A 72,089-nucleotide genomic window follows, 5' to 3' on the forward strand; every position below is an offset into this window, starting at 1 on the left:
ATACACACCACACACACACACACACACACACACACACATATATATATATATATATATATGTATATATATATATATATATATATATATATATATATATATATATATATGTATATATATATATATATATATATATATATATATATATATATGTTCTCTCTCTCGCTCGCTCTCTCTCTCTCTCTCTCTCTCTCTATATATATATATATATATATATATATATATATATATATATATATATATATATATATATATATATATATCTAGCTAGTATCTGGCTGCAACTATATATTGACTCCCTTGAAATTTATATATTTTGGTCATATAAAAACTATTAATAACGGAAAATGTGCTTTTTCTCAACGCACACTCTATACTGAATCTTTAAAGTGTCAAGTTCATGTTGATTTGCAATCACTTTTGATGTAATTTTATTAAAAAAACTTGTGAGTGTTAGCAACTTTAAAATTAAGTACAAGCCGTCTTTACTAGTCACTCTGTAAAATAATGTCACTCCACCCAAAAATTTTGAAAAAAGAAATTAAAGTAATGTTACACATGTTAGAAAATTGAATTTTATTCTCACTACGCGTCCATTAAATGATCACTCCTTTCTGATTTCCAGCTTAATAGGACAAACACAGAAAAAAAAGGAAAGTGTTTTGTCAATCTGGTGCAAATGTGGGTCTGCATTAAAAAATAAACAATTATTTGTTTGGAAAAAATGACATTTCGATATTTGATACTCTGTTTTTTATCAGTTTCACTTGCACACAACTTGTTTTTCGGGAAAAAAAACATGTTTCGAGCATAAAATTTTATCAAAATAAAGAATTCAAAATCTGTGTTAAATATCCTAGGTCAAGATTTTGATCAAATAATGCTTCTATGGGACACAATAGTATCAGCAGACTCAGTTAGATCAAAATTTTTTAAAAAAAAATCACCACCAAAAACATACGACAATAACACATACCAACAGTTCTGTCACAATTAACAATACAACAAACATGCAAGCAACTGCTATCTCTAGGAATAATTAGCCTAACATCAAAAGCACATTATCAAATTCTCAATCATCTTTAACAATAGGAACGACGGGAACAACACCAGCAACAAAATCCAAAATGTCTGAACCAATGAGAACGGCCGGACCACCGCCAGCACCAAAGGTAACAAAATCCAAAATGCTTACAGCAATGGGAACGGCCGGACCACCACCAGCACCAAAGGTAACAAAATCCAAAATGCTTACAGCAATGGGAACGGCCGGACCACCACCAGCACCAAAGGTAACAAAATCCAAATTGCCTGCGCCAATGGGAACGGCTGGAACACCACCAGCACCAAAATCCAAATTGCCTACACCAATGGGAACAGCTGGACCACCACCAGCACCAAAATCGAAATTGCCTGCGCCAATGGGAACGGCCGGACCACCACCAGCACCAAAGGTAACAAAATCCAGATTGCCTGCGCCAATGGGAACGGCTGGACCACCACCAGCACCAAAATCCAAATTGCCTACACCAATGGGAACGGCTGGACCACCACCAGCACCAAAATCCAAATTGCCTACACCAATGGGAACGGCCGGACCACCACCAGCACCAAAGGTAACAAAATCCAAAATGCTTACAGCAATGGGAACGGCCGGACCACCACCAGCACCAAAGGTAACAAAATCCAGATTGCCTGCGCCAATGGGAACGGCTGGACCACCACCAGCACCAAAATCCAAATTGCCTACACCAATGGGAACGGCCGGACCACCACCAGCACCAAAGGTAACAAAATCCAAAATGCTTACAGCAATGGGAACGGCCGGACCACCACCAGCACCAAAGGTAACAAAATCCAGATTGCCTGCGCCAATGGGAACGGCTGGACCACCACCAGCACCAAAATCCAAATTGCCTACACCAATGGGAACGGCCGGACCACCACCAGCACCAAAGGTACCAAGATCCAATCAAAAAGAAGCCAGCACTAGCGCTGCTGACCAAATTTGCCATGACCAACAACGATGTAGTGACTGACGAAACAGCTGCTGACTTTTTGAACAGAACATAGATCATTTACGCTTAGGGGCATCAAAAGGGATGGAGTTTTCACAAACAAGTTATTTGTTCAGTTCTCTTAGAAACCGAAAAGACTTGAAGCAAGAGAACCGATATATTGCTGTAATATTATGGAGCACATTTTTAAACTTGGGTGCGTGACGAATAAAGAAGTGTAGTTCAATTTGAAGGCTGTGGGTTAAACTCATTGGTGTGGCCATGATAACCGAATTGATATTAACTGGATCATTCTTTTTCCGAAAAAACTCAAATCACAGATATCGAAACCAATAAAAGAGTAGCTTTGCCTCTGAAAACAGTCGGTTGAAAATTTTTCAAGTATTTGAATCTAAATCACGAAGTAATGCAATCTTAATGAAATCATGAAAAAAGGCAAATAAATGAACTAATTTTTATGTAGCCGTAAACTAGCATTCCCGAATGCACACAGCGATCGGGGCAACTTTTTACGTATCCTAGCTGCGTCGAACGACCCTCCTGGAATTCCACCTTGTACGAGTGGGGGAAGGATTTCTCTAAGGGTGTGTTAAGAAATTGTACAGCTGTGTGGGACAAAAGCTGCAAAAAGAGTGATGTGAGATTACGCTGTAAAGAGGGTGGTAATGCTGAGTATTAACTATTTCATTGAATCAATGTAAGTCGCCATATTTGCACATTCATTTGTGTAAAGCGCCATGTTTGTAATGATTGCTAACAAAAGGATGAAAGTAAAGTCATGTAAACCGGAAGTGATGATAGTTGTTTTTGATATAATCTGAAACAAAACCTGGGAAACCAAAAAATAAACATGAAAACCGGAAAAAAGGACTGAATACGACCAAGGATAGGCCAGCGTTGAGTTCAGATTGCGCTTTTAAGTCACTTTTAAGGCGCTTTAGGACGAGTGTTATTCGTGAGGAATGCATGACCAGTGTTAGTCGGTTATCTATGGTATAGAGGCTGGCGAAACTGCTTGAAGGGAAAGAGTTGGCTTCGAGACTGGGGGTCTTCGGATAATGGGTTAAACGATGTAAGAGCAGGGCTCTCCACAGAGGTAAGAGTGGATAGGAAGGCATACCCTTAGCGACACTTTCATCATTTATCATTTTACATCCTTTGGCAGCCCGTAGAGCTTTACAGTTTTGAGCTGCTCTTTTGCTGCTATATGTTCTCCCGTTGCAGCATCTCACTCATCCGTCTTTTTGAGCGGGTCAATTTGACTCCGGTGGAAAGAAAACAGTGGTACCATACAAAAGTTTTATATTCAGACAAATTAACTCAGTTTCTTCCAGCAACTTGCCTCACCCGATTTTTCAAGAATTCGGTGGTTAAAATTATAGAGATTGAATCAGCTGCTTTGAAGGAAGCCGCGATTGATAAATTTTTCAAGCCAAATTATTACAATAAAAAATTAAATCTGTAAAAACAATAGAGCAAAAGTTCTTCGCTGGACCAAAAGTTTCCGAAAATTAGAAATTTGCCCGTAAATTTTTGTGAAAAAGTTATCGGGACCAAAAAAAAGGAGCGAACAGGAAATCATTTTTTAGTTCTCTGTTTAAATTGGAGTCTAACAATTAGGGGCTGTATACTATTCAATTTCCTTAAAAATTGCACATTAACTATTCTCATTGAAGGTGCAACTTCAAAGTTTGCGAGGGATAATTTTTACAAGACACTTTTAAAACGGTTTGCTACTAAATGACATTATTAGAGCAACTCTTTTGCTCGTTATGTTGATTCTATGTCAACACCATTATAGTGAGAGTAAAGTTTGGGACCTATGGGGGTTGCGACCCCACAATCTCTTAATTGATTGCAATCTTGTGCTCTCTACTGAGCCAACTGGTCCACACTGCGAGAGTCTTACTATGCTCTCTTATATTGAGCTATCATTTCAAGCTCAATCTTATGATCACAACTTATTTACTAGAGTGTATACTCTAACACACCCCCTTAAGTTGTGCATCGTAACTCCTCACTTTCAACTTCTGGTTAGAGCGTTAAGCTGGGCCCATAACCTATTAGAGCAACTCTTTTGCTCGTTATGTTGATTCTATGTCAACACCATTATAGTGAGAGTAAAGTTTGTGACCTATGTGGGTTGCGACCCCACAATCTCTTAATTGATTGCAATCCTGTGCTCTCTACTGAGCCAACTGGTCCACACTGCGAGAGTCTTACTATGCTCTCTTATATTGAGCTATCATTTCAAGCTCAATCTTATGATCACAACTTATTTACTAGAGTGTATACTCTAACAGACATACAACGGAATTACAAGTCCGATTAGTATTTCAACCTTGCTGTACCAGTATTTAAATCACTTTCTCAGTACACATTAGTTTTCTGGTAACCTTCTCATTTGCGGCTTTCATTTTTATACCCAAAATTAAGTGGAAACGTTTCATTTTAAAGCTTAAAAAGTTTACTTATTTAAAGTAGCATTTTGCTTTACAGGTAATTTGCTTTAAATTTTTTATTTTCTTGCACAAACTTTTAAAAAAACGTCCAATACATGATCTGCTTTTTTGGTTTTCTCAGGTTAATTTGACTCCGGTGGAAAGAAAACAGTGGTGCCATACAAAAGTTTTATATTCAGACAAAAAAAAACTCAGTTTCTTCCAGCAACTTGCCGCACCCGATTTTTGAAGAATTCGGTGATTCAAATTATAGAGATTGAATCAGTTGAATAAAGGAAGCCGCGATTGATAATTTTTTCAAGCCAAATTATTACAATAAAAAAATAAATCTGTAAAAACAATAGCGCAAAAGTTCTTCGCTGGACCAAAAGTTTCCGAAAATTACAAATTTGCCCGTAAATTTTTGTGAAAAAAGTTATCGGGACCAAAAAAAGGAGCGAACAGGAAATCATTTTTTATTTCTCTGTTTAAATTGGAGTCTAACAATTAGGGGCTGTATACTATTCAAATTAATTAGAAATTGCATATTAACTATTCTCATTAAATGTTGCTTCTGAATTTGAATTTGAATTCCAGATTTAACTTCAAATGAAGCAGAACAGGAAACGCATTAAATTGTGAAAAAAAATGCTAATCATTTAAGGAAATGATTTTAGGAACAATTTTGGAAAAGGTGCATCGTTTTGTTTGCAAAGGTTGTCGAGCAAAAATGAATTATGATTCCAAAATTTGCCTTCACCTTATTTTGCTTTTGAACTTCAGGGGCTGGAGCGGCCCTCCGTGGTTGACATCTAGCTAAAAATAAGAAACTTTCACAAAAAATGCAGTTTAATGGAAAGACGGAAAAACCATTTCTTAACCACAAAACGGTTAAAAAGTTCCTTGCATGTTCATTATTGCTCACAGCATTTTCCTTGCTACCGAGAACTTTTTGTAGACTTGAGTAAAAAAAAAATTGAAAAAAATTGCTGATGTAGGATTATTTTTGATAAGATACGATCCCCATAAAGGCAGTTATTAAAGAACTAAATATATTCGCAGTTAGATAAACGAAAACAATCAACTGCTTCAATTCTCAGTCCTTATTTTGCAGTTTACTGGATTTTTTAAAAATTGTTCTGTTTCAATTTCAGATAACCTCAGCAGTCACCTCTTGTAGGTGATAGAGTTGTTCAAGGAATTTTTCGTTATTAATTTCAGTGAGTTAAAAGATATCGTAGCTTGTTTTTCATCACTTTCAAATTTTTCTCAGCAAAAAGAGTTAAACATATCTGTATAATTTACATTTGTTTAATTTTGCAACAAGAATTTATGAGTGTTTAAAAAAATGCAATTGAGCACAATGTTTTTAATAAAAGGAAATAGTTATGATGCTTTTTGTGATTTTGAAGGAATTTGGTCACTATGAATAAACATATTCAATCAATGCTTAATCATTCAATCTCTCAACTTTTAAAATAAACGAAAAATTCTCAAATTTTTATTATGAGCTTATTGTAGACTGTTGTGAGTTTTTTCATTTGCGGTTGCATAAACTAGAACTCTATTTTTAAAAGTTTGCTCAGCATAAAATTTGTACAATTTCATCATTTTTTTTTCTGACTAATATTAATTACATTGGAACATTTAGGAAGCAATTTCTGTTTTTACTTTTTGTCCTTACAGTTAAATTTGTTTGGTCTTTCTTTCTTTGAAAAACACCAAGTTAATTATCCTAAAACATGGCGATAATTTTTCGTCCCACTTCTTGTGTTCTATGTTTTCGTTGGAACAATAGTAGTTTGTGTCGTCAGCAAACATTGTGGTATTTCGTTTTATCTGCCACTCAGGAAGATCAATACAGAACCATAAAAAGAGCTCAAGTTTTAGCACCGATCCATGTTTGAATTCTGGTTTAGTAATTGACCAATATGTGTACCTTCTGATAATTAAGATTCCAAAACGTTGCAAGTTTTACTTTTGAGTGCACATTTGTTTGGCGTACTCTCCTATAAGTAACTGTACCATTTCCTTTGCTTAGATAGACAAAAGGGCATATAGAATATGTTATGACTTTGTCTCTTTTTGTTATACCAAAAATATTACGCTTACAACTGAATCCTTTTTATTTCGAAGATAAATCCCTGTTTTCGAACAAAAAGTGTCCCACGATCAAACAGCAATCTCACGATACCTTTTTTTATTAAAAAAACTACAAATCTATGCAACTTCAAAACTTGTGAGGGATAATTTTTACACGACACTTTTGAAACGGTTTCTTACTAAATGACATACAACGGAATTACAATTCCAATTAGTATTTCAACCTTGCTGTACCAGTATTTAAATCACTTTCTCAGTACACATTAATTTTCTGGTAACCTTCTCATTTGCGGCTTTCATTTTTATACCCAAAATTAAGTTAAAACTTTTCAATTTAAAGCTTTTGCTTTACAGGTAATTTGCTTTATATTTTTTTATTTTCCAGCACAAACTTTAAAAAAAACGTCCAATACATGATCTGCTATTCTGGTTTTCTCAATATAGCATTGGTGATCAATTGTAGCAAAAAAAGTGTCAATCGCACTCGGGGGATAATATTTGTTGATGAAACAACGGCAAATCTTCAATTTGAATTCGAATAATTGAGATACTTCTATAATGTTTTCAGCGCTTTTGCTTCTTTTAATTAGGTCAATTTTGCAAGCACCAAAGAAAAATTGCTTTGATTAAGTTGAAGTGATCTACGACATTGTGTACGATATCATCTTTGAGATATGTTCGGTTATGGGTTTTCGCAAGCGGAATAAAAAGCTTTTCCAAGTAGAAAAAAATAATCTCTCTCTCAAAAAAACAAGAATTATATTTTACAGTAGAAATTCGAGATTTACAGGACAGATCTGATTAATATATCACGATGGTGATTTGATTTTGTGGATGAAAAAAAGCTCAAAAATCAGCTGTATAATTTTGTCAAAAGGAACGTAATGAGTTGAAATAGTCCCATATTCTGACTTGTCCCGAATGAAGTAAAATTTTGTCTCAATTTATTTGCTCAACTTGTGCATGAGTGGCATTTTGGCACAGTTTGATACAAATTTGATGCAATGCTTCCTGAACTGCTGCTGCCATGCCGTGATATTCGGCTTCTAATGAAGAAAAAGCAACTGTGGCCTGCTTTTTTGGCAAGCTTGCTGAATGCTGCGCCACGTTCGTTGAGCTTGAAGTAATAGACCGTCATTGATTTTCTGTCGTTCATATCACCAGACCAGTCTGCATCACTTTCCCCACTAAATCATAACAAGCTTCTTTTGTGTAAGTAGGTTCTAAACCTTTCCAACCATGCAGATATTGCAGAAGTCGTTTTCCGCGTAGCCAGTGTTGATCGCTAGGTGCATTCATGTGTCTGGAAAGAATGTTGACTGAATATGATGTCCGGCCTAGTCTGTTTGGCCAGATACAGAAGTGATTCAACCAAGCTTGTGTACATCCTCTGGTTCTTGGTTGACTGGGAATTTGCCCCTTTTCACGTCTGATTCTTAGACCCATAAATCAGTGTAGTCTTCCTCTGTCTTCCATGTGAAATGTTGCCTCGATTGTCTTCTTGAAATCGGAGATTGCTGTCATGCTTCTTGATGCTACTATGATTTCGTCAACCCGGACCAAGATGAAGGTGTGACACTGTGTCTCTGCTCTCGCGAACTAGCAATGATCGTTCCTGCTACTGGTGAATCCCTGTCTCAGTAGAAAATTTGTCAGTTCTTTATAACAGTTGTTAGCTGCCTGTTTCAAACCATAAATTGATTTTTTCAGTCAACATACTAACTTTCCTCCATCTGATCATTGTTTTACAAACTACTGTGGCTATTCCAGATACATTTCTTCCGCTATTGGTGAGTGCAGGAAAGCCGTCTTGACATCAAACTGGTGCATCACCTGGCCCGGCTTAACCGATAGTTGAAGTAGAATCCTGAATATCTCTGACTTAGAGGCAGGCGCAAAAGTTTCGAAGTTGTCCGGTCTTTCCATGTTTGAAACCTTTTGCCATCTAGCGTGCTTTGTATTTGTCGTCTTGACCACTGGTTCCCAATTTCACTTTGTAGACCCATTTGCCCGGTAAGACGTCCCTGACTATGAGTGGTTTCACTAGGTTCCAAGTCTCACTGTCTTGGAATGCCGTGACCTCATCCTCCCTTGCCCGGTGCCGCTGGTCGCAGTCGTCACTAGCTTGGCTTTGTAGAATGTTTTGTGTTCCACATAGGCACCCTCAGTCACAGCAAGTTGGGTCGTGAAATCTCCAAAAAATTTCGGAACAATCCTTGCTCGTGTTCCATGTCTGGGCTCTGCCCTGTACGCTTGTTCCAATGCCTCTTCAACTGTCTCTGACTGTGATAAGTCATCTTTGTCACTGTGTTCAGCTGACTCCGAGTCTCTGAGACTCCCTCTCGTTGCAGGTTCTTCATCTAGTGCTGCTTCCTCAACATCCGAGGTATCTCGTCTCAATTTCGTTTCTTGAGTGTTAACGCTCTCTGCGTCATGCCACTCCTCCCTTATTGCAGTAGACGTGCCCTGCTTCTCTTTGTTGCCATCGTCTTGATGACCATCATCTGTATGCCACATATCCAGCTGCAGTGACCCCTCGTCTAGTAGGTCGAGCGTCTCTGTGTTGTCAGGGATTGAGCCCACTTCGGACTCCTTGATTATCACATCTTGAACTGCCATCAAAATGCGTGTATTGGGTACGTACACTAAGTATTTGTTGTCTCCTCCAGTGTAACTAACAAAATTTCCTTCCAGTGCTTTGGGTTCAAGTTTGCTGACGTCTTTCTTCCTCTTCCTCATGAAGACTGTGCAATTAAAAAAAGATAATTTACTAATTTAAAGCTTAGATTTTATACCTCACTTCAGCTCTTTCTGGAAATTCTTTCCCCTCATCTCACAACCAAATTCCTGGTCATTGTTGCGTGGACAATTGCTGCTCCCCACATCATCTTTTAAAGACCCGAATCAATGAGCAAGTATCTTACTATCTCCAGCAGTGTCCTGTTCCACCTCTCAGCTAACGATTCTGTTGCGGAGTCTCCGGTATGGTCTTCTTCTGTAGAGGACCTGAATCTAAACAGTACATCTTGAACTGCTCTGAGAGAAACTCTATCGCATTGTCTTGTCCCAGTTTCTTCGGCGTACCCACACTGAGAACAAACTTCATCAGGCCGGCCAGTGCTTTTTTCTTTGCCTAAAGCAAGTCCACAAGCACAAAATTCGTATAAGGGTCTGCAAACACAATGCAAAACCGGAACCCTGGCAGTGACTCTACTCTGAAAGGTCCCATCACGTCTGTGAACACCCTCAGCAGCTTCTCTTCTGCTTGAGAATCTGCCACTCTTGTAACTGGAGTCTTTGTCATCTTTGCCAAAGTGCACACATTATATACATCATCGAGTTCCCCCACTGCCTCTGGTGCATTCCTGACTACATGCACTTGATTCAAATGACCCTTCCGTCTGCGCCACCTCTTTGCACTGTCAACTTTCACGGTGTTGGAACCAATCTTGAATTTAAGAACGCTGCAGAATTATTATTTTTGTTAGTTTTACCCGATTTTCCTTCTGGAGCTTAACACAGCTATTTTTTTCTTGAACCTGAAGCCATGCCCCCACTCCATGCATCTTGAGACTGAGAGGAGGTTTCGAGAAAAGTCAGGCACACAAAAATTTTGAGTTCGCATTGAAAATCTCTTGTTTGAGGGTATGCTGATCCTCACACAACAACTGCCCACCACTCTGGAAGCCTCGCTGTTGGGATTTTGACCAATAATTGAATGAGCACCAAGTCCAGGAACGCGTCAATGTTCGTTATTATGTGATCTGTGCAACCACTGTCCACTAGCATGCCTGCTGTCTTCCACTGGGTAAGAGCGGCCCACTATTCCTCGTCTGGTGAAGCCAATGTTGGACCAATTTCCACTGGTCATGTGTGCCTCCATCTCTTTGTCTCCTGCATGTTCTTTTTAGGCGGCCTATCTCACCACACTTGCTGCATTGTTCTGTCTTCTTCCTCCTGGAGTCCATGAGAAAGTGTCCCGGGATCCCGCACACAAAGCAGTTTCAGTTGTTTCCCTTCTTGAAGTCGCGCTCCACTGCCAGTGCCGCAGAACCACTTTGTCCCTTCTGTCTCTAGCACTTTGTCAATAGCATGCCTGCTTTCTTCCACTGGGTAAGAGCGGCCCACTATTCCTAGTGTGGTGAAGCCAATGTTGGACCAATTGCCACTGGTCATGTGTGCCTCCATTTCTTTGTCTCTTGCATGCCCTTTCTAGGTGGCCTTTCTCATCACACTTGCTGCATTGTTCTGTCTCTTCCTCCTGCAGTCATTGACCGGTGATCCAGGGATCCCGCACACAAATCAGTTTCTTTTTTTGTGTCCCTTCTTGAAGTCATGCTTCACTGCCAGTGCCACTGAACCACTTTGTCCCTCCTCTCTCTGTGCTGTGCTCTAATGGAAGATCTGAAGCCTTTTCCTCAACTCTGTGAATTCCGTTGCGGTGTTTAAGTTTTCCTGTATAACAAAACTTTCATGCCTCATTGCCAAACCATTGAGGACCAAAGCGTTGAAGAGGGTCTCGGAGACTCCTTTGGTAGCCTTGTGAAATTATCCAAATCCTCAGAATCCTGGAGCTGCAGTCCAGCAAGCTGTGCCACAAAAGTCACCACTGTCGGTGTCTCCACACTCTAGAATATCTCTTGCAAAAGCTTTCAAGACCATCTTTGCTCCATCTCCGATGCCGTCATCTCCCAAAAAGTCATGTCTCATGCATCTAGAGTCAGTGCCAGATGGCATCACACATTGTTCCGTTTCTCCTTGATGTCTGCAGTTTCCTTCTCTTATGCATTTTTCAGCACTTTCTGGTTATTTTTATCATTGCTCGCCCCACTACTTAGTGGTGCAGGCTCATTGAGTTGCTGCTCTGTCCCAGGTAGTGATTTGTATAGTTCCTTCGTCCGCATCATTGCCAAAAATCTTATGCTCCAAATTGGAAAGTCCTGTGTCTTTAATGATGCAAACGCACGGACTCTTCAAATTACTACTTGGGACAGAGGAACAACCCACTGATCTGGCACAACTATGCATTGGGGCGAGTAATGACGAGAAGAACCACAAGGTGCTGAAGGATGCATATCAGAAGGAAGTTCCAGACATAAGGGAGAAACGGAACAATGTGTGGTGCCATCTGGCAGTGACTCTAGATCCCCTGCAGGTCCAGGTCAGCAGCTTCACTGTCTGTTGATCCATCGTAGTTTGAGCAGGCAAAGCAGTTTTGAAAAGAAAAAGTACTACGCAGAAAAGGATTTTGACTGTCATCAACAAATTGGTTTTGTTTTATGAATTATTTTCATGACTTAGCAAAAAACTGGGACCATAGCCTATTGGGTTATGGGTATTCGCAAGCTGAATAAAAAGCGTTTTTAACCAAATAGAAAAAATTAACCTTTCAAAATCAGAAAAACAAGAATGATATTTTACAGCAGAATCTAGAGATTTACAGGAGAGATCTGATTTTTATATAAAGCTGGTGATTTGATTATGGGGATGAAAGAAGGCTCAAAAATCAGCTGTGTATATCCATTATCCGTGCGAGAAAAACAAGATAAAAAACAATCTTAGCGCCATGACTTACATTGGGGGTCGCAAGGGTTACCCAATATGGTTGGCTTCTGCAAATTTCCTAGAAATCAGTCGCAGGGTTACCATAGATGGTATGCATTTACACTTTTCTAAGAATTCTTCCATTTCCGGTGGTATCATAATCACTCAATACATGCTGGGAAGATTTTACATCAAATGATCTACCTCTAATAGTAGTTATCTAGATTCACCATTTTGAACCGAATATCGATTCTAAGCACCATTTCGTGACGATTCATTTATACAATTTTTATGACTAACCTCAATTTGCTCCTGTCTTGGTAATCTGTTGAGTTAAACTTTCTTTCTATTAATTCTCACTAAGTTCAAAACTATAGTTTGATGGATATTCTAACAAGATATATCATTTAGATTTCGTACCAATCGGAAACAGCGCTCAGAAGTGAAGGATTGTAGTCATAACGGTTCCTACGACCCAACATCTACTACGAGTATCAATTTTCTTAGTTTCACTCCCATACATAGTACGTTAAAACTCTATCGCTAGTCTGATTTTCTAGTAAATTCACGCCAACAGTTTTCTAACTGAGACAGGCTAAGATTTATTATTTTATGTGAACTTCAATTTTAACACTGAGCAAGGTTTCCCGTTTTAGTTGGTTTTCTAATTTCTACGTTTCAAAACTAAAATAGTGTTGGTTGTTGAATTTTGATTTCGTTTCTTTCCAAAATAATTCCAGTAGGAGATTAACTGAGGTGGCCACTCTTGCATTTCTTTTAACTGCATTTCAATACTTTAAGAATAATCGCTCGTGCGAAAATTTAAATTGAGAAGCTGTAGTAACCCGTAATTGGCACATTTCGAATAGCGAAAGTTGCAGTTCTTGCGCAGTAAATGAAAAAAAACTGAAAAATTTTAATGGTGCATAATAACAAGAAAAAATTGCTTCATATAACAAAAGTCGATTATTTAGATGATTTAAATATATTCGGTCAACAGAAATTTCAATAATATTTAACCCTTGATGAAACAATTTTCATATTGTCTCACAATTCGTTTTCTTTTAGTCTGGCAAATTTGATGCATAAAACCTCAATAAGTCATCACCTTTAGTTGGCGTTTTTCTCCAGATCAATTAAAATTATTCTTTGAGCTGCTTGAAAAACGTCTCTGCTCTGTTTCTTAGTAAACAAAACAATTAGATTTTTCAGATTAATGACAAATGAAGCATTGTTAACTCTTACATAAAAATTGTTTCATCGGTATTTCCGCTTTGCAGCTGTTGCTCGTTGCTATGTCTCTTTTTTGGTTTTAATAGCTTTTTGGTGGAAGCATTCAATGGAGGAAACCTTGAATCTATTCGTTTTCATTCGAGCTTTTTTCATCTTTTTGAATTGAATAGTAATTCTTTTATTTTTACGTTTTGCCTGTAAAATGAATGAAATGTAAAACAATAAACGGACTGCAGGAATTTTGTTTTGCATGGGTAAATCGCAGCGCGGTTCTGCGGTTAGAACTATGTGGTAAGCTTTAATGTCTTGACACTTGATTTTTATCTTTTTTGTCAGCTTCCTTTGATGCCTCAAGAAGTCGAGGCATCCTAGCGTATTCAGTCAGTTATTCGGAAACAACAAAAATGGCCCAGAAAAATAGATTCAGAATTTTTTTCATTGTAATCGACTGTTCATCAAAGTTGCTTGTAGAAGTCACAAGCAATTTAAATAATAGTTAATTGCATAGACATTAACGGTCTTTAAAACGAAAAGGATATCCTTAAAATGAACTCGGTTTTTTTTTACCTCAGATCACAAGCCAGTCTTGTAAGCTGTACAAACTTGAAGCCCACAAAATTGAAAACATGCATTCTTAAATTATGATAAATTACTGAAAACAAGTAAAATTAATTTATAACCGAAAGGTTAAACATGCTTGAAAAAATATATACATTATGCAAGCATTCATTATTAATATTTTCTTAAACTTTCTAAAATATTTCTAAGATTTCCTTAACAAATTACTTTAAAAAATCTGAAGAAATGTATAGCACCAAAACTGACCAGTTAAGAGTTTTGATTTTTGTACCAAATTCGCTCTTCCAAAAGTGCAAAAATATCAAGCTTTGTTACTTTTTTCTTCCAGGTAATTTCAAATTAGATTTCAGTCGCGTCAGTAATGAACTCCCAGGGGCTCTAGCTCCTCCACTAGCAGATGTCTGGTCTCTACAAAACCTCGGTGGGTACTCTTCCTCTGTGAGCCCAAACTTGTTCCCATGTACAATGGTCACGTGATCGGGAGGTGTGATGCCCAGTGGGTTCGGAGTAGAATGGTCTGCATACCACACACTCACTTGACTAGTAACTAGTCTGAAGTACTGTCTGTAGGTTCCCTTCTTAAGAGGCAGGGACTCGTGGGGGGTGCAGTCTGTCATCCAAACTAAGTCGCCTTGACAAAACACAGCAGCCAAATGTACAACAACTAGCCTTCAGAGAGTCCAGAATTATCTTGTGAGCGACGAGCATTATCAACAGCTCAATTATGCTGGCGTAAAGAAATGGGGGTCTTTCCCATTATAGCCCCCCCCCCAAGCTTAGTTGTCAGATAACCTATAGCCCCCCCCCCAGTCATGGTAATTATACCATAATGGGGGGCTATAATGGGAAAGACGGCGAACAGACAAACAGTCCCAAATAGCAAAACATTCCCAGACAAAACAGTCCCAAGAAAACCGACAAAACAGTCCCAGACAAAATAGTCCGAACTAAAGATAGAGTCCAACATGTGCACATCAATTAGGAAATAAACCCCTTGAGGTATTCATATGATTGTATTTCTTTGAACAAAAATTAAGCCTATGAAAACATAGTTTTTGACAAATAATGTATTTTTAAACAAGTTTTTGTTTTAGTCCTAATTCATATCAATTAAAAACAATGCATTCAGAAGCTTAACTTATAGATTATGTTTGTTAATTGTTTGTAGATTATATAATCTTCCGTTCCAATATTTTATTTGTTCCAATATTTGTTTGGGACTATTTTGTCTGTGACTGTTTTGTCTGTTTTATTGGGACTATTTTGTCTGGGACTGTTTTGTCTGGGAATATTTTGCAATTTCGGACTGTTTTATTCGGGACTGTCTTGTCTGGGACTCTTTTGTCCGGACACGGGGAAAGACCCAAGAAATGATCTAGTATTGCACATTTTGAATTCTTTTCTCGTCCTAATCCTTTCTGCTGTCACAAAAAAATACAGACGTGCCTCGTTCTAATATACATTCTTCACCTTATATACTAAACAGTCCAAAATTAAAAGTTCTCGATATCCATGCTTTTGAATTAAGCTTACAAGACTATTGTACGTAATGAATGGTTAAGTGACTCTGCTTGAAGTCATTGAGAAATTCTGGCGTTCATCGAGAACCGGGAAGTGGTTCGAGATATTGAATCAGAATTTCGAAGTGACTTCTGCAGAGTCACTTAACCATGCTTAAAACACAAAACGCACGTTTTAAAATGACGAAAGTCAAGGAAGGTCAACTTCTGGCTAAGTAGCAACTTCTGGCATTTTAACTTCTGGCAATGCAGACTTTCGGTATTTTAAAATGTGCACGTGAGTGTTTTAATTTTTACTTTTGGTATTAATGGTTTCCCTAGGCCGGACAGCATTGCTTCAATCTGTCAATAAGCCAATACGTCAAGAACAGTCAAAGAAACGCTCGTGGAAGATAAACGTACTCAACGAAATAACTAACTCAAATTTGTCTGATTTTCGTTGTCTTAATTAGTTTCTACCTTATTCGCCCTTCTTAGTTGCCTGTCACAATAACAAAACTTTATTTTTCACACTTTCTCAACTGAAGTTAAATTAATCAACAAAACTGATAGAACGGACTACTTTGTTCATTCTCCTGATAAAATATGCTGCGCTTATGAAAGGTTTTAATTTAGATTAAGATTTGAACTTTCAAAGCTGCATAAATAGATCATTACATTGGTACATACAATGCTTGAGAGATTTTCACATAGGCCTAAACCAGTCACAAGTGCTGTCTCTTGAGAACAATATTGACCAAAAGAAGAACACACCTGATTGATCTTTTATTTAGTTCCACAAAAAAATTGAACATAACTGACTAACGTCGGGCGAATGGCTCTCGAACAACCGTCGAGCGGTTGGCTTCGGTAGCAGCCAGTTGGGGCGTAGGGATGCTAGGGGGTAGGGTTGGGAGGGCATGAAGAGGGGGATCCAAACCTTCACGTGGAGGAGGTTGGACTGGGTGAGAGTTGGGGGCGGGGGTCAACCCTTGAAGATTAAAAACCGCCTTTCACATCATGAAGTTGTCTGCTCAAAACAATTTTGGCGAATCGCATACGTAGAAACTAGTGAGACGAACGGCTCTAAGAGAGCTGTTCAGCTACTCAATGCCGCCCGGTATTTACCTGCTTATCCCGTTTTTGGGAAGGAAAAGTTAAATCGGTCAGACCAAAAATCGGTCAAGCGAAAAATCGGACCCTTTTCCATTATAACATACCCCACGAAATTATAGACCTTATTATTGTCTAATTAACATATTGGGGGGGGGGGCTAAAGGTTATGACCACTAAGCTGGCGGTGGGCTATAATAGGAAGGACCCAAAAATTGCATGAAAAGGGTCATAGGACTAAAATAATATCTTCAAACTTCATTTGAGAGTAATTTAAAAAGCATCTGAAAATAGAGCTTCCAACATCGGAAAAGTCTTGGTTTCAATTAAAGAAGAACAAATTTAAACATAACCAACTAACGTCGGGAGAATTGATTTCAAACGACCTGCGACCGGTTGGCTTCGTCAGTAGCTTGCAACGTTTTAGTGAGGCTAGCTTTAGCGTAATTGAAGGGGCGTGAGGTGAGCGCAGCGGGGGTGAATCGGGTGAGGGGGGCTGGTGGCTGCACGGGGCCCTTACGGCCTGAATGATGTGCAGTAGATTGGGGGTGTGACGTCAGCGGGGCTGGTGGGGTTGTGGAGGGAGGGGGGTCAAACTCTAAGAACCGCCCTCCACACCATAAATTAGGGCTCCAAAACAGTTTCTGTTAATCGCATACTTGGAGACTAGCGAGCTGAAAGGATCTAAGACAACATAATACCCGTTGGGCGCTCCATATTTATCCCGTTTTTGAGGACGAAAAGTCAAACGGGTTAGACAAAAAAATCGGTCAAGCAAAAAAATCGCATTAAAAAAGACCAACAGGACTAATATGTTGCTACAAACTTCGTTTGAGTGCAATTGTTGATCTTTTACCGTTTTAAACTTGAGATCTATTTGTTTTGCACCCCACCAGATTAGTGGGCATATATAATTTGCGCCTCCCGCCACAAGTGCTCTTTTTATATAGTAACATGCTATAAAACAGGATATAAATTGTAAATGGGGGCATTAAAAAGATGTCTAAGTGTATGAAACCAAGTGAGACATCTAAAAGACATTGTTGATTCATTTTATATATTGCAACTTGTGCAACCAGCCCCAGCCATCTTTAATATAAAATAAATAGTTCACAAGATTTGATGTTTTTGGAACATTTGTAATTAACTTGACGGTTATTCCTGTTGATTGACAATGCCTTTAAAGATACTTTTGATAAAAACTTTCATTACATCCCACAGGAAACAAAATTTTACTACATATCTCACTAAATGAGCTAAACAAATTACGTCATTCACATGTTATCAGTTGATGGCAAACGGCGATAAATGCAAAAAGAACAGAAGTGAATGAAAAATGTCAATTATAACCAGGATCTGTTTTCGTATGGCCCATAAAAATAAATTAGCATTGAATCCAACACAACTGGAAAATGGCGTTCAACACACAAAAGCAGTTAAAGAAATAAACCAATATCTATTTGATGCCGCAATCATGTGCAAATAACAAAACTCAACGAAAAAGTTTTATGGCGACCAAACCTTAACCAGAGATCAAAACTGTCTTGTTACAAGCTTAAGGCAACTAACTGACAATTTCTTTCACTTCAGAGTTTTTTCCAGTTTTGGACAAGTTTCTTCTCATAGTGTTAAATCAGTGCTGGAAAGCTTCAAAAGCAACCATGCCATTAGCCATTAAAGTTAACTCTCAAAAAACTGTCAGCAAAATTAAACTGTATTTACAAAAAACCCCTAAAAAATAAACTGTCAATTAAGTACTTAAGTATTATAATTAAGATAACTCGGCGTGGAAATCGTTCAGCTTATTAACAAAAATAATTCTGCTCTGCACAGATATATGTCACAGCACAACCAGTTCGGAAGCAAGTTTTAAATTATCCACCAACCCGCCTCTAATGTCTCCCCCTCTCCTAGGTAGCTTGCCATGTGTTCCAGGTCCCCAAGGTGTCCCACTATCTCCTCTGGATTTTTCACTTTGCAGTTCCACACTCGACAGCTGTCACTCACATTAGATGCCATGTAGAGACCACCAACATAGTGATAGTTGGATTCCAGATTGCCATCGAACAAGCCTGTTAAAAAAAAACTTGATTTAATCTGCATGTTTTTGAAAATGCACCACAACGCATGTTATGACTTTAGAGCTAATTTTGTCTAAATATTTTAAACACTACAAATATTTAGATCTTTGCGTTTGTGTCCCCTCCCTCCTCCAGTACGTTATGCAACCCCCCGCCCCCGTTACAGAGCACGTCAGTTACATAGCGAATTAGTGAATCGCCATATGACACGTGCGTTTGTGGGGGTGCGTTTGGGAGGGGAAGAGGGGGTACAAGCAAACGGAAAAGCTCCAAATATATAAACGATTTTCCAATACACAAAACTGAATCAGAAAATTTAGACTTTGCGTCCTTTTGCGGCCTCCCTCAGCGTTGACACTGACACGCGCGTGCTATAAGTAATGGTTAAGTGACTCTGCTTGAAGTCACTGAGAACTTCTGGCGTTTATCGAGAACCGCGAAGCGGTTCGAGATATTAAGTCAGAATTTCGAAGTGACTTCTGCAGAGTCACTTAACCATGCTTAAAACACGAAACGCGCACGTTTTAAAATGACGAAAGTCAAGGGAAGCTAACTTCTGGCTAAGTAGCAACTTCTGGCATTTTAACTTCTGGCACTGCAGACTTTCGGCATTGTAAAATGTGCACGTGAGTGTTTTAATTACAATTAAAAAATTTGCTATTTTAAAATTATGGAGGATTTTCCGGGTCTCTCCCATTATAGCCCACTTATGGCATATTTCCGGCAATCGAGGGAAAGGGGTTATAATACTATAGCACTAAGTGTGGCGTTAAAGCACCAAGTGTGTGTGTGTGTGTGTGTGTGTGTGTGTGTGTGGGGGGGGGGGTGTATTGGAAACGAACCAATTTTTCCAATAACACTTGGATCACATTCCTTGTGACATCACATCACTTTTTGACACAACTCGCGTCAAGAAAAAGCTATTTGAACATTCCATATCGTCGTTCCTCTAGTTTAAAATACGACAGGGATGGGATTCGAACCCACGCACGGAGACCGTATTGGATTAGCAGTCCAACGCCTTAACCACTCGGCCACCCTGTCCACATTTTTTCTAACACTAATTATCATTGGTCTCTAGCCCATAACTATTTTGATTAAAGTGACATGACAGGAAGGGCTTAAAAAATAAGTTGTCAAATATTCCATTATATTGTTGCAAACCCAAAAAGTTGACAATACATTTGCCCATGTCGCTTATAATCCCCCATCTCAAAATGTGCGTTGTCATATGGCACCATACTGCGCATGAAACACGTGCGTAGGGGAGTAAGTTTTCTGGATCTATTCTGTTTCGGGGGGCCGAAACAAATTAGATCCAGTTTTCTGACCAAAAAGCACATGGAAGGAGCGAAATAAAGAATTTTATATCATTACAAACAACTTTTGAGGCGAAAACGTTAAATCTACTTGGAGCTTTTTCCGTGTTTTATTTTCTAATTATTCATGATAAAACACATGAATAAGAAATAACAACATCTGCTTGATAACGTTAAGGCATTCGAAAGGATGATCTAAAAAATATGTGTGAACAAGTGTACCTCCACCCCACGCGATTGGCCCGAATTCCTCCAGTAGCCAAGAGCCTCCGTCTTTCTGAAACAATATGAAAAATTAAACATAACCGACTGCCGTCGAACATGATTGTCCTAGAAGCAATGCGGGTTGTGTGTCAATTGCAGCCTGCTTTGGCCCTCTCAGGGGGTGTTAGTATGTTATAGAAGCACAATTTAATTTAGATAACAGGTTACATGACAATATACCCAATGCCAAAATACCCAATTTATTGCATTTGATCTTTTCGTTCGATAATCCGATTCCAAATAAGCATCAGCGGCCCGTGGGACGTGATATGAAACTATCACAACCGAACATGGGATTAAACTATCAGCTTAACATACAAGCATGTTTTCTCCTAGTTAGGTGAATAATTTAATACCATGTTCGGTTGTGATAGTTTCAAATCAAGTCCCACAGGCCGCTGAGGAATGGCCAATAATGCGCTAGCTAAATATTGGTGTCCCGCTTTTTCACCCCTATTCATTTAACCCCCTATCTTTTAACCCCGATTTATTCACCCCGGTATCATTTAACCCCTCTATCATTTCAACCCGATTTTAATCTTTCTATAAAATAAGCATAATTAAATTAGCAATATAATCATTTGGCCATGCCTCGCGGGCCATGGCCATGCCTCAGCGGCCCGTGGGACTTGATATGAAACTATCACAACCGAACGTGGGATTAATTTATCCACTTAATTATGACAAAACATGCCTTTAATGTCGACTGCTAAGTGGCGGGATGAAATGATAGAGGGGTTAAATGATTGAGGGGATAATATTGGGGATAATTTGGGTATTTTGTCTCGGCACCTAGATAGCAACTTCCTTCATATCTGAAGGAAAATGAACTAAGGAGAATTACTAACCATGCATTGGGAGTTTATACCCTCCCATTTTGATTTCAATGACTTTGCACTTGCTCAAGTACTTCTCTTCAAATGCGATCAGAGCACAATAAACGAAGAATTCAATGAGCCACAATGAGACAAGAAATATCATATAAAACGTTGATATAAGGAATCGCAGGATAAGCAAAAAAAAATTGTTGATTGACGAAAGAAAAGAAAATAGCAGCTCAAAAATATTTCACTACAATAGCTGAGTGGCTCTTCCAAAAAGATAAAAACTGAGAAAAAACAAAAGTGATGAAAATGAGAAACAACAAAAAAAACAAAACCATGAAAACTTTCGATTGTTTGAGTACTAACAAACTAATAGTTTCTGCTAACAAATTTCATACCAATAAAATCACGAACATCAAAAATGCGCGGAAAAAAGTTAAAATACACAAAACGGGTAAAAATTTGATCAAACCTAACTAATTTTCTCCGACAAAATCAATTTATATTTGATAAAATTCGTAACTTGAAAAACTAACTAATGTCAAGCAAAACTTTCTATACGGATGAAAATCAATCAAAAGAGTATAAAACCACAAAATAGCAAAAAAAACATTGAATCTGAAATTTAACATTTGCTTAAAAAGGTCGAAAAACTTCGAAAACCTTACATATGTGTAAAACAATGAATAGATCAGTATTAACCCTATTGTTGCAAGGCTAATAGACCGGCAATTGTCTAATCGTCCTAATGGAAAACGCGGTAGAGTAAAACTTGTCTATTGCAGCACTCCGATGATGAAACTTGAGACATTACCGTATCCAAACTAGGATCCCGATGAGACTCCAGCCATATCTTTCCAGGAGTCTCAGTGTGGATTCCTCCTCTCCGTTGGCTCTTCCCATCTTCTTCAATTTTAGACTCGTGAATTGTCAAATATCCGATTTCATCGAATTCCGCTCTAAAAAAGCAAAATACTAAATGTGCCAGACAATTTTAAATCACTACGATGAATTCCATCTCAGATACCAGATCAGGTATAAACTTAAGTGCAGATAAGAAACACTCAAAGCGATAAATGCATCGTTAAAAGCAATTTATCTGAAAAAAACAGTTGCACTATATCAGGAGCAGGATAAACACAATGGTATCAAAGAGCCACTCACACATATACCGAATTTTTTGAAACAAAACGCTACAAAAATCAAACAAAAACATTTTGAGTTCAAACAATATCTCTAGTAACCAGTCATCACCTTTTAGCTTTATAAAATCTAGTAAACGGTTTGCATAGTTTTCATTCAAATTTTTAACGACATCTGAGAAAAAGTTCCCAGTTTTTCTACTGAATTTCCCCCAAAGAATTTCCTGTTTTCGTAACTGTTAAAACTGTAAAACTCCTTACAAATTTCCAATTGGATTGCGATTGCAGGACTATTTGCTGATCATTTTAGTACCTCTCGGCTCTTTTTGTGGAGAGATTGCTAAAAATCTTTGATTTAAGCACATGGGCATTATCCTGTGAAAAACAAGGTCTCCAAAATTCGAACTTTTGTCGTGATTTTCTAAATTTCCAAGTAAACAAGAACGTTTACCTTGTTAGGTTACCCAAAAAATAGTTTCTGTCAAAAGGATTGTATTTTACCTCAAAACATAAAAGAGCTTGTCCGTTTTAATTTTTTTTTTGGTTTCTTTTTGTAGAGAAATTTGTTCTAGTATTTGAAAGAGCTCGCTTAATTCCTCCACTGGAGGAGATGTATTGATTCCGTAAACCGTTTTTCGTTATCATTTGTATGAACGCTGAGTACTAGATCTCGACTTTGAACTGAATTGCTCCCTTTTCCTCTAAGGAAATCGCACATTTCAAATCGCCACAGCGTGATAAAAATTAAAAGAAGCTTAACCATCTTTTCTGTGTAAGCTGAAAACACTATAATGAAATCTCATTTAAAACTTTAAATTCAGCGCTTTTTTCACGCCTTATCGCAAGCCAAACGCTTTGAGCTGTAAGGCAGCATTTTGGTAAAGTAGTGTAATACTGATTAAAACTAATGTTTACAACCTGAGTAAAAGTAAAAGGTTGAGAAATGGAACGAACAAATGGCGAAAATTGCGTGACACAACACAAAAAAGAAACCCAGAGTTTGTAAGAAACGAACCAAAATTCGTAGATGCAAAATTCACCTAGAGACACTACTTTAGTAGCAGCATACTTAGAAATGAACTGTGACAAAATATGCAACAAGGAGGCTGGGTATGTTGCAATCGCACATATTGTTCCGACCCCGCTCAAACACAATTTTGGCATAATTGTCTACCAGATGAGGAACAGATAGAAAAACAAAAAAATTCAAGTATTTTTCAAAAAAATGGTGGATGAACGAAAAGATAGCCTCCAAAGAAAATAACTGTGGAGTGAAAAAATGTATTAGATTGATGATATATGCCATTATTAGGAAAGCGAATCAAGACGAACAGCAAAATCAAACAACGACAACAAACATTAATTACATAAAAATTTTTATGTCCGTTTTAAAAAAAAAAAACAAAACTAGATAGCAAAGTCAAAATAGCGTCAGATAAAACTGAAACTAAACAAAATCACTTGTAATTCACCAGAAAAGATATGGGACCAGTCCATAATAAGGCTTGATAACAATTAGACAATAAAGAACAAACCCAGTAAATTTGAAAAATTAGCATTTTTTTTACAAACAATTACTTTCAAAGTAATGAAAACCATTAGAAATCAACTAAAATATCCCATCTATACGACTACAAATGCTTCGACTACAAATGCTTCGAAAAGAGTTAATTAAGAACTGTCGGTATTCATTTTTGGTGCGGTTACAAAAAGAACAACAAATAGACAGACAAAAAATCAATTAAAAAAAACTTGCCAGAAAACGCTTTCGAAGCCGTAAAGCAATACTTTGGACCTCAAAATACGTTTGATTGCACTTTCTTTAAACACCAAAAAAGTATTATTGCACCTCTCATTCATGAAACCAGATAACAAGCAGACAAAAAGAAGAAAAAGGCAAAATTAAGTAATTCGTTTTTTCGAAAAAAAATTATTTCCAAAGTCATGAAAGCCAATAATTACAAAAGAAAATAATCAAATAGGTTGGTTTATTCTTCCAATGCAAGCCCTTGAGACCAGGTCTGCAATTATCCACACTATGTCTGACGTCTTCAAAAACAACGTCAAATATGACAAAATCAAAAAAAATTTACTTTTTTTTGAGAAAAACCCGTTTCGAAGTCAGTAAAGTCATAAAGAATCCTTTAAAAACATTAGATATTGTCACCAATCCCTTTTGAGACCTTACCTTAACACAAATAATGTCATATTTGGCCTGTAACTAACGAGACTAGTTAAGAAGCAGACATAAAAAGGAACAAAACTGGGAAGCAAAAAAAGTTTTTATTTTGGAAAACAATTGTTTTCAAAGTCATGAAAGCCATCTGCCATAAACAAATATCAGCCCATTTATTCCTCCATTTAAAGCCAATGAAACCGGGTCATTGTACAGGAAATTTCATACGACTAAAAAGACAAAGTAAAAACAACAGTTAAAGACAAAATGAAAAAATTCAATTAGGTTATTCGAGAAAGTAGTCCCGTTAAAAGCATAGTCTATAATTTTAAGGATTTTAATATTATCAATTGTGTCTGATTTTGCAAGCCTGCCAATAATGTGATATATGAACTGTCAATGACGTGGTAATGTGACAAAACTAGAAAACGTGAAAAATGTGCAAATACCTAAAAATAAAAAATGAAATCTAGTAGTAACCAAGCCAGAAAACCATAACCTGAAGCATAAGCTAAGATTAATTTTTTTAAATCAGTAGAATGAGGAAGCATTCTTTTTTGCTGACACTAAGCTACAAAATCAAGAAAAAAATGACAAAGTTCAATAAGCCATTATTTATTTAAAAATCAAATATTTTTCAAAGTCAAAAAGACCATTTGCTTTCAAGTAAAAAAACTAAGTGCATTAATTTGGAGCTGCTGAGGAAGCAATTTGAACCTATCACTGCTGAGCTTTGATTTTAAATGTTCTTTTATTTAATTAAAATTAAAAAGATCCACTAATTTATTTTAAAAAAAGACCGAATGATTACAATCCGTATTATTTTTGGGATTGTAACAGTCCGAGATTGTTCCAAAACTAGCCCTGCTAATACTTTTCGTCAATTAAGAACACTTATTTTTCCGAATATTATAGGGACGATGTCATTTTGAGATTTGTACACCAACTTGAAAAATTAGAATTACAGAAAATCAAAAGATTGAAAGCAAACATAGCCAGCAAATGGCCGGATAATAGCCGCGATAGACCCTTGTGGCCTTCCATGAATTGAAACTTAGAAATAAGATAGACAGATCGACCACCAATCCCTTAAAGAGCTTAAAAGAACGTTTTTAAAATTGATAATCGAAATCAAAAACGCAAGACTCTAATACTCCAGAATTAGGGCAAAAACGTTTGGCACTAATTACATGCACACTATTTTTTTTAACTAGTAAATGTCCATAACATTTAAAGTTCCATAATTGAGTTCAGACGTCACTTTTTGAGTGAGGTAAGTCACGCAATTGAGCTAAAAAAATGACGCAAAACACAGACTTTAACTGCAAAGAAGTAGAATTCACTCATTGAAAAAGTCTATTCTAAGAAGTCAGGTCGTAAGAATCATCCGTGGAGATGACAAATTAAAAAAACCACGATGTCCCCAATAATAGCCGCTAGCGCTTCGCGGCTATTAAAAAAGAACATTTCAATTTTAACAATCTCAACGAAAAATCAATCTAGTGCAGAAAATATGAATAATTTCACCTTTTTTAGATCCAATTTGGTTTTTTAGATCTTCTCGGTATCAATATATGCTCAATTGCAGATGTTAAGGATGTTATTACTTATCAACTGTCTCAGAAAAAATTCAGGACTTTGAAAAGTTACATACAGGTGCTCTGGGAAATTTTCAAGGTCATGAAAAGAAAAAACACTGAAAAGGTAACAAAAAGATTTTTGAAAAAGATGCGGCACCAATCTACGATCTTTTTTTTTGTAAAATATATGTAGCAATGCTACAAAGTTGATGATTAATTACTTCCTGAACCTCTATAATTGAGCCTGAATTGATACCGAGAAGACACGAAAAACAAATTTGATCTAAAAACAGCGGCATAACAGCTAAAATTAATTGAAGCATTCTGATACATTGATACAATGAATTTCAGCAAAAAAGAGAAGACTAAACTGCAACATGATGTCATGCACCAGACACTACTGCAAGTAATTATGACTGAATTAAAATGTGAAAATATTGCAACAGCAAAGAATTTTAAAACAAATTGGCAAAAATATCTAATTTTTGGAAAAAATAACCCAAAATGATTTTAAAAACCTAAATCCAGACATCTCGTAAAAATGGGAAACAAAACTGACACCTCTCCAATTAAAAACGCTACGTTCACTTTGTAATGATACTCCGCACAGCTTTGTACGGTAAAGATATCGATCGACTAAAATTGAGTGAGCAAAAAATCAGTTGGGAATATAGTTTTCGTCTCTGCTTTGTGCGTCGAAACAACAAGCGTCAATTATAATAAAAAAAATTTAAAACTGATTTTTAAACAAAAACAGTTTCAGAGACCAAACTTTTCTATTTAGTGTTGTAGTTAGACATGATTTTGTTTCTTAATGAGAGGGTAGTATCAATACCAATAAGCATAAGGGGTGGTAAATAAGACTTAAAAGAATAAAGTTTCAGAAGTGGTCATCTAAAATTGGGCTGTATGGGTTTATATCGTTTCTATTTTTGATGTTGTGTTTTAAAGACTCCATTCATTTTGGATTGATTTGCTGAGTAACTACTGTTTAAAAGCACTTTGAGCAGAATGAGCAGAGCAGGAAACCAGTCTAGAGAAAACAACAGATTTCATGCAACATGTTGAACAAGCTCTGAACTAAAATAAAGCGAAACAAACTTTTATTCGACGAAGTAAAAAACATAGCTTGATAAATCCTGACACAATTCATTGAAAAATTTTCATTGGCCAATCAAAAGACTAGTTTAAGAATGGGCAAAAATCGACTGGGAAATCACTTAGAGACAATTCCGATAAAAAAAAATTGAAAAAATAGCAAAAACAAAGTCAAATGCCGCATGTGAACCAAAAAACCACAATCGAGAAAGCAAATTTTTGTCCAAATATCGTTTCCGCACTCCACTTTAAAAGTGGTGTGAAAATTCACGTCGCAAAATCCTTAGTTTTTTTCCGTTCAAATTCGTGTTTTAGCGTGATCGAAATCACTTCTCCAAGTCACAAAAAATTGTGAACAGAAAAACATAGGCACAAGAATTCTGGAAACCACTCGAAAAAAAACAGCGCATTCAAAAAATTAGTACATACCTGAACTACTCAACTACTCACGAGATTTTAAAAAATGTTTGAAATTTATGATAAAAGTCCTTAAAATAAATCGAACTAAAAAAGTAACAATTTTTTTTTATTTTACGATCGCACATAAAGTCAAAAACATTTAGGAACCAAATGCGAGTATTCAAAAGCTCCCAAAATAATATTGAAGTCATAATAGGCTAAGAAATGTGTCTAAAATTAAAGAAAACATGAGGAACTTCGAAATACAATAAAAATCTTAAAATTTTTGGTCATATTTCTCAACAAAAAACAAAATTTATAACAGCAAACCTGTGCTCAATTGGTATCTCAAGACTCCTTTAGTAAAAGGCGTCTTTTCAAATCCTACTTAGGCAGTAAAACAAAACGCTCAGCGAAAAATGGCTAAAATTCGTTTAAAATTGAGCAAAATAGCCGAAAAACCTGCAAATTTGCTTAAAATTCATATTAATTACCAGAAACCTTCAAACCACTATCAAAACAAACGTAAAAATGATACAAATCATAATCAAACCTTTGAACCGAAAAATTAAAAAAAAATCTTTCTGAAAAGCCGCACGCGTTTCAGTTTTTGCTTCAAAATTCACTCCAATGAAAGTGATTTAAAAAAAGAACTTCTCCAATACTCCTTTCAGTCGTAAAAAGACATCGCCCCTATACAATTCAAATTGTTTGAACTGAAAAAAATTAGGAGAGCAATAATAGCCAGCTGAGAAGATGAGGGCGGCAATTAAACAGTGCTACAATTGTTAAGACTAAAAACACTAGTAATGGTTGCCATTGATTTGGAAAATTTGAACACTGCCTCTTTCCTCGCGGTGGAATATAACCATCTAAAATTCACATGTTTATAATTTTATAACGGTATGCATTAATTGTAAACATTTCATGGGGTAAACTGTTCTATACTTACGAATCAATAGGGCATGCAACAATCATTGGCAGGTACTGTTTCATATTTCCAGGGATTGATCTGCTGTCACACAGTTTTATCGGCATCATATTCACATTAATTCCTTTCGGCTGAGGAAACTTCACTTTTGCGACTACACTTGCAAAAACTCCCCCAGTCTGTACGTGTTCTTTCCAGATATTTTCAACATGGGCATAGATCACTTCGATCAGCTCAAACGGTAACCATGACAACCGAGAACTTGGGCTACTTTGCTCGTTTATAAGGGCATCCCAAATTGCACACGATGGTTTTTGGGTACTTTCACTTTCATTTTTTGGGGACCGACTTTTGGAACATGCCGCTGGACGATTTTCAAACAGATCTTTTACTTTTACTTTCCAAGTACGAAAGTTATGGTTTGTAAGATAACTCTCAAACCCAAAACCGGATCGTCTGTGAAGTTCAGAAATTGGTGGAAATCTTGAAATTGGAACAGGAATAATTGGCATTCCAAAAGGAATTCCGTCATACCCGAGACTAGGAATAGGCGTCGAATAATTATGAACAAAAGATTTCAGATCGCACGACAATTCGCCTTCTATTTTCAAACGTCCTTCAATATTTTTTGATTCAGAATCGTAGAAAACTAAAAAGGTCATTGACTGTGGCGTGCTATCTTCACGAAATCTGATAGAATAAAAGAGCTCTAAAATCGCTAAATTTGAAGAACTATAGGTTGAGAATTTTAAACCAGGCGGAACTATCATATCTTTTAGACACATTGATTCCACAGATCCTAGAGGACTGATATTCTCGACAATTTTTTCGTGAACTTCGTTCGCAACATTTCGTAACTCCTGATCAGTTTCACAAAGTGTCTTCAAATTTGTCGACATTTAAAACAATTACTCTGAAAATAGTACATTGCTGTGAAGAAATCATTTATCAACATTGAAACGTTTTGGAAATAACGACTTAAATTTAAGCACTTAGAACTAACTTTGACTCATTTAACGTTTATAAAAAAACCTGAAGAATAGTCGAAAAACCGGCACAGAAAACTGATACAAATACTTTCAGCAAAAAAACTACAAAATAACAAAGAAAAGTCTTTTGATTTTTAGAATTTATAAAAAGTTTACGCAAACCATTAAGAGTGGAAAATCGCAAAAAATTACCATCATAATAACTTAATATGCGACCAATTGTTGAAAAATATTATTGCATCTTCATTATTTTTCTCGAAAAATTTTCTCGCATTTATTTTATTTGGCACGGAAAAACAATTAAATTCAGCATTGAAAAACAACAAAAAAAATTCTGAGAGAAGTTTACACCAAAAATGTTACGAAGTAAATAAGTAAGCAAGATATTATCAGCCAATCAGAATCGAGTATTTCTAAACTTTAAAATAAGATTTAAATACGTTCTAATATACGTAGAAAGTTCCGAAAAAGTTCATTTAACCTAATTTTAAGTAAATATAACCACTATATGTATCGATTAAGCTGGTTTTCGGCTTAATATTTTTAGGTTTTCTAGACAATTGCCGATTGAATACGAACTGATTTGACGTCAATAACATCAGACAAAAAACCAGTAAAAGAGCATCGAAAAAACCTTGCCGTCTAAGTATCACTTGTTGCTTTGTACGTCTTAATGCTTACACGTTGTTGCTATGCTTTGTACGTATTCTTATAGTCGAAAAAGAGTTGAATTGAGCTCCCGAACTTCTGTTTTATCAGAGTTAACATTGGTACCGCTACCGGCTTTACGAACATTTTCTGTCGTGTCAGCTTGAACATGATTATTTTCCCTACTCTCAGATAATTTTTCTGTTGATGTCTTGGAACCTTTAATTTGCCCAACACTTGTTCAACAAGAGATTGGGTTGTTATTACTTTCTAGTTTCCGGATAAATTTAACTCGTTTTAAACGTGGAATTAAATTTCCTTTGAAAGGAATTGTCACAAAATTTCATAGCGAGTTACTCTTTACCAAATACGGACAAGATAATTACCGAACAATTTCCGGCTCTTTCATCTCATTTGCTTAATATTATCGAAAATTGAGAAGCAAGAAGACAATAATATCAATAATTTTTCTACAATCATTGATAATTATGAAGCTTTCCCCAGTTTCCGCAGAGTGTGTCTGAGGCCTAAGATAGACAAAACACGATGACGAAATTTTTGAACACCAGAAGAGGCATAACGACTACGGAAGAGGGCTGCTGGATTTCACGTGAAAAAGTAACGAAAAAAGAAACCTGTAAGACTCTTCCAAAACGAAAAAAAAATATTTTGATGTTCAGTTAGCTCAGACGGCAAGAATCCCAACCCGTAAACCATTTTTGGATATCGCATTGGGTAGTAAAATTTAACTGTTCTTTGAAAAAAAAAACATTAATAAGGGGGCCCACAATTTTTTAGACAAAAAAAACATCAATTTCGAAAATTTTTGGCCGATTTACCAAAAATTCAAGAAAATGATATAGTCTGTTAGTATATCAAAAAAGTACTTCTGATATAGAGAAAATTGAGAGAAAATAATGCTAAATCGTTCAATTTTGAAAATTTTTGGTCAATTTTGAGGCAATTCTTAAAACTAAAGAAAATCAATACCGAACATTGATAAACCGTATTTTTGAGTTTAAAACCGTCCAGTTTACTGGAATACCGTTCTGTAATCAAGAATTTGCAAAAAAAATTGACCAAAATTTGAAAAATTGGACAAAGGCAAAAATTTTTTTGACAAAATTGTCGAAAAATCGAATTTCCAGCAAGAAGGTTCGTAATTTGAGTGAAACTCAATTAACACAGAAAAAGTTGTGAAAATTTTAACAACCTCCGGCCTAAAAAAAATATCGAATTCCCATAATTTTCTCGTCGCTCGTTTATGTACCGTTTTTCTTCCGCGTTCTTTTCGTTCTTTAACTTTACAATTCTCCGTTTTCCGTTTTTTCAATAACGTCGCTCTCCCAAAACTTCGCTTTTCGTTTTTTTTCGCTACTTTTCCGGATTTCAGTGTAGTATGTCATATCTGATGAAGTATGTTGTTGTTTTTGCTTTAGTATGTTGAGTATGCTAGTATGCTGGTTTGTTGTTTAGGTCTTATAGCTTTTTAGGGTGTGACTTAAGTTTATTCTCGAATTACGGCTGGATTGTCCTTTGACTTTTCAATTTTACTAATTGCTAGGCTTCCTGTTGTAGTATATTGATTTTGCAGTTGTATGTTTGTGTGTAACTGTATGATTGCTAGTTGGTTTGGTCTTTTTGCCTTCTAGGGTGTGACTTAAGTTTATTCTCGAGTTACGGCTGGGTTGTTTCTTGACTTCTCCAACTATTTTAGTCTACAAATACACTATTGTAGTTTATTCCATTTTGCTGTAGTTTGTTTAATACCGTTAGCATGCTGATTGTTTGTTTTGGTTTGGGTTTTGCTAGGATGTGACTTAAGTTTATTCTGGAGTTACGGCTAGTAAATTTCTTGACCTTTACATCCTTTTAGTGTACTACTGCATTGCCGTAAATTAGTTTGTCGTTAAATTTGTCGTTATAAACCCCTTATGAACTATATTAGATTGTCTTGCAGTAGCTTCTCTCCTTCCTCCTAGGGTGTGACTTAAGTTTGTTCTGGAGTTACGGCTAGGTTGTTTGCTTGAGTTTTTGCTGTGGTCTGCTAACATAGTTCTTTCCGAACTCATTTCCCGCCCGTTCTTTCCCACCGTCCCGTTTCGTTCGTTTTCCCGCACGTCCCGTTTCCGTTCTGTCGCGCATTGCTCGCTCGACTTCTCGTCTGTCCCGTTTCCGTCGCGTCACGCGTTGCTCGCTCGACTTTCCGCCCGTAACGTCTCCGTTTCGTCGCGCGTTGCTCGCTCGACTTCCCGTGTGTCCTTTGCCTCCCTCCGCGTTGAGCGCATAGCGTTCAGCGCTCCACTTCTGTTTTTGTCGGGCACAGAGTGCTCGACGACCTTCTTTGCTCTTTGGGTGGTTTGTTTTACAGACTGTCTACAGTGTGCTGTGTTTGGTGTCCTTTGCGTTGGGTTCGTTTTGCGTGTATTAGGTTTGTTTGGAGTGTGCATATAAAATATAACCGTGTGCAGTGATAGGATTGCTGGTCTTTGGAAATAATAACATCATGATGTCTAATAGTCTTGATCAAAAAGTCAAAAAGTTGTACGCTGCCAGGTCAAAGCGTGAGGCTGAATTGCATGCTATACATGAAGATATCCTTCATTGTATAAATAGTCAAAGTAGGCGAGTGAAAGTTGAACGCCTAGTAACAAAGTGCAACGAAGCATTTATGACCGTTGTAGACAAAAATGAGACCTGATTGCATTTGCTGGAAAAACGGAGGATCCAAGTTCACTTGTTCCTTCATTAGAGTCTTACTTGGAGGCAATGACAACTAAGAACGACAAGATCCTCGCTTCAGCACGAAACTACATCAACTCTGCTGATGATAAAGTGAGTGAGTTCCAGGAACCAAGGGCTTCCATTCGTTCTAGACTTCCCTCAATTATGACATCGTCAAAAACATCCAGTCAGCGTAAACATGATTATGTAATTGCTAAGATGAAGCGTGAAGAAATTGAAAAACAGAATGAGGCAGCCATTCGCCTTGCTAAACAGAAAAAGCAAATGGAATTAGATGAACTGGAGGAAAACAACAGGAAACGGTTGGCAGAGGCAACTCTGCAAGAATTTGAATTGCTGGACGCCGTTTCTAAAGGTAGCCAATCTGAAACAACTGCAAGTGCTAGGAGCTCATTGAGAGTGAAAAGGCTGTCCAAGACTGGATCAACACCTCACTTGCTTTAAGTTTTCACAATGAGGAGAAAACTAGTGAACCAGAGGTTACGATTGACCCTCCAGAATGTCCTAGCCACAACAACGGCAAAACAGTGGAAGATCTGAACACTGAAATTTCAAGGCATTCTATTCCAAAAAATTGTCGAGGCAATTACATTTTAAGCATTGAGACCTTGCAGCAACTCGACCCCTATTATACTCCACCTGAAAATTTTTTGGCTGCTGCTAACACACAGGCGTTGTACCAGGCGCAAATGAATCAAACAGGCCAGCAAGGCACGGCGCTCCCAAGCATAACCAACCAAGGAACCGCGGATAGTCAGCCGCCTTCTGTACACGCCCCAGGGGCTTCTTCACCCCCCATTCAACAGCCCATTCCACCACAGACGTTCGCACCACAAGAAAATCAAAATAATGCATCCGAGTTTCCACACGCACAATCCAGGGGACCGGAAACATCAAGTCTGCCGAAGAATAATTTGGCCCAGCAAATATGCTCCGGACAACAAATTAATTGTGTCCCCCGAGCACCAAACGCCACTCTTCCTCCTTTCCCGACAACAAATCATCCAGCTCCCGTAATAAACGTTCCCTTGCACCCAAGCGCCCCACCAAGTCCAAACACTCAACAGCACAACACCGAACCCGCTCATCCTAATGACCTTCCCATTCCGAACCCAGTCTTCGCACCTAACCTCACTGCTCCCATCCCACACGCCCCTTTTGATCAACCAGCCTCTCGTCAACAACAATTTTCAGAATAGCAATAACCGAGTACACAAAGTTGTACGTTCTGTTGCTCCTCCTTTCCCAAATATGCCCAATATCCCTCTCGGCCAAAGTTTTGTGCCAAATATGAGTCATTGGCATTTTCCACAGCACAGACCGTCATTAGTCAACCAAGACGCTACCACCGTAAATAATGTTGCTCCAAATGTACAGGCACACATCGCACCATCAGTTACTAATTTTCCACAACAAATATATTCGAATTCACCCCTTTTGATTGATATGCAATCACCATCCGGCACACATCAGGAAAACCCGATTGCAACTACAAGTAAGATTGTACTTGGTCTGGCCACTCCGGTTTTTCAGCCAACATACCATTATGTTGGGCCCACTCCGTTGAGCTGGAGTGGTCCGAAGGTGTCTGCACCTGCCCCTCCGATACCGGACAATACGTCATTGATTAAGGAGTTGGCTGACGCAATAAACAGCAAGAAAAATGACCCCTTGCCAGAATAGAAACTTGCTCAGTATAATGGCGATCCATTACAATGGCACGAGTGGTATGGTCAATTCAAAAGCGCGATTGACTCGCAAACGCTCACTGATGACGTTAAATTGACATATCTTAAGACACTCGTCACTGGTAATGCAAAGATTGCAATCGCCGAGTTTGCTTACTGTGGTTTAATGTACAAGGATGCACTAAGGACTTTGAAACGTAAATTTGGCCAGCCACAGGCAGTCGTAAGTGCCCACTTGGATAAACTAAGCAACTTTCCGCCTCTTAAAATGCACAATAGTGATAACATTATTAACTATTCTGCAGCCATATCCAGCCTCGTTGGGGTTTTCAAGTCACTATCATATGATGCTGATTTGAAGAGCGCTTCCCTACTTAACCAAGCGGTACAGAAGTTACCACCAAACATGAAAGAGTCATGTTTGGTGGTAACTCTTTACGGTTAAGAAGCACTGGGTTAAGCCTACCCTCCTTGATTTTAACGATTGGCTTAAAGAAAAGGCTGAGGTCCATGATCTTATGAAACAAAGCGCAACCAAGGCCAAACCTGAAGAGAACATCACTTCAGTAACAAAGACCAAAACAGCCTCAAAAGTGTTTGCATCAAACTCACAACAAAGGGAAACAAAGAAGCAAATGCCATCTTCTTCCACAAACACTTACTCTCGCTGCATTGTATGCAAAGGTAACCACCGGCTATGAGAGTGTCGAGTTTTCAAGGAAAAGACTCCAACCCAGAGAGCTAAGTTGGTGGCCGATAGTAAACTTTGCTTTTCGTGCTTACGTGATAAGCACACATTCCGCCAGTGTCCTCAACCAAGAAAGTGCCGAGCAGAAGGGTGTAATAGTTCGCATAACTCACTATTGCATGGAGCGTTTCAAACCCGGTGGTAGAATTCTGTCTTTAACGCACATTGACAAAATAGATCCGTGAGTTTCAACATTTTTGATGATTCTCTCGAGCATATCAGTTACTAATTTTTCTAACTTTGTTTGAATGTCTTGTGTTTCTGGCGCAGCCAACATTTTATACAATCAAACTAAAAACGGGAATAGAGCTTCACAACTGTTTTAGACTAATTTGAGTTTGTACAAGCCTTCCGTTTTCGCCAAAATTTAGCTTTTACGACGTAAAAATATATTGGGTTTCAAAACACAAAAATGCATTTATGTTTTGAAACCAAATACATTTTCTATTTCTTGCTTTTAGATCCAATCAAACCAAAGTTATCCTACAATGCAAACAGTTAAATTTCATAATGTCTTTCAATTTGTTAATAATGTTTGTGTTGGAACGCATTCAGTAGGCCCTTCAAAAACCTTCTGAACGTTTTAATTTTCTTTATGGTAGGACGAACGTCTTTATGGTACGTCTTTATGTACTCTTAACATGTGGTGAACATGAAAAAAGACTCGGAAAAAGAATAAAGGCAATAGAAAAACATGTCTAAGCACTGCAATTCCAGTGAAAATGGAAGAATACTGGATTCTTATTTTCTCTTACTTAGGAGCATAGCTAGCTATCCATTACATTAACTGGTCGCAAGCTGTCAAATTTGTCAACTCTCGCTTATAAGCTCTCAAAATTGGGCAAACTAAATCAAACCTATCTCATGCTAAATTTTAATTGGTGGCTCTTTCTAAAACACGATGAGTTCAAATAAAAACTTATATAGCCTAGTCTGTCTTGATTTTGTGTAAAAATTGCGTAGAATCAAAAAACTGCTCAGGATTGCATTTTCTGTTGTGATGCATGTAAAATATAATCACTTTTTATAGTTTCTAAGTACCGAAAAACATTACAACGATTGAGGAGAAGCTAAAAAGGCGAAAAATTCCTTTTTCTTTTGTACTGCATCGGAACCCTCAACTTTTCCTTATTAACTGATGTAGACCTACCTCAAATACAAAACCTCCGAACAATTTCGAAAAGGCATCATCAGTTTTGCAGGCTGCTAATTATGCTCAAGGTTAAACTCCAGAATCTAAACGAATTCTTAATAAAATACATAGCGATATTACATAGGGATATTGCATACTAATATTGCATAGGGATATTACAGACAAAAACAATTAAGCAATAACAATTTACCGTCACAGAAACAATTTATGTTTGACCCACTTATTGTCCCATTTCCGACTTATTATTGGGTGGATCTTTATTTACTGTTTGCTTTGGAGACCTGAAAAAATTGATTACTTTCAAACTTAATTTCCGTGAGCTGATCAAGTGTACAGCCAAAAGCAGAACTGGTGACCTTTAGTCTATTCAAAAACTGAAGGAATTTAAAGCTGAATTTATCTTCCGCATACATTATGCAAAAACAAAAATAAAATTTGAGGCAATATGACAACAGCCAAATATTTCGCTGCAATCAGTTGCCCAAATTTCAAATCATGCCAAACGGTAACTGTTTCCAATCCACCCAACCCACTCGAGTAATATATGATCTGTAACTGATATAATAATGGTGTAAGTCATCTGTAATGGCTAACCAGGTTGAGGTCGCGCTCAAAATTGTCCCTGATCAGACCGTCCCAGACAAGTGTGACCTCTGATCAGACGAGTGTGCGCTCGAAGAGCGTAGTGCGCTCGAAGTGCGCTTGAAGCCGCCTCTGATCAGACGAGTTCCAGACCGAAGTGACCCCCTGATCAGACAAGTTCAGACCATTGTCCAGACGAGTTCCAGACCATTGTCCAGACTAAAGTGCGCTCGAAATATTGTCCCAGACCCCGGGCCGAGGTTTCACGGCGCGGGTCTTCTTATCCCAAACTTTAGAAGACATTAGCTCCAAATTACCTGCCCTTCCCTTTGAGGATTTGGTCACGTGGCTTTTAAGGTTTATGGTCTGCCGTGTTTAAGATGTTTAAGGTTTATCAAAAAATTTGATTTTAAATCACTTCTTCTATACGATTGAGCGAAAACTCGACCCCTCCAACCTAGGTTTTTGAAATCTTGTGGTAATCTACTTTCAAATTATACTTGGATTTTCCTAGGTTTTTTAAACCTTGTGGTAATATACTTCAAATTATACTCGCATTTTGCATATACTTGCAGTAAGTATATGCAAAATGCAAATTACACTTGCATTCTGCATATACTTAATTTTGTGTCCTTTCAACACTTTCCAGTTTCACTTGCTTCCAACTGATTTTTTGAGAAAATGTAAGTTTAGTTTGAACGTAGATTATTTAAACGTAGATTTCAGAAATCTAGGTTGGGGTGGTCGATTTCTTGCTCTATCATATAGAAAAAAGGATTCAATAATAAATTTTTTTGATATTTTCTCTTCCTTTGTCTCCCCTCAACGCTTTCCAGTTTCACTTGCACCCAACTGATTTTTTTGAAAAAATGCACAAACAATTTGAAAGCACAATATAGGAAGAACTCAAAAACTTAGGTTGGGGCGTCGAAAGTTTGCTCCATCATATAGAAAAAATGATTTGGTGATAAAAAATTTTCTATATTTGCACCACATTTGTCTCCTTTCAATACTTTCCAGTTTCACTTGCACCCAACTGATTCTTGTGAAAAATTGCAAGACTGATTTGAAAATAGACTACAGCTAGAGCTCAAAAACCTAGGTTGGGATGTTCGATTTTTCGCTCAGTACTATAGAAAAAATGATTTAAAGATCAAATTTTTGATATTTGCACTACTTTTGCCTCCCTTCAACACTTTCCAGTTTCACTTGCACCCAACTGATTTTCTTGCAAAATTTTAAGAGTAATTTGAAAGTAGATTACAGCAAGAACTCAAAAATCTAGGTTGGGGGTCGAATTTCTAGTCCGTCATAGAGAAAAAAAGATTTAAAAATAAAAAAAAAATTTGATATTTGCACTTCATTTGTCTCTTCCAAATACCGACCTCCCAAACAAGGGTTTTCGAATCTTCCTCTAATCTCCTTTCAAATTACAGTTGCAATTTTTCAAAAAAAATTAGTTGGGTGCAAGTGAAACTGGAAAGTGTTGAAGGGAGACGAAAGTAGTAAAAGTATCACAAAATTTATTTTTAATCATTTTTTCTATATGATGAAGCAAAAAATCAAGAAATTGACCCCCAACCTAGGTTTTTGAAATCTTCCTGTAAACTACTTTCAAATTATTATGATGCAGTTTTTCAAAAAAAATCAGTTGGGTGCAAGTGAAAATTGGAAAGTGTTGAAAAGAGACAAAAGTAGCGAAAAAATCAAAAAGTTTATTTATTAAATTTTTTTTCTATATGACGGAGCAAAAAATCGACTCCCAACTTACGTTTTTGAAATCTTGTTGTAATCGGTTTTCAAATTATACTTGCTTTTTTCAAAAAAAAATCAGATGCAAGTGAAACTGAAAGGAGACGAAAGGAGACGAAAGTAGTGAAAATATCAAAAAATTTTCTTTTTGAATCATTTTTTCTTTATGATGGAGCAAAAAATTGACCCCCCCCAACCTTGGTTTTTGAAATGTTACTATAATCTACTTTCCAATTATACTTGCAATTCTTCAAAAAAAAAATAAGTTGGATGCAAGTGAAACTGGAAAGTGTTGAAAGGAGACAAAAGTAGTGAAAATATCAAAAAATTTTATTTTTGAATCATTTTTTCTTTATGATGGAGCAAAAAATTGACCCCCCAACCTTGGTTTTTGAAATGTTACTATAATCTACTTTCCAATTATACTTGCAATTCTTCAAAAAAAATAAGTTGGTTGCAAGTGAAACTGGAAAGTGTTGAAAGGAGACAAAAGTAGTGAAAATATCAAAAAATTTTGTTTTTGAATCATTTTTTCTATATCACGGAGCAAACAAATGACCCACCTCGAACCAAACTTTTCGAAATCTTGCTGTAATCTATTTTCAAATTTTACTTGCAATTTTTCAAAAAAAATCATCTGGATGCAAGTAAAACTGGAAAGTGTTGAATGGAGACAAAAGTAGTGAAAGTATATTATTTGAATTGGTTCATAGTATTGTCCAAGCCCAACCAGACTCGGTATGGACTATCCCCAGTTTATGTAGACTCTGAGACGCAAAAAAAATCAGCTGCAGCTTACCTCTGGAAAAAGTTAGGTTTTCGTACGGAAAGTTGTGATTATTTCAAATAAGTAATTTTAAAAATCGATCTTTTTCATTAGGTTTTATTATTGATTAAATTTAGCCAAGTTCGGTAGGGAGTTTCCCCAGAGTATGCAGACACTGAGATAAAAAAAAGTTTTAGCTTTAGCTTGCCTGTCGTACAAAAATTTGCGATTATTTCAAACGAGTAATTTTAAAAATAGGTCTTTTTGATTAGGTCATAAAAGTGCTAAAATTAAATCAAACTTGGCATGTAGAATTCCAAATGTACTTAGAAGGTAGAACAAAAAAGATTACGGCTATAGCTCGCCTCTGGGACAATTTAGCTCTGAAACGGATATTTGCGATTAATTCGAAAAATTAAACGTGAACCATTCTTTTTTTTTGGTTGGGCCATAGAGCAATCCCAATCAAACCAACCTTTGTGCGGAGTATCCTCACTTTATTTGGAGTTTAGAAAGAAAAAAAATTTTGGCAAATTCTTTTTCTTTTTAAGAATCGGTTCAGTCATCTTCAAGATATTAAACTTTGAAAACAGGTTGGGGGGTTGGGATTCCCATAGAGTTATATTTCCCATTATTCCGATCTGTATTCTTTTTTTACACTAACAACAACCATATCTAGCTACCATATATGTATATATATATATATATATATATATATATATATATATATATATATATATATATATATATGCATATATATATATATATATATATATGCATATATATATATATATATATATATGCATATATATATATATATATATATATATATATATATATATATATATATATATATTCGGCAGCTCGAGGGCATCCGAAATATGTAATTTGAACGCAAGTTGTATTTCGCCTCTTTACAGGTAAGTTATATGTGTTGGCAATGTGAAATATTCGAATTGAATGCCCCGCGGTCAATTGACAGCTATACACCCTCTGAGCATGTCATCTGACAGCAGGAAGAGTGCTATGAAGCGCTGTCCAGCTAGACTATTATAATTAACCTGCAAAGAGGTGCATATGAAATGAAATGCATCAGGAACGTTCAAATGGTGGTAGTAAGTTAGTGAAAGCAATGAGAAAGCGTCAAAGAACCCCCCCCCCCCACATCCAGCAGCTACACCAGAATACCCCCGCCCGCGGATACTAAGCTACGTGTCGTACCGTACGAGTGTTGCACGTCGTAGAATGGCCGCGCGCGCTGCTGTAGAGCGCAGATCAGAGTGTCGGGCGTGCCTAAGGTCATTTTAATAGTAGGAATTGAGTATTTTAGATCAAGTGAGATGCAGTCAATGTATTTTGACGACCATGTACCTGGACAGGGAGTTAATATTAATGAGTTCTTGAGTCCAGGAGGACGCAGAAAAGAGATAAGAGTTAAATGTTTCGAAGGTTTTAAAAAAGACAAGGACATATATAGGACAAGACGTCAAGTTGATTTAGATCTCGCAACCTCTACAAGGTTCGTCAATTTCCAAGCTAAGTGCGAACCTGGGCAAATACTAGCGAAAGTCTGGAAGATATTTAAGAATGCGAAATCGATCAAGTTGGGCAAATTAAGACCAAATCAGAAAACGGGCGAAAAAAAACAATGGCGTTACAATGGCTGGGTCAATTTTTTTGGCAGTGGAGACTGCAAACGTCACAGGAGTCTTATAGAGAAAAAGAGAGAAAAGTATGGCGAAATGATCATTGAAAAAGTTGGCAAGATCAGATGTCTCGGTTTTCATACAAAGAAGAAGGTTGTAGCTGTACCAAAGAAAAGAATTCCTGCGAAAAAGGAAGTGCCTAGGCAATTCTCCAGCTGGGGTAAACGATGGTCCTCAATAAACGAAAGTCGATTTGCGGATGACGTTTTTGATTGTTTATTATCAAATGGTGTTGTGCTAGTTCAGTAATTGTTATAGCAGAGTTGTTTTAGTGTTTGCCTTGTAGTTTTATTCTTCCATATTTAGAAATTGTTTATTTGATGCTTATAATTTAGCTAATCTGAATTCAGAATCGTCCCATCTGAGAGCTTTTATTGCTTTATCATTTATTTGTACGGCTTCTATCAACTTTTGCGTGGTTTGTTTTTGAGGATTCTGCAGGGGAAACCCTAGATTACCAACAGAATCGTTGAAAATATTCCATTATTTGCTCAAAAATACGATTTTTCCGCATTCTAGAAATCATAGAAATTTAAAAATAGGTCTTTTTCATCGGGTCAAGGAGTTATTCAAATCGAACCAAACTCGGTATGGAGTATCCCCTGTGTATCTAGAGTCTAAAACAAAAAGAATTTTTGCTATAGCTTGTCTAGGAAAAGTTCTTTTCATACGGAAACTTTCGAATATTTCGAATATTTAATTTCAAAAATAGACCTTTTTCATCGGGTCAAGGAGTTGTTAAAATCGATCTGAACTCGGTATGCAGTATCACCAGTGTATTTAGAGTGTAAAACAAAAAAGACTTTTTGGGATAGCTTGCCTAGGAAAAAAGTTAGCTTTTCGTACTGAAATTTGCGATTTTTTCGAATATTTAATTTCAAAAATAGGTCGTTTTCATCGGGTCAAGGAGTTGTTCAAATAGAACCAAACTCGGTATGAAGTATTCCCAGGGTATGTAGAGTGTAAAACAAAAGGAATTTTTGGTATAGCTTACCTAGGAAAAAAGTTCGTATTTCAATCGGAAATATTGACTTATTCGCTTATTCTATTTTCAAAAATATAGAAATTTTATCGGGTCAGGGAGTTGTTCAAATCAAACCAAACTCAAAATGGAGTATTCCCAGGGTATACAGAGTGTAAAACAAAAGAAATTTTTGGTATAGCTTACATAGGAAAAAAGTTCGTATTTTAATCGGAAATATCGACTTATTCTATTTTCAAAAATATAGAAATTTTATCGGGTCAAGGAGTTGTTCAAATCGAACCAAACTCGATATGGGGTATCCCCAGGGTATGTAGAGTGTAAAACAAAAGGAATTTTTGGTATAGCTTGCCTAGGAAAAAAGTTCTAATTTCAATCGGAAAAATCCACTTATTCGCTTATTCTTTTTTCAAAAAAATAGAAGTTTTATCGGGTCAAGGAGTTGTTCAAATCAAACCAAACTCGGTATGGAGTATCGCTAGGGTATGCAGAGTGTAAAAGAAAACGAGTTTTTGGTATAGCTTACCTAGGAAAAAAGTTCGTATTTCAATCGGAAATATCGACTTATTCGCTTAATCTATTTTCAAAAATATTGAAATTTTATCGGGTCAAGGAGTTGTTCAAATCGAACCAAGCTCGGTATGGGGTATCCCCAGGGTATGTAGAGTGTAAAACGAAAAGAATTTTTGGTACAGCTTGGCTAGGAAAAAAGTTCGTATTTCAATCGGAAATATCGACTTATTCGCTTATTCTATTTTCAAAAATATAGACATTTTACGGGGTCAAGGAGTTGTTCAAATCAAACCAAACTCGGTATGGAGTATCGCTAGGGTATGCAGAGTGTAAAAGAAAACGAGTTTTTGGTATAGCTTACCTAGGAAAAAAGTTCGTATTTCAATCGGAAATATCGACTTATTCGCTTAATCTATTTTCAAAAATATTGAAATTTTATCGGGTCAAGGAGTTGTTCAAATCGAACCAAGCTCGGTATGGGGTATCCCCAGGGCATGTAGAGTGTAGAACAAAAGGAATTTTTGTTATAGCTTGCCTAGGAAAAAAGTTCGTACTTCAATCCGAAATATACACTTCGCTTATTCTATTTTCAAAAATATAGAAAATTTATCGGGTCAAGGAGTTGTTCAAATCAAACCAAACTCGGTATGGAGTATCCCCAGGGTATGTAGAGTGTAAAACGAAAAGAATTTTTGGTACAGCTTGGCTAGGAAAAAAGTTCGTATTTCAATCGGAAATATCGACTTATTCGCTTATTCTATTTTCAAAAATATAGACATTTTACGGGGTCAAGGAGTTGTTCAAATCAAACCAAACTCGGTATGGAGAATCCCCTGTGTAATTGGAGCATAGAGAAGAAAGAATTTTCAGGAATAGCTTGCCTAGGAAAAAAGTTCGTATTTCAATCGGAAAAATCCACCTATTCGCTTATTCTTTTTTCAAAAATATAGAATTTTTATCGGGTCAAGGAGTTGTTCAAATCGAACCAAACTCGGTATGGAGTATCCCCAGGGTATGTAGAGTGTAAAACAAAAGGAATTTTTGGTATAGCTTGTATAGAAAAAAAGTTAGTTTATTATAGGGAAATTTCCGATTAATTCGATTATTAATTTTAAATAATTTTCAAAAATATAGAACTTTTATCGGGTCAAGGAGTTGTTCAAAGTGAACCAAATTGATATCCCAGACTACCAGTGCTATTTAGGTTGTAATGCAAAAAGAATGGTCCGCCTAACTTTCCTAGAAAAAAGTTCGTATTTCAATCGGAATTTTCGACTTATTCGCTTATTCTATTTTCAAAAATATAGAAATTTCATCGGATCAAGGAGTTGTTCAAAGTGAACCAAATTGATATCCCAGACTACCAGTACTATTTAGGTTGTAATGCAAAAAGAATGGACCGCCTAACTTTCCTAGAAAAAGAGTTCGTATTTCAATCGGAATTTTCGACTTATTCGCTTATTCTATTTTCAAAAATATAGAAAATATATCGGATCAAGGAGTTGTTCAAATCGAACCAAACTCGGAATGCAGTATCACACGTGTATCTAGACTTTGAAACAAAAAAAATTTTTGATATAGCTTGTGTAGGAAAAAAGTTGGTATTTCACACGGAAATGTGCAATTATTTCGAATAACTTGAGATTATTGAAATTTAAAAATAGGTCTTTTTTATTGGGTCAAGGACTTGTCCAAATCGAACCAAACTCAAAATGGTGTATCCCATGTGTACCTAGAATGTTAAACAAAAAGCTTATCTAGGAAAAAAGTTAGCTTTTCATACGGAAATTTGCGATTTTTTCGGATATTTAATTTTTTAATATAGTAATTTCCATCGGGTCAAGAAGTTATTCAAATCGAACCAAACTCGTCATGTTTTCAGTTTTCATTATGACACAGACCACAATTGTTGTAAGGGAGAAGGGCGTTTTTTTGCGAAAGGCCTCGTGTGTTATCAGATGCTCAAGAAGAGACTTTAGGTCAACACGAAGACAATCTATGAACCGAAATCGATCTCCTCAAAACTCAAGTTGAAAATCTAACCAGGCGGGTCACAGAGTTGGAAAAAGCCTCAGCTGAAGTTGTAGACTTGACTCAACATGATAGCTTTACGACTACTGCCTCTGTTCACTCTGAAGATCTAAGTCCAGTTCTTCTTCAATTTTCTTTTTTAGCGAACGTAATTTGAATGTCGGCGCTTTATTTTCTCTTTGTTAATTGCACTTTCAACTTATTTTCAGATCTTCTGAGAAATGACTTCTGTCAAATGCAGTTTTGGATGGTTACTTCTCTCTACGGACAAGAAAGATGCTAGAATTATTGATGCGAAATCGGAACTGTGGGGTTCAACAATTCATTTTGACAAGTTTACAAAGACGGAGGGGACAGAAGTTCAGCTCCATGTGGAAAACAAACAAGTCACTTACGTTGTGGTGCAGCAAGGAATGGGAAATTTTGAAAAGAATTTGGCAGAACTGAGATCGAGAGTATAATATGCAAATTTCATCGAATATGGGCATACGTCAAATTGAAGCTCCACCTCAATCTACCAACACAAGTTCTACAACTGTCCAGGCTGTTTCGGTAATTTTTTTAGTTTTTAGCGAGCAATTCAAAGAATTCTGTTCAACAAAAGACAATTTCAATTTTCTGTTGTTTCGTTTTCTTCACAAATTAGGCTCAACGATTTTTTCAACTTTATGAAAATCAGTTATTGTTTAGTGCTGCGATGCTCATCGTGCAATCACAGAAACACTTCTACAAAATGAAAACCGATTGTGTGAGGCTGTCGAAATGATGCAGCAATCATCTCAACAATCAGCCGATGATTTTGCCAACCTGAAAAGAAGAATGGCGGCCATTGTAAGTCACGTTTTTTAAGCTGTGGAAAAAAGTTCGTATTTCAATCGGAAATATCCACTTATTCGCTTATTCTTTTTTCAAAAATATAGAAATTTTATCGGGTCAAGGAGTTGTTCAAATCGAACCACACTCGGTATGGAGTATCCCCAGGGTATGTAGAGTGTAAAACAAAAGGAATTTTTGGTATAGCTTGGCTCGGAAAAAAGTTTGTATTTCAATCGTAAATATCGACTTATTCGCTTATTCTATTTTCAAAAACATAGAAATTTATTGGGGTCAGGGAGTTGTTCAAATCAAACCAAACTCGCTATGGAAAAATCCCTTTTGTAATTGGAGCATAAAGCAAAAAGAAATTTTGGTATAGCTTGTATAGGAAAAAAGTTAGTTTATCATAGGGAAATTTCCGATTAATTCGAATAATTAATTTTAAATAATTTTCAAAATTATAGAACTTTTATCGGGTCAAGGAGTTTTTCAAAGTGAACCAAATTGATATCCCAGACTACCAGTACTATTTAGGTTGTAATGCAAAAAGAATGGTCCGCCTAACTTTCCTAGAAAAAAGTTCGTATTTCAATCGGAATTTTCGACATATTCGCATATTCTATTTTCAAAAATATAGAAATTTCATCGGATCAAGGAGTTGTTCAAAGTGAACCAAATTGATATCCCAGAATACCAGTACTATTTAGGTTGTAATGCAAAAAGAATGGACCGCCTAACTTTCCTAGAAAAAGAGTTCGTATTTCAATCGGAATTTTCGACTTATTCGCTTATTCTATTTTCAAAAATATAGAAATTTCATCGGATCAAGGAGTTGTTCAAAGTGAACCAAATTGATATCCCAGACTACCAGTACTATTTAGGTTGTAATGCAAAAAGAATGGACCGCCTAACTTTCCTAGAAAAAGAGTTCGTATTTCAATCGGAATTTTCGACTTATTCGCTTATTCTATTTTCAAAAATATAGAAAATTTATCGGATCAAGGAGTTGTTCAAAATGAACCAAATTGATATCCCAGACTACCAGTATTTTTAAAGTTGTAATGCCAAAAGAATGGTCCACCTAACTTTCCTAGAAAAAAAGTTCCTTTTTCAATCCGTATTTTCGACTTATTCGCTTATTCTATTTTCAAAAATGTAGAAAATATATCGGATCAAGAGGTTATTCAAATCGAACCAAACTCGTCATGTTTTCAGTTTTCATTATGACACAGACCACAATTGTTGTAAGGGAGAAGGGCGTTTTTTTGCGAAAGGCCTCGTGTGTTATCAGATGCTCAAGAAGAGACTAAGTCAACACGAAGACAATCTGAGAACCGAAATCGATCTCCTCGAAACTCAAGTTGAAAATCTAACCAGGCGGGTCACAGAGTTGGAAAAAGCCTCAGCTGAAGTTGTAGACTTGACTCAACATGATAGCTTTACGACTACTGCCTCTGTTCACTCTGAAGATCTAAGTCCAGTTGAGAATGGATTGATACATTAGAATGAGCATAATGTGTCCCTCGAAAATCCCTGATTTTGAATTGGATGCATGCCTTGAACTAGCTGAAAAATTTATTCAATTAGGTAATTGTTTACGAGTTGTCTTTGGCAATATTTTGTTACTTTGCTTTATTGATGAAGTTTTGTTAATTTGTAGTCACTGTACCATTATTTTGGTTTTCGTAAGGAAGCGATGTTTGAGCTATGAAGTGTTTTCAGTTACTTTCTTCAAGTCTCTTTTTTAGCGAACGTAATTTGAATGTCGGCGCTGTATTTTCTCTTCGTTAATTGCACTTTCAACTTATTTTCAGATCTTCTGAGAAATGACTTCTGTCAAATGCAGTTTTGGATGGTTACTTCTCTCTACGGACAAGAAAGATGCTAGAATTATTGATGCGAAATCGGAACTGTGGGGTTCAACAATTCATTTTGACAAGTTTACAAAGACGGAGGGGACAGAAGTTCAGCTCCATGTGGAAAACAAACAAGTCACTTACGTTGTGGTGCAGCAAGGAATGGGAAATTTTGAAAAGAATTTGGCAGAACTGAGATCGAGAGTATAATATGCAAATTTCATCGAATATGGGCATACGTCACATTGAAGCTCCACCTCAATCTACCAACACAAGTTCTACAACTGTCCAGGCTGTTTCGGTAATTTTTTTAGTTTTTAGCGAGCAATTCAAAGAATTCTGTTCAACAAAAGACAATTTCAATTTTCTGTTGTTTCGTTTTCTTCACAAATTAGGCTCAACGATTTTTTCAACTTTATGAAAATCAGTTATTGTTTAGTGCTGCGCTGCTCATCGTGCAATCACAGAAACACTTTTACAAAATCAAGAACGATTGTGTGAGGCTGTCGAAATGATGCAGCAATCATCTCAACAATCAGCCGATGATTTTGCCAACCTGAAAAGAAGAATGACGGCCATTGTAAGTCACGTTTTTTAAGCTGTGGAAAAAAGTTCGTATTTCAATAGGAAATATCCACTTATTCGCTTATTCTATTCTCAAAAATATAGAAATTTTATCGGGTCAAGGAGTTGTTCAAATCGAACCAAACTCGGTATGGAGTATCCCCAGGGTATGTAGAGTGTAAAACAAAAGGAATTTTGGGTATAGTTTGCCTAGGAAAAAAGTTCGTGCTTCAATCGGAAAAATCCACTTATTCGCTTATTCTTTATTCAAAAACATAGAAATTTTATCGGGTCAAGGAGTTGTTCAAATCAAACCAAACTCGGTATGGAGTATCCCCAGGGTATGTAGAGTGTAAAACAAAAGGAATTTTTGGTATAGCTTGCCTAGGAAAAAAGTTCGTATTTCAATCGGAAAAATCCACTTATTCGCTTATTCTTTTTTCAAAAAAATAGAAATTTTATCGGGTCAAGGAGTTGTTCAAATCGAACCAAACTCGGTATTGAGTATCCCCAGGGTATGTAGAGTGTAAAACAAAAGGAATTTTTGGTATAGCTTGCCTAGGAAAAAAGTTTGTATTTCAATCGGAAATATCGACTTATTCGCTTATTCTATTTTCAAAAATATAGAAATTTTATCGGGTCAAGGAGTTGTTCAAATCAAACCAAACTCGGTATGGAAAATTCCCTTGTGTAATTGGAGCATAAAGCAAAAAGAATTTTGGTATAGCTTGTATAGGAAAAAAATTAGTTGATCATACGGAAATTTCCAATTAATTCGAATAATTAATTTTAAATAATTTTCAAAAAAATAAAAATTTTATCGGGTCAAGGAGTAGTTTAAAGTGAACCAAATTGATATCCCAGACTACCAGTACTATTTAGGTTTTAATGCAAAAAGAATGGTCCGCCTAACTTTCCTAGAAAAAAGTTCGTATTTCAATCGGAATTTTCGACTTATTCGCTTATTCTATTTTCAAAAATATAGAAACTTTATCGGATCAAGGAGTTGTTCAAAGTGAACCCAATTGATATCCCAGACTACCAGTACTATTTAGGTTGTAATGCAAAAAGAAAGGTCCGCCTAACTTTCCTAGAAAAAAAGTTCGTATTTCAATCGTAATTTTCGACTTATTCGCTTATTCTATTGTCAAAAATATAGAAATTTTATAGGGTCAAGGAGATGTTCAAAGTGAACCAAATTGATAACCCATACTATCAGTACTATTTAGGTTGTAATGCAAAAAGAATGGTCCGCCTAACTTTCATAGAAAAAAAGTTCGTATTTCAATCGGAATTTTCGACTTATTCGCTGATTCTCTTTTCAAAAATATAGAAATTTTATCGGATCAAGGAGTTCTTCAAAGTAAACCAAATTGATATCCCAGCCTACTAGTATTTTTTAAGTTGTAATGCAAAAAGAATGGTCCGCCTAACTTTCCTAGAAAAAAGTTCGTTTTTCAATCGGAATTTTCGACTTATTCGCTTATACTATTTTCAAAAATATAGAAAATTTATCAGATCAAGGAGTTGTTCAAATCGAACAAAACTCGGTATGCAGTATCACACATGTATCTAGAGTTTAAAACAAAAAGAATTTTTGATATAGCTTGTGTAGGAAAAAAGTTAGTATTTCATACGGAAATGTGCAATTATTTCGAATAACTTGAGATTATTGAAATTTAAAATAGGTCTTTTTTATTGGGTCAAGGACTTGTCCAAATGGAACCAAACTCAGTATGGAGTATCCCATGTGTACCTAGAGTGTTAAGGAAAAAGCTTATCTAGGAAAAAAGTTAGCTTTTCATACGGAAATTTGCGATTTTTTCGGATATTTAATTTTTTAATATAGTAATTTCCATCGGGTCAAGAAGTTATTCAAATCGAACCAAACTCGTCATGATTTCAGTTTTCATTATGACACGGACCACAATTGTTGTAAGGGAGAAGGGCGTTTTTTGCGAAAGGCCTCGTGTGTTATCAGATGCTCAAGAAGAGACTAAGTCAACACGAAGACAATCTGAGAACCGAAATCGATCTCCTCAAAACTCAAGTTGAAAATCTAACCAGGCGGGTCACAGAGTTGGAAAAAGCCTCAGCTGAAGTTGTAGACTGGACTCAAGATGATAGCTTTACGACTACTGCCTCTGTCCACTCTGAAGATCTAAGTCCAGTTGAGAATGGATTGATACATTAGAATGAGCATAATGTTTCCCTCGAAAATCCCTGATTTTGAATTGGATGCATGCCTTGAACTAGCTGAAAAGTTTGTTCAATTTGGTAATTGTTTACGAGTTGTCTTTGGCAAAATTTTGTTACTTTGCTTTATTGATGAAGTTTTGTTAATTTGTAGTCACTTTACCATTATTTTGGTTTTCGTAAGGAAGCGATGTTTGAGCTATGAAGTGTTTTCAGTTACTTTCTTCAATTTTCTTTTTAGCGAACGTAATTTGAATGTCGGCGCTTTATTTTCTCTTTGTTAATTGCACTTTCAACTTATTTTCAGATCTTCTGAGAAATGACTTCTGTCAAATGCAGTTTTGGATGGTTACTTCTCTCTACGGACAAGAAAGATGCTAGAATTATTGATGCGAAATCGGAATTGTGGGGTTCAACAAGTCATTTTGACAAGTTTACAAAGACGGAGGGGACAGAAGTTCAGCTCCATGTGGAAAACAAACAAGTCAGGTACGTTGTGGTGCAGCAAAGAATGGGAAATTTTGAAAAGAATTTGGCAGAACTGAGATCGAGAGTATAATATGCAAATTTCATCGAATATGGGCATACGTCAAATTGAAGCTCCACCTCAATCTACCAACACAAGTTCTACAACTGTCCAAGCTGTTTCGGTTATTTTTTTAGTTTTTAGCGAGCAATTCAAAGAATTCTGTTCAATAAAAGACAATTTCAATTTTCTGTTGTTTCGTTTTCTTCACAAATTAGGCTCAACGATTTTTTCAACTTTATGAAAATCAGTTATTGTTTAGTGCTGCGCTGCTCATCGTGCAATCACAGAAACACTTCTACAAAATGAAGAACGATTGTATGAGGCTGTCGAAATGATGCAGCAATCATCTCAACAATCAGCCGATGATTTTGCCAACCTGAAAAGAAGAATGACGGCCATTGTAAGTCACGTTTTGTTTGCTATCTGATTTTCCAAAAAGTATCAAAGCTTTTCACAAAACCCTTTTCCGTAAGTAGACATCTCTTCATAGAATCCTAGTTAGTCTCACAATTCTGATCAGTTCAATGTTTCTTGGGGAACAGTACCCTTTAAAATTAAATTTTTCTTTTCTATGATTGCATAGGTGAATAGCGCCCTGAAATCCTTCGATACAACTGAAAATGTACCTTTCGTTGATGAAAATGTGGAAATCACCGAAGTAACAGCTGACGCTGAAGAGACTGATCTCTTTCTTCTCGTTGAAAGAAATCCCCCTATGCAATTTGGTTTGAACAACCAGAATTTTGATCTTGTGTACAGCGGTCATTTGCCTTCAACATTCGGGGAATTCTTCGGAAGTGGATATTTCGAATTAACGGACTGGCACATGAAATGATTTTGCCCTCAAAAACATTCAACGGAGGTCGAAAATGTGCTTCCAAGGAGTTGATTCTGAAATTTTTCCGTTAGAACTTCCGAATTCTTTTTGAAGGATTTTTTTTGTTGCTCTTAGGTTTTTAAGCTGTGGCAATCAGAAATCTTATCTCTGTTCATATTTTAAAATACTGCTTGATTTTTGCATCACTGAATTGAAAAGTGGCATGTATGGTCTCTTCTTAGGTTCTGTGGAGCGAAAGTTTCCTAGAGATACTTATCCCAACGCAAAGCATCAGGCGAAGGTTGCTGCAAACAAGGCGGGCTTAAATGCACAACAGCGGTTACAGGCAACTGGAAAGTACAGCGAATCAACAAAAGCCCAGAAAAAACAGAACCCTCTGGCCAAAAAGAATGGCGCTCCAAAGAAGTAATTTCGAGAGAGTTCAGCGTAGATTACAGGCTTAGCTTTATTTTATCCTAAATTTGTTTATTTACCAAGTACTTCTAATTCTGACGTATAAATGCGTATTAGTTAGCGTAGTCTGAGATTTAATGTTTTTGACAGATTTTTTATTTATATATGTCCCCAGATGATAGTCTTCTTTTACTTCACTGATTTTAATTTAAAATAACTCCTTTCCTGTTTTAATTTTTATGGTTACAATCTTCGAAGAGTGATTTGTCTATCGCATTGAGGTACTGTTTGTGAGTCGCATGTTTGTTGGAATGTTATATTTGTTTAAAATTTTGTTCAAATCTTTGCCGTTCTTTCAGAGATATATCTCAAAAACCTGTGTCTAAAAGATCAGATTCGGGTAGACTGATCAAAAGCCGCGAATTTGAAACTGGTCCAGAGACTTTAGTTGAGCGTAGCAGTCAGCAAGAGAACTTAAACACAAGGTTTCTCTTTTACTGCACCGATGCTCTTTTTTCGTGCCAATTGAACAGCGATAACTGGCCCATAGGAACCACTACTGATGACAAATTGGCTCTCAAACCACGTACTTGGATAGACGCATTTTACAAAAGGAAACCAACCAGGTGTCTGTACATAGGCAAAGGAACAGCAAAATGTGTCTCTGATCACAAAGACGAAACTTACAAGCGTCTTAAAAGAGGACTACCGCCATTGCACATTAAAGAACCCGAAAAACTACAAACTCACGCGCCTCGTGCAAATGCTGAACTATCAAGAGCCTCTGAGTACGTGCCGAATGTGCAACCTACAGTGAGCAACGCAAATAGGGTGCTGTTTCCAGATGACGAGCCAAATTTCTCAATACAACCAGGCAGCTCGCAAGCAGCAATTGCTCCAACTACACCGACACTCGCGAGTGACAATATCTGTGGAGCTGTTTGCGAGGAGTTCAACAAATTTATCGAAGAGCATGAGCAACGAATGGTGCGCGCTATGTCTGTGGGAGTAATCTTGAAGCAGAAATCTGACAAGAAACCCAAGAGAAATGTTGCTGAACTGAACGAGCTGGAAAACTTGCTTGTTTGTTATTTTTTGCTGCAAAATGTTTTCTCAGATTAAGCTTAAGTTGGCCAAAAATTGTCAGAATTTTTCCTAATTAAAATGAATGTACGAAGTAAGAAATTTGTCTGTCCCAGCCTACCTATACTTTACTTTTCAACGCTTTTTTAAGCCTTACTTGACAGAGTTTATTTCTTAGAAAGTATGAAGACTGGTTTAATTTCCATTTGGTTAAGCTGGAAGATATGACAGAAAATGAAAAGCTGCAAGAGCACGGCTTCCAGAGCATTGACGAGTACCCTCATCTTCTGGCGACCTACCCCACAAAACGTGTTGATTTCAACGGCGAAGATCTTATGAAGCGTTACAAGACAGGGCCGCATCCATCAACCCTCGGAAGAAACTTGCGGAAGGATTTGTCTGGCTTGGACGGTTTGACCTCAGATATGATGGACAGCGAGAATTCCCCTATCAGAAAAGAAGCTGATGAGAATTTGGTCAGAATTTTTAAAGGTCAGTTGCCATTTCCTCTATATAGATTTGATTTTAAGATGAAGTAACTAGCTCTACGTTTGTTATATACTAAAGGCATTCGATTTAATTGACACAACACTTGTTTGCTTTTAGATGTTGTCGAGCAAAAATATCCAGTCACCCCACGACTTGCTCTCTTGAAGGCAAAAAATGCGGCAAACCAAGCTGGTCTCGAGCGGAAAAGCTACCTGCGGCCAAGTGATGAAAATAAGGTTGCCAATTATGATGAGGGTGTCAATGATTTAGAAGATAATCAAAATGCGGATGTTGATGAGGACTAAATTACAAGGCAGTCTTTAGTTGAGTCTGTACTCTAGAATTACCTCGCAGAAAACTTTAAGTCTCGATTGCTTTACTTGTTGCTTAAACTTCAAACAGAAAAATTGTTTACTTTAATTTCTGATTGGGGTTGCTTTTAACCAGGATTGATTTAGGGCAATAAATTTTGATTTGAACTCATTTTCTAACAGATTTGTGCAGTTAATGTCAGTTAAATGTGAAGTTTGTTAATTTGGTAAAGATGGTTCATGACTTAAATGATATTCAGTTAGCTTCTAGAATTTGCTTGAATGACGTTTTCTTCGGTTAGCAGTTACCTGAATTTTCTTTTTGGTTCGCTTTTCTTTCCTGTTCATTTAAAAGATTGTGAAATGTTTTTTTTGGTACTGTTAAGATCAGAAAGATAGAATAAGTATTTTTGCTCTAAATTTTAATTGTATTTACGCTTCAGATATGGATTTGTGCGAAATGCTGTTACAATCTGAGGGTTGGGTTTAAAAATCTTTTATCCAAGATACGGAAATCAGTCCACATGTTTTAACTTCGTTATTGTCGGATGATGAGATGAAAAGAATGCAGAAATCTAATCGTCAATTCAGTAAACTGTGTGACAACATGGTGAAAATCTATTCAGCATCCTTTGAAGCTGGTTTGATTGAGCGAGATAAGTTTGGTGGTTTTTGTCTAGTAAATCGAAGTGGTCGAACAATTAAATCTGGCGTAATAGAAAACACACTTTGTCTGTTGGGGAAAAAACCAAGGAATCGAGAGCTCGATGACTTGTCTATGATGGAAGGAGAGAAGATCTTAGTTGGAGTTGCGAGATGGGCCAACCACTCATGCCGCCCGAATTGTGAATATTATGTGAGTGGGGGCTTCAATGGCAGACCATGCGTAAGGCTTCGTGCTCTGGATGATATTCGGGACGGTTCTGAGCTTCTGACTTTTTACAGGGCCGATTAATTTGGTGATGGGAATGATAATTGTCTCTGCGGTCACGATGATTTGCACCATGAAGTAGAGTGTACCCAAGAGTCCTCATCAACTGCTCAAAATTTTCGATCCTCAAAGCGAAGACGCGTTCGGCCCAGAATTAAATTGTTTGTAGAAGAAAAACAGAATGCTCTGGAGAGTTTAATTAACTTTCATGATGAATGCTCAAATGCCAGCTTGTTATCGGTCGAAAGTTCTATTGAAATAAATTTTCCCGTGCAACTTGATGAAAATTCAGACATTGAAACGTTTCTGTTCGCAGGCTCCGTAACCTTTTCAGAAGAAAACAATGATATTGAGTTGCATGAGAACAGCAGCAGTTCTAGGAGTCTTGTCATAAGTGGCAGCAGCTCTTCCAGCTCCAATCAGGCAAATGAAAACTCGATTTTTGATAAACGGTCCTGCTCTGATCGTTTAAATGCGGTTTCTGTTGTCTCTCCTGTCAATTTGACCGCATCTCTGATTACCCTGGTTTCCAAACATAATGGTTCGGATGCCCTTCTGAACGATCTTTTAAAAAGAGACCAAGCTCTTTTTGGTGAACGTGCCATCACGCCCTGGACCGTTACAACACAGTTCCGAGAATTTTGTGACCGATATGAATCTGAAAAAATAGTTAGCTCAAATGGCGAGCTAATCCTCATCAAATTTTGTATATTGCTATTAGATATCGTTTCCAGGTTGCTTGCTGACATTATTTCATATGCGAATGAGAAGATAAGGGGTGAAGACATACTCATGCCTAAGTTTTGTATTAATGAAGATGTAGCAACAGTTAGACTCCCTATCGACCCCCCTATCGACATGGCCACTCTTTTTAGCTATGGCAGACCTTCCTCCAAAGAAAAGGCAGTCATTCGAAAATATTGTTCTAGGTTGCCTCTTTGTAGGGTCCGGCTATCCTGATTTCGATGCCGTGCTGTCTCATATAAAACAAGAGTTATCAGTCTCTGAGTCAATTGTTTTTAATGGGAAACAGATCAAAGTTGTCTTCAAACCTATGCTTTGTATCGCAGATTTGATTGGCAAATCCAAAATTTTGAAAACAAAACAGTGCAATGGGTTTACGGTTGCACTTTATGCACACAAAGAGGAGTACATTACGCTGGAGCTCACCGTTACCCGCACGGAGAATCTTTCACTATGAGATCTTATGACTCCCACTTGGTAAATCTTTCGGAGTTAGAAAAAGGAAGCATTGATGAATTGAAATCGAAACACGGCAGGAATGCTGACTGCGAGCTCCGAACACAGGGTGTAAAAGGAAGGAGCAAGATTTTGAGTGTCATACCCAATCAGCCCCTTTCATCGCCAATAGATCCAATGCACCAATTATTTCTCGGTGTTACCAAAGAACTTCTTGGTTATTTTTACGATAAAATGTTTTCCTCTGAGAAAAAAGAGCTCAACGAATTTCTCAACTTGGTGTTACTCCCGAAAGAGCTGAAAAATTCCGTGAGAGGTTTGGATTTTTTGTCAAATTTTAAAGCTAAAGAGCTGAAGGCGTTTTTATTCTATTTGTCGCCAATAGTTTTGCCTCCATTTTTCCACGGCGAAAACAGATCTAGTGACGAATTAGACCTCAAAAAGCTTGTCTTCGCCACTCGACAACTGTTCGATACAACTGAGCTTTCCGATTTCTATGACACCCTGTTAAACCAATTTTGCAGAAGCATGGCCGATAAAACAACGCATGGAGTCGATCAATTTTCACCTGTTGAGGCACCTGGCATGGCAAGTAAAAAGTATTGGCCCACTCTTCACTACATCAGCATCCATGTTCGAATCAGCCAACAGATTATTGATTGCTCCCTTAACAGGTACTGTTAATCAATGCCAGTTAATGGTCAGAAAGTTTATTCGCGCAAATGCTTGCGAAAATGAACATTCAAGATGACTGCTTGACTTCCTCAATAAAAGGTTTCCAGGAAAACAAGTTTGATGAAAATTATGCGTTTCTTGAAAGTCAGGAAACAAAAAGATTTCGAGTCAAAAATCCCTCGTCCCAACTCTTCTGTCGCAGTTTTGTAAACCATATCCTGGGATCGGCGGCTTACGGACGCGGTTCAGCTGCTGACAACTTTGTTGCCGTAAAGCTGGACAATCTCATCGTTGGCGAAATCTTGTTCTTTTATAGAAAAGAAACAACGGGAAGTGTTATTCGAAAACTCGATATACTAAGAAAACTTAGGCTTGTCAAATCTGATGTTGCCAATGAGTTGCCATTCGGTTTCCTTGTGGGTGATCATAAGGAAGTTGTTGAAGTACCAATGAATGCGGTCAAAAGGAAATTATTCCGATTTTGCTGATTCTGTTTATCTGATATCAATTCTCAAGCATTATGAGCACAACTAAGTCAACTTCACGATAGACTAATTCTTAGCTCTTCTAAATTCATTTCTGCAATCTGGCAATTCTCATTTTAAATTTTGATCCTTTAAATTTAGAAAAAGTTTTTTAATCGGAGTTTTCCTTAAGTGAAGAATAGTGCAATCCTAGACTAGCCCTGATATGCAGGCTGTAAGTCAACAAGAAGTGTTAGTGAACAAGGAACAGGAATTGTTAGTGAACAGGAAAAAAAGTTAGTTTTTCATACGCAATTTCGCGAATTTCGCGATTAGAAATTTTAAAAATAGGCCTTTTCATCGGGTCAAGGAGCTGTTCAAATCAAGTCAAACTCGGTATGGAGTATCCCCTGTGTACCTAGAACGTAAAACAAAAGTAATTTTTGCTATAGCTTGTGTAGGAAAAAAGTTAGTTTTTAATACGGAAATTTGCGAATTTCATGATTAGCGAATTTTAAAAATAGGTCTTTTTTTATCGGGTCAAGGAGTTATTCAAATCCAACCAAACTGGGTATGGAGTATACCACGGGAACCTTGAGTGTAAAACAAAAAAAATTTTGCTATAGCTTGTCTAGGAAAAAAAGTTAGCTTTTCATACGGAAATTTGCTATTATTTCGAATATTTAATTATTAAATATAGTATTTTTGATCGCGTCAAGAAGTTATTCAAATCAAACCAAACTCGGTATGGAGTATCCTATGTGTACCTAGAGTGTAAAAAAGAATTTTTGCTATAGCTTGTATAGGAAAAAAGTTAGTTTCTCATACGGAAATGTGCAATTATTTCGAATAACTTGAGATTATTGAATTTTAAAAATTGGTCTTTTTATCGGGTCAAGGAGTTATTCAAATCAAGCCAAACTCGGGATGGAGTATCCCCTGTGTAATTGGAGCATAAAACCAAAGGAATTTTTGGTATAGCTTGCCTAGGAAAAAAGTTCGTATTTCAATCGGAAATATCGACTTATTCGCTTATTCTATTTTAAAATATAGAAATTTTATCGGGTCAAGGAGTTGTTCAAATCAAACCAAACTCGGTATGTAGAATCCCCTGTGTAATTGGAGCATATAACAAAGAAAATTTTTGGTATAGCTTGCCTAGGAAAAAAGTTCGTATTTCAATCGGAAATAACGACTTATTCGCTTATTCTATTTTCAAAAATATAGAAACTTTATCGGGTCAAAGAGTTGTTCAAATCAAACCAAACTCGGTATGGAGAATCCCCTGTGTAATTGGAGCATAAAACAAAGAGAATTTTTGGTATAGCTTGCCTAGGAAAAAAGTTCGTATTTCAATCGGAAATAACGACTTATTCGATGATTCTATTTTCAAAAATATAGAAATTTTATCGGGTCAAGGAGTTGTTCAAATCAAACCAAACTCGGTATGGAGAATCCCCTGTGTAATTGGAGCATAAAACAAAGAGAATTTTTGGTATAGCTTGCCTAGGAAAAAAGTTCGTATTTCAATCGGAAATATCGACTTATTCGCTCATTCTATTTTCAAAAATATAGAAATTTTATCGGGTCAAGGAGTTGTTCAAATCAAACCAAACTCGGTATGTAGAATCCCCTGTGTAATTGGAGCATAAAACAAAAGACATTTTTGGTATAGCTTGCCTAGGAAAAAAGTTCTTTTTTCAATCGGAAATATCGACTTATTCGCTTATTCTATTTTCAAAAATATAGAAATTTTATCCGGTCAAGGAGTTGTTCAAATCAAACCAAACTCGGTATGTAGAATCCCCTGTGTAATTGGAGCATAAAACAAAAGACATTTTTGGTATAGCTTGCCTAGGAAAAAAGTTCGTTTTTCAATCGGAAATATCGACTTATTCGCTGATTCTATTTTCAATATAGAAATTTTATCGGGTCAAGGAGTTGTTCAATTCAAACCAAACTCGGTATGTAAAATCCCCCGTGTCATTGGAGCATAAAACAAAAAAATTTTGGTATAGCTTCGGAAATATCGACTTATTCTCTTATTATTCGCTTATTCTATTTTCAAAAATAGAAATTTTATCGGATCGAGGAGTTGTTCAAAGTGAACCAAATTGATATCCCAGACTACCAGTACTATTTAGGTTGTAATGCAAAAAGAATGGCCCGCCTAACTTTCCTAGAAAAAAAGTTCGTATTTCAATCGAAAATATCGACTTATTCGCTTATTCTATTTTCAAAAATATAAATTTTATCGGATCGAGGAGTTGTTCAAAGTGAACCAAAATGATATCCCAGACTACCAGTACTATTTAGGCTGTAATGCAAAAAGAATGGTCCGCCTAACTTTCCTAGAAAAAAAGTTTTTATTTCAATCGGAAATATCGACTTATTCGCTTATTCTATTTTCAAAAATATAGAAATTTTATCGGGTCAAGGAGTTGTTCAAATCAAACCAAACTGGGCATGGCAAGTCCACTGTGTAATTAGATTGTAATAAACCGGCAATTTTTGCTTTAGGGTCAATACTTCAAAAAGTGGTAGAGTAGAAAAGTTAAGTTCGGAAACGCAAAAAATTCGTCTGTTTTTTTTTGTAAAATGTCTTGTTATTTCTCGACTATTGGGTCTAGGCGGCTCAAAAATATATAAAAAACGTGTGGCTGGCTAAAGTTGTCTATGATGTAAAGAAACTCTATGATGTAAAGATTAGTGATATATGAAGTAAAGTTTTGCAATTTCGTCAGATGTTTCTCTAAAGTCGTTTCGTATTTCAAAAATATAATGTGACCCTCTGGGTCAAGGAGCTCTTCAATGTTGCTCAGACTATTTTCATAAAATCTACTATTGAATTAGATTGTAATAAACTGGCAATTTTTGCTTTGGGGTAAATACTTCAAAAAGTGGTTGAGTAGAAAAGTTAAGTTCGGAAACGCAAAAAATTCGTCTGTTTTTTTTCTAAAATGTCTTGTTATTTCTCGACTATTGAGTCTAGGCGGCTCAAAGTGATAAGACAAGCGTGTGGCAGGTTAACGTTGGCCATGGTTTGAAGAAATTCAAGATTAGTTATATATGAAGTCAAGTTTTGCAATTTTTTCAAATGTTTCTCTAAAGTCGGTTCGTATTTCAAAAATATGATGTGACCTTATGGGTCGAGGAGTTGTTCAATGTTACCCATACTGATTTGGTAGTGACTTCTACCTATAAGGATTGTAAGGCACTAGGTTGTTTTGTTTTGGCGTCTTTTAATTTTTGGGTTACTTTAAAAAAAAATTGATTTTTTGTTAAATGTCCAACCCTTTTTGCCCTTACAGGCACCTTCTCCCATGTGCTGTATTTTAATTGTGCTTTATTTCTTTGCTTTTATGATGTTCTATTCTTGGCCTATCCGGGATTTTAACTATATATATCATGTCTTGGAAGAAAAGAGCCTCCGTTTTTGCTTATTCTGCAAGAAAAACAGTCAAATCTGTTTCCTTGTAGTTTAAGAAGCTTCTGAGGACTCACGAAAAAACCAAGACACTTTAAATGCCTCCTTTCTGTTGTTATGGAGAAGTAGTAACCATAGAACTTCCATATTATGGAAAAGTTGTAGTCATAAAACTTCCATTTATGAAGAAGTTTTATAGTCATTTGCGAATTTCGAGATTAGCGAATTTTAAAAATAGGTCTTTTTCATCGGGTCAAGGAGTTATTCAAATCAAACCAAACTGTGCATGGATTATCCCCTGTGTACCTAGAGAGTAAAACAAAGAGAATTTTTGCTATAGCTTGTCTAGGAAAAAAGTTAGTATTTCAATAGGAAATATCGACTTATTCGCTTATTCTAATTTCAAAAATATAGAAATTTTATCGGGTCAAGGAGTTGTTCAAAGTGAACCAAATTGATATCCCAGACTACCAGTACTATTTAGGTTGTAATGCAAAAAGAATGGTCCGCATAACTTTCCTAGAAAGAAAGTTCGTATTTCAATCGGAATTTTCGACTTATTCGCTCATTCTATTTTTAAAAATATAGAAATTTTTATCGGATCAGGGATTTGGTCAAAGTGAACCAAATTGATATCCCAGACTACTAGTACTATTTAGGTTGTAATGCAAAAAGAATGGTCCGACTAACTTTCCTAGAAAAAAAGTTCGTATTTCAATCGGAATTTTCGACTTATTCGCTTATTCTATTTTCAAAATTATAGAAATTTTATCGGGTCAAAGAGCTTTTCAAAGTGCACCAAATTGATATCCCAGACTAACAGTACTATTTAGGTTGTAATGCAAAAAGAATGGTCCGCCTAACTTTCCTAGAAAAAAATTCGTATTTCAATCGGAATTTTCGACTTATTCGCTTATTCTATTTTCAAAAATATAAAATTTTATCGGATCAAGGAGTTGCTCAAAGTGAACCAAATTGATATCCCGCACTACCAGTACTATTTAGGTTGTAATGCAAAAAGAATGGCCCGCCTAACTTTCCTAGAAAAAAAGTTCGTATTTCAATCGGAATTTTCGACTTATTCGCTTATTCTATTTTCAAAAATATAGAAATTTTATCGGGTCAAAGAGTTGTTCAAAGTGAACCAAATTGATATCCCAGACTACCAGTACTATTAAGGTTGTAATGCAAAAAGACTGGTCTGCCTAACTTTCCTAGAAAACAGTTCGTATTTCAATCGGAATTTTCGACTTATTCGCTTATTCTATTTTCAAAAATATAAACTTTTATCGGATCAAGGAGTTGTTCAAAGTGAACCAAATTGATATACCAGACTAACAATACTATTTAGTTTGTAATTCAAAAAGAATGGTCCTCCTAAATTTCCCAAAAATAAATAGTATTTCAATCTGTTTTGGAGAGAGCTTTTCGAGCCTAGTTTTTTTCTAGTGCTCCGCTCAATTCTCCTATAGTTGTTTGTTTGTTTGTAACTCCGCCGTAGCCGGTCCCCAGATAAGGAGGAGGGGAACACACCCAGAACATACTGGAAAAATCTCAACAAAGTCTGTTTGAGATAAACAGACTTGAGATAATTTTCCGATAATGTTACGCTATATTGTTTAAATTTCTGCTGTTATTTTTTTTAATTTGTTTTATTTTAATTTGTTTTATTTTAATTTGTTTTATTTTAACTTGTTGTATTTTAATTTGTTTTATTTTTGGAGATGGAGCTTGAGCCCGGTTTTTTTTTACCGAATACTCTGCTCAAAATCTCCTATAGTTGTTTGTTTGTAACTCCGCCGTAGCCGGTCCCCAGCCCGGTTGAGAGAAGGAGGGGAACACACCCAAAACATACTGGAAAATCTCAAAAAGTTGTTCGTTAGTTCAACTGTAGATTTTTTCCGACAGTATTTAACCTATTTCAGCTCTCGATACGTCCTCTGATCAGACAAACGTGCGCTCGAAACTTCCTCTGATCAGACAAAAGTGCGCTCGAAACGTCCTCTGATCAGACAAAAGTGCGGTCGAAACGTCTCTCTGATCAGACAAAAGTGCGGTCGAAACGTCTCTCTGATCAGACAAAAGTGCGTTCGAAACGTCCCTGATCAGACTAAAGTGCGTTCGAAACGCCCTCTGATCAGACTAAAGTGCGCTCGAAAACCTCCCCTGATCAGACTAGTGTGCGCTCGAAAACCTCCCCTGATCAGACTAGTGTGCGCTCGAAACTGCCTCTGATCAGACCGTCCCAGACCGAAGTGACCCCTGATCAGACAAGTTCCAGACCATTGTCCAGACGAAAGTGCGCTCGAAGCTTTTTCCAGACCATGTAATTCGAGCGCACCAGGAACATGTGTGCGCTCGAAACTCGTCTGATCAGGGGTCACTTCGGTCTGGCCACCTCAATCTGGGTAGTCATATCTCTCATTCGAGGCTATAGAAACCACTACTAGAGCAGAGTCATTAATTTCTTCACACAGATCTATGAAGACAAAAATTTTGTTCACCAGGGATGGAAACAATTTCCTAAGCTGTAGAGAATGTAGAGCAAATTGTAGAAACAAGATACAATCTTTCCAAATAAATCAGACGCAACAAGAGTGATTGATGATTTAGCATGTAGGTTGAGTGCCTAGAGGGTTTGCTGTACACTTGCTGGCATCCCATCTATCCAAGATACCAGTCTCTAGTTTGAACATCTGGACTGGACCATTCAAATCAGAAGGAGTGCAAAACTGGTATGGAGTCGAATCGGTTATCCAGACCAGCTGGCCTAAAGACAATCTTGAACTTTCCTCACTCAAGTCAGAATTTCGAAGTGACTTCACCACTGAGTCACATAACCTTGCTTGGAAGACGCGATTCGCATGTTTAAAATCTCGAAATCTAGAATCGAGTACCGCAAAGATCTGGCATCTTAAAACTTGCACTTAATAATTTCAATTTACAAAACTGATGCCACGGAAGACTTAATGTTGTAGTTAATCTCTAACGCCGCACTATACAAGTTCTCAACCAAATTAAATAATATTCCAACAATTTCATTATTCCATTCACGAAGAATTTTTTTTACTGATTAATTAAGATAAGGACTAAATACTGTTAACATGATACATCTGAGGTCCTTTTAAATTCAAATATTTTTATGTAAATAATCTTGTTTCGGGCGTTTGAGAAAGCGATATTTGGCAACGAATTGGGCAACTAATTGAAGAGGAATGTTCTCATTTGTTTGTCCACGTTGGAGTAGCTCTTTATATTTTGATTTTGCATATTCTGTCATATTTCTGTGATAAGTATCCAAATTCGATTCAATTCAATGTTATGGTCTAAAAATGAGACCTTCATAGCTTATATGCAATCCTCTCATTAAAAAAACTAAATTGGGAATAAGAAAGTGCAGGTACTGGCAGATAGATTTTCATAAGACTACAATTTTGAAAATCTGTAAATGTCACAGACATACCAGTTTCCAAAGTTCTTCCTGATCCCAAATAGGGTTTCGCTATTTCTGCGTCTTCTAGAATGTTCGCATGTTGAGCACTCCGTATTTGGCAGTTCCAAACTCGGATGAAATTTGATCGACTGACAGCTATGTAAGTTCCCCGAGTGCATCCAATTGATACGCCAAAGTGGGACCTTCTCTCCTCTTAAACAAAATAGTTAGTTTTGTTTATCAGTCCTTGACTAGTCTAAAACTATGATATTGTACCTCATTATAAAAATTATGATGTCCAACTTATTCACCCCTATTTGTTTAACCCCCTCTGATTTCACCCCTCTATCATATCGCCCTTTGCGTTGTGGTACTGGGACCGGAAGTCAGAGAACCAAGCTAATCAGCTTGCTTCACTGGCGCTAATGTTGGTGCTTCACAGTGTGTCTTGGCAACAGTTCTGAAGTTTCCAGAGGTTTGCGTTACAAATCTTCTTTTGCTACTAACGAGATTATCAATTTTCATTGATTAAAACTTACTTGCCATTGAATTACATCTATAAAATCAACATTATGACTTGGTTTGCAAAGTCAGTTTCAATATAATATAGCACATGCCTCCTAACTTAAATGCGATTTCAAATTTTTATGTAATTGTATCTAATAACTTCAAATAATCATTTGGTCTAGTTCCGCGGCCAATGGCCATGCCTCTGTGGCCTTTGAGGTTGATATGAAACTGTCCCAGCCGAATATGCGATTAATATGCACTTAATTATGAGAAAACATGCTTGTAATGTCCACAGCTAACTTGCGGGGTGAAATGATATGGGGTTGAGAAATGCGCGGTTAAATTTAAAGGGGTGGAAAGAAGTAGAACCGCACAACCGGCTTTTTTCCAATCAAATTGTCACAATTCGTTTACGCATCATAGAAAAAAAAGAAAAGATCATTTTGCTAGTCTTTTATTTAAATAGTGCATCAATTTATTGCAGGTTGAAAAGCAAATCATTAAAAAACTCAAAAAGAAACTAAAGGTAAAGCTATCTCTATAAGGGGTAGGAGGGGGTGGGCGGGAAAACACAGAACCAAGTATTTTAATAGATTAAGAGACCAGAATAACGGACAAAAAACTGAAATGAACTAGAACCGTTTTTTTTTCATTCTCTCTAATTCTTTGAGCAATTTTTAATTGTTTCGACCCTATACACAGACAAATTTAGGGAATCAATTTAATGGTTTCTCTGGGATTTCATCAAAAAATATATCATCAAGTAATTCATATAATTCATCAAGTAGTAATTGGTGATATATTGTAAGAAAACCACAACTCTTTTTTACGCAGAGATTTTTAAATTGATACCATATATGCTAGTCTGGGAAGCCCTCAAGAAAAGTCAAAGATTGTCTGAACAAAAAAGTGGGACTGACATAGGGTTCTCTCATATTTATTTTCAAAAAATTTGGGAACAACCAGAACAATTTTCTTGGCTTGAAATTATATGTTATCTTGTGTTATTGCCTGATATGCGGTTAAAAATAAGGTGGTGTTATCTGGCGAATTGCAACCGTCAGCGCATAGCGTCTTGCTGAGGTGATATACAGGCAAAAAATGGTGACTCACCCATTTAGCCCCAAAAACTACCTCAAAAAAATCCCGCCGCTGAGACAAAATTGGATGGAAGTGGATTGAGACCTCTAGTAAGAAACTACTTGAAAGCAATAAAGCGGGATAATAGAAGAAATGCCAGTGATCCTGTGGGTGGGCTCTTCGAAGGAACATTTCGTTTTCTATCCACTAAGCTATATATTGACATGATTTTCTTTCAGACTCGATTCAAATAGAAAATGAGTGTGCGGAAAAGGAAAAAGAGACCAAAACAAACAGAGGCCATTGATGAGCTAATGCTTTAAAAGTAATCATAATGGTTAAAGCATTACCTGGAGTAGGAGCCGTCCACAATATATGCCATTCGCCATTTGGGTCCTAAACATGAAAATAAATACAAAATTTTGAAACAATCCACAAAAGTTGGTGCATTTCCAGTTTTGATTAACCTCAACCCAGCACCAAATTTATTCTAAATGGTTGCGCTGTAAGTGCAACCTATGCACGTGCGCATGTTATCATTTGTTGGCGCCCTATAAAACAACGGAATACAAGATTGAGGTCTATTCTGTTTTGCCCCCCCCCCACCCCTTAGTGAGCTTATATTTTTTACGCCCCCCCCCCCCCCCTAGTGAGCTTATATTTTTTACGCCCCCCCCCCCCCCCTCCAGGCGCACGTGCTATTTTCTTACATAGTAACGTGCTATATAACAACATATAATTTGTAACGGGGGGGGGGGGGGGGGCTGCGTAAAAGACACTGGGGGGGGGGGGGGGGGGTCATATATGCCATGCAACTCCTTTGTCAACTTTTTGAGCGGTTGCGAAGGTCTACCTTAGAACGTATATCTCCCTCAAATTCAGTGAACGCGCCGGGCCGGACAGGTTTGGGCTACAATTGTTTGCGAGACAGTATATGAAATCCTATGATAGGGTCAGTGGTCATAGGATTTGTTAAATCCTATCATGATCGAAATGATGAATTATTACATAAAGATCAATTATAATTAGTCTTCGAAGCGATACGTAGACAGGGTGGCCGAGTGGTTAAGGCGTTGGACTGCTAATCCAATACGGTCTCCGTGCGTGGGTTCGAATCCCATCCCTGTCGTTTTTGCTAACTGTCAAAGAAATAAGTTTTGGGAGCTACTCTGTCTCCGCCATCTTTTTTTTATGACCCCTACTTATTTTATGGTGAAAAAATACAACAGCAAAGCAATTGCGTAAAAAGTTCTACAAAGTTACAATTAAAAAAGTCATATATTGGGGTAAAATAACGGCTCCATTCTGCTCCCGTGTTTTTTAAGCTCCCCATTTAGAAATTTAACACAGCGCGTAACTGTGTTAAACAATTAGCTCGAGCGCTGGAGGCGTAGAAGTTATATGACCATTAAGCGGGGGGGGGGGGGGTGGGTTGTTTCAAACAGCATAGATCCAAAATGACCCCAAATTATGCAAAAATAAGAAGTAAAAGTTATAGCCCCAAGTACCGTAAATATACCATAATGGGGGCTACAATTCGGTCGGAGGGAGGGGGGGTATTATGGGAAAGACCCAAAATTTGTTCACGGGTAGCAGAACGGCTGAGGGATCATATGAGCATAAAGTGAAGATATCTAAATTTGAAACTAAAATTACCAAAGGTGAATCAATTATATCGTTAGTAAAACTTGGCTTTCGCTTGCAGTGGCTACATTCCAGATTGAGTTTTCCTTCTCCCTCCGAGACGAGATCTGCTAATTCAGAAATGGAGTCACACTCGTAAACAGAGACATATGCAACGCGTTCCATCAAGTTCCCGACATCTTCGACTTTTCGGATGATAGGTAGATACTGTCGAGCAAACAATGATGTGCTTTAAGGATAAATGTAAAATGCAATTTGATTTATTCGGGGATCTCTCAGTACATAGAAAGTATTCTAGTAGATCAAAAGTGATGAATTTTGGGACCCTACACAGAAAGTTATCGGAACTCCTAAAATGGATGCTCAAATTTATGGAACAAGCATTAGTTGATTTTGCCATGCGTCTGTGGACTTCGGGATTTGAGATTTGATAAAAATATGTCACAACCGAACCAGTTTATACAAAAATTATTGGATTCTTAAATATAACGGTCCTTGTTCATTATATCCTCCCCATCCTAGAGGTCATACAACGTATACCGCCCCCAATTACCGTTAAATATAACGTAATGGGGGCTATAAGTTCATATGGTGAGAGGCTATAATGGGAAAGACCCCAAATCTGTTTTCGCTATAGATTTATTTCTCAGTTTGATTGATCTACCAGCACCAATTAACTTCGCCCATTATTAAAGTTTTCAGACACACCGTTTTAAACTATTACAAAACAATTCCAATTTCTACATTAACCCACCTCAGAGTAAACTCTGAAAGTCAGTCGTTTATCTGAAGCTCACGCTCGACATCACAAAACATAACTAACAGTCCCAAATAACCAAACTAGCATGCAAGTAAAATATCTATTATGTTACGGTCCCCCATCTTAGTTGACAACATAACTTTACGCTCAAAGACACACGTGCTCTAATTTACATAGCAACGTGCTATATAACAACACATAAATTCTAATGTGGAGGGCAGAATAGTTCCTCAGGAAAAATGGAAATTTCTTTTATCCTCGACTCTTAATTAAAAATTAAAAAAAATTCAAGCACATCACTGGTTCAAGTATCGGAGGAATGCTGCTGGGATCCGAGGGTAAAACTGGCATTTTGGTGACTTTGATTCTCCCAAAAGCGGGAAAGTCCACTTTCCCAACCAGACTAGCGAACACTCCCCGAGTATTGACACACTCAAGACTCTTTGACACAAACGGTGAAACGTGATCGAAAATCTGTTCGATCACTTCAAAAGGCAAAGTTGACAATCTGGAATAGCCACTCTCAAATTCGTTCACCAGAGTTGAAAATATGACATCAGCATCGAATAATCCGACATTTTCAGCATCAGTTACAGGACGTCTGGGTCTTTCAGAAGCGCCGCACTCTGGCATCGGGTAGAGAGAGCCAACTCCAGGCAACTCGGACAGCTTCAGGTGGAACAGTTTTCATTACGCCAGTAGAATTTGACAACTTGACATTTTGAAAACAATTTACGATTTGTACTTTGAGCTTATACAAGTTTGTAACTTGAACTTGATTACAATTGATAGTTTGACATGGGTCTAGGAAATAAACCCCCACGGAAAAAACTCACATAATTTTAGATAGGAAATAAACCCCCACGGAACTAAACCCCATTTTAAAATTTTAATTCTGGTCGTGATATTTTGTTCGGTTGTGATAGTTTAATATCAAGTCCCACGGGCCGCGAAGGCATGGTATGGTCAGGACTCGCGTGGCATGGCCAAAGGCGCTAAATGCGCAGCTCGTGAAAAGTCAAGAGGGGGTTTATTTCCTATCTAACATTAAGTGGGCTTTTTCCGTTGGTTTTTTTCCCGAAACCGGTTTGACATTTATAATGATGTATGTTTAGCTGCCAACACTAAGGCCTTATAACGCTATAATAATTATTGACAATCGAAAAAGAGGTTGTTTCTTCACGGAAGATAATGAAAAAATATGAGGGAGCTCGGGGGGGGGGGGGGTATTGGAATTGAATTGCAATTTAGTTTTCCTTAACTTAAATGTTATATTAACGCACCGCACACAAGCTTTAAATTTCAACTGGTAGAAGGAAAAAGTTCCCTTTATCATATCCAATGCGCGAGTGTGTGATAGAAAATTTCCACGAGTATGAGATAAGTTGTCGTTTGGCATTGTGTATGTTGGCACTGGAATGATGTAGTTAGTAACCAGTTCCGATAGAGAACATGGCATCCCACCTATATGTTTGAGAAACACAACTTCGGTCGTTTTCGAATTGTAGTAAGTCAAAACGGTCACAGTTTCATTGGCTCCTTTATATGCGGGGTTTGAATCTACTTTTAAATATTTTTTTTATGTGAACGGCATTAGATATTTAGCTGTCTATGAAAACAGAAAGGCTCGCATGTATCCTTTCTGGTAATTGTCAAAAAAGGGAAAGCTATTGCAGAAAAATATCCATTTTGCTATTGCAGTATTTATTAACAATAAAAAAAATTCGCATATATTGCAGGAACACATTGCAGAAAGTAGACTTTTGACCTCCACTGAGTTTGGATCAAATTTGGTAAAAAAAATATTGTCCAGTTTTTCAAGCGCCAAAAATATGCACAAATATGCTTATCTTTAATAGTCCCAAATTTCACCTAATTCTACTCCATTATTAATAGGAAAACCGAGATAGAACCGTAAAGAATTAACCAAATATGTCACAGTGTCATAATAGCGTTCCAATATAATGTCACCAATAGCGTTCAGTCCCGAGCACTATAAGTCTCAAACAAACAAAGTCCGGACAATTAATGCCTCCAAAGTAAAAATTGAATATAGTAGAATGGTTTCGAACATTAAATTGACACAGTGCAATGAGATAGGGAAAAAATTAAAGCAGATATTCCGTACTCACTGGAACTTTTATTTAGTTCCCTCAAATTCAACTATTCGTAACAAAAGGCAAAACAGTTACACCACCGAAGCAATTATAAAAAGTTTCACAAAGTTAAAATTATATTGTTGAAATAACCCCTTTGACTATAGAGAACCAACATAGTGACTACAGTAGAAACAGGGTGCACCCACAAAAATGCATTTTATTGACGGCCATTTCTCACATCTCTACGATGCCTTCTACGTTGATAACATTCAATTAAGTCGAAGACAAAGAGATCAGAACGTTAATTTTTTTAAAATATGGATAGCAGGAAAAATTTTAGCATAGCTGGCAGGTAGCCGGATAAAAGGCACGAAACAGACAGCTGAGACCCCACAGTTAACAAAAGAAATCACCAAAACCAAAGAAAAAAACTACGGATGGAAACTTCAAATTAAAATTGAAGTACTGATTTATTTCAGATACAATATCATTCTTATAATCAAATTGGATCTTTTCCATTTTAAGCCCCCACCCCGCTTAGTGGGCGCATACTCTTTGCGCCCCACAGACGCACGTGCCATATTTTTACATAATGATTTACTATGCAATGGCATGTGCTCTGTAACTGGAGGGCAAAACGCACTGGGGGGGGGGGCACAAACGGAAAAAGATCCATCAAATTTGGCTGAATTCCATTCAATTCAGAGTTTAGAGTCCGAAATTGCATAATAAATGAAAGCAAAAGTCATTTTTAAGAAAGTCATGTATAATTGAAAATTAGCACATCAATTACCTAAAATCTATAGTGAAAACATTAAAAAATGACGTCACGCAAACAATTTCCATTGCAGAGTGGTAGAAGGCACCTAGCAAAGTCGAAATTTGTCCTCCTAGCGCGTGATCAAATGGTGGTAACAAAAACAGGGAAAACATAGCAGGACAAGTACTGAAATAACATCCAAATGATTGAATGAAACCAATCAGTGACTATGAGTGACTAACCAATGAGTTACTATGAATCAGTTTCAGACGAACAACCCACTATGGTTATCAAAGCATATACACGTTCAAATACAAAAAGGGACAAAATGAAAGAAAGTATTAAGAAAGAAATACATTTCTATCCTCTTCTTTAGAAAATCAGCAGTGTCGTAGTCACTAAAACTGGCAAAAACATCTTTAACAAAAAACAAAAAGTTGTTTATAATATGCGTCCTAAAAACTCATGCTAAAATTTCGAAGAAAATCAAAGAAGAACAAGATGTACGATAATACAAAAGAAAAAGGAGAAAATCTAAGCTCACATGTTTTGAAACAGTGGCGTCAGAGTCCTCATTACAAGTAACGATATATTAAAACGCTTAACCACATGTCTACCATTAGAGAGCACAGTTGAACAATGTGGCCTCTCATTGTTGTTCTAAGTGGAAAGACAAAAAAAACTACAAAAACATTCAAAATAACGAAGATCACAAAAAAGATCACAGTCAAAAGCACAAAAACCAATAACTATCAACTTCAACGCATAAATAAAACAATAAACGCTCAGAAAGCCATTGAGAACGGTCAGCATTGGGGCTAAAAACAGTATGGAACAACAAATTAAGGCAAAACCCAAAGATTCATTAAGCTTTTATGAACGCAAGGGGTGTCAAAGGTCAAAATAAAATAGATAACCACTCAAGTACGTAAATCAGTTCACTAATGTTTACGAAAAAAGCCGACAAGAACTGTCATCATCAAGTTAATACAACAGCACATAAAAACTAATTCAAATACTGGCGACTTAAAAGAATATCAGTTTTTTGATAAGAATTACAGTCAAAGCCAAAAAATTATCAGCAACCGACTGAAAAATTTTGTTAAATTAATCTCTGCCTTGTTACAATGCCAATAATAGCCGTAATTGTTATGCAGCCTAAGTAACTAAATATTTCAAAAGAAAACAATTAAGGGTAAACCTAAAAATTTTATGTTCAAAGTACTATCAAAGTCATAAAAACCATACGATAGCGTTTGAAATCTGTAACTACTTTCATTTATGACCAATTAGAAACCAATAAGACTTGCCATTATTAACATTACGTGACAGAACAACAAAAATAATAAAGTCGGGCAAAAAAAGGAAAAATTCACTACAACAGTTG

The 72,089-nt window shown here is 36.8% G+C and overlaps 3 protein-coding genes and 2 non-coding genes across 5 annotated transcripts in view; 1 reads left to right on the forward strand and 4 right to left on the reverse strand.

The window, feature by feature from the left end:
• Positions 1–13,949: 13,949 nt before the first annotated feature.
• LOC142348256 (uncharacterized) lies at positions 13,950–29,250 on the reverse strand. Its single transcript, XM_075399551.1, has 5 exons — positions 28,363–29,250; positions 21,830–21,974; positions 20,150–20,204; positions 18,414–18,599; positions 13,950–14,546 (listed from the first exon to the last, which is right to left on the reverse strand). The coding sequence occupies exons 1-5, from the start codon at positions 29,238–29,240 to the stop codon at positions 14,227–14,229; spliced, it is 1,584 nt and encodes a 527-aa protein (XP_075255666.1). The 5' UTR covers positions 29,241–29,250; the 3' UTR covers positions 13,950–14,226.
• On the reverse strand, positions 19,571–19,652 carry Trnas-gcu (transfer RNA serine (anticodon GCU)). The gene has a single exon. It is a non-coding gene; the product is annotated as a tRNA-Ser (tRNA).
• A 33,651-nt stretch (positions 29,251–62,901) lies between the features above and the next one.
• On the reverse strand, positions 62,902–68,542 carry LOC142348261 (uncharacterized). Its single transcript, XM_075399557.1, has 5 exons — positions 68,144–68,542; positions 67,096–67,290; positions 65,790–65,835; positions 63,880–64,062; positions 62,902–63,186 (listed from the first exon to the last, which is right to left on the reverse strand). The coding sequence occupies exons 1-5, from the start codon at positions 68,474–68,476 to the stop codon at positions 63,026–63,028; spliced, it is 918 nt and encodes a 305-aa protein (XP_075255672.1). The 5' UTR covers positions 68,477–68,542; the 3' UTR covers positions 62,902–63,025.
• On the forward strand, positions 66,487–66,568 carry Trnas-gcu (transfer RNA serine (anticodon GCU)). Its single transcript has one exon. It is a non-coding gene; the product is annotated as a tRNA-Ser (tRNA).
• Positions 68,543–68,622: 80 nt separating the features above from the next.
• Positions 68,623–72,089, reverse strand: part of LOC142347905 (uncharacterized) — a 522,468-nt gene continuing 519,001 nt past the window's right edge. Inside the window, exons 4-5 of the mRNA XM_075399067.1 lie at positions 69,127–69,307; positions 68,623–68,647 (exon numbers count right to left, since the gene is read on the reverse strand). Of these exons, the coding sequence (XP_075255182.1) occupies positions 68,623–68,647; positions 69,127–69,307 (206 nt within the window). The remainder of the gene's footprint in view (positions 68,648–69,126; positions 69,308–72,089) is intronic.

This window comes from Convolutriloba macropyga, chromosome 10, assembly GCF_964194025.1.
Source record: "Convolutriloba macropyga chromosome 10, txConMacr16.3, whole genome shotgun sequence".
Lineage (NCBI taxonomy): Eukaryota > Metazoa > Xenacoelomorpha > Acoela > Convolutidae > Convolutriloba > Convolutriloba macropyga.

Bases quoted from the DNA above. Each gene is read 5' to 3' on its own strand.
- LOC142348256 (XM_075399551.1), bottom strand. From the start codon at position 29,240: ATGTCGACAAATTTGAAGACACTTTGTGAAACTGATCAGGAGTTACGA. The intron at 20,205-21,829 runs GTAATGTCTCAA...ATATTGTTTCAG, and splicing joins GGGATCCTAGTTTGGATACG to AAAGACGGAGGCTCTTGGCT. The intron at 14,547-18,413 runs GTTGGTGGATAA...TGTTTTGTCAAG, and splicing joins GGGGGAGACATTAGAGGCGG to GCGACTTAGTTTGGATGACA.
- LOC142348261 (XM_075399557.1), bottom strand. From the start codon at position 68,476: ATGCCAGAGTGCGGCGCTTCTGAAAGACCCAGACGTCCTGTAACTGAT. The intron at 67,291-68,143 runs GTGATGTGCTTG...TTTGCTCGACAG, and splicing joins TTCCTCCGATACTTGAACCA to TATCTACCTATCATCCGAAA. The intron at 63,187-63,879 runs GTATGTCTGTGA...GATTGTCTTTAG, and splicing joins AGGAAGAACTTTGGAAACTG to GCCAGCTGGTCTGGATAACC.